Raw genomic sequence first — 72,089 nt, 5'->3', positions numbered from 1 at the left:
AATAATAGAGTAACGCATTAAGCAAGATGACATGATGTAGAGGGATAAACTCAACCAATATGATATAAACCCCATCTTTTTATCCTCGATGGCAACAATACAATACGTGTCTTGCAACCCTTTCTGTCACTGGGTAAGAACACCGCGAGATTGAACCCGAAGCTAAGCACTTCTCCCATGGAAAGAAAGATCAATCTAGTAGGCCAAACCAAACCAATAATTCGAAGAGACTTGCAAAGATAACCCAATCATACATAAAAGAATTCAGAGAAGATTCAAATATTATTCATAGATAAACTTGATCATAAACCCACAATTCATCGGATCTCGACAAACACACTGCAAAAAGAGATTACATCAAATAGATCTCCACAAGAGAGGGGGAGAACATTGTATTGAGATCCAAAAAGAGATAAGAAGTCATCTAGCTAATAACTATGGACCCGTAGGTCTGTGGTAAACTACTCACAACTCATCGGAAGGGCTATGGTGTTGATGTAGAAGCCCTCCGTGGTCGATTCCCCCTCCGGCAGAACGCCGGCGAAGTCTCCAAGATGGGATCTCGCGGATACAGAAGGTTACGGTGGTGGAAATTGTGTTTCGTCTGCTCCCTAGATGTTTTCGGGGTACGTAGGCTTATATAGGAGGAGGAAGTACGTCGATGGACGCCCGAGGGGCCCACGAGACATGGGGTGCGCCCTATAGGGGGGCGCCCTCCTATCTCGTGGAAGCTTCGGCTGCTTCTTGACTTGCACTCCAAGTCCTCTGGATCACGTTCGTTCCAAAAATCACGCTCCCGAAGGTTTCATTCCGTTTGGACTCCGTTTGATATTCCTTTTCTTCGAAATACTGAAATAGGCAAAAAACAGCAATATGGGTTGGGCCTCCGATTAGTAGGTTAGTCCCAAAAATGATATAAATGTGTAAAATAAAGCCCATAGACATCCAAAACAGGTAATATAATAGCATGGAACAATCAAAAAATTATAGATATGTTGGAGACATATCAAGCATCCCCAAGCTTAATTCCTGCTCGTCCTCGAGTAGGTAAATGATAAAAAGGAAATTTTTAATGTGGAATGCTACCTAGCATAATTCTCAATGTAATTTTCTTTATTGTGGCATGAATGTTCAGATCCAAATGATTCAAGATAAAAGCTTACAAAACATAAAAATAATAATACTTCGAAGCATACTAACAAATAATCATGTCATATCAAAATAGCATAGCCAAAGAAAGCTTATCCCTACAAAATCATATAGTTAGGCCATGCTTCATTTCCATTACACAAAATACTTCCATCATGCACAACCCCGATGACGAGCCGAGCAATTGGTTCATACTTTTTAATGCGCTTCAGCTTTTTTCAACTCTTATGCAATACATGAGCGCAAGCCATGGACATAGCACTATGGTGGTCTATTGTGGTGGTTGTAAGGACAAAAAGAGGGAGAAGATAGTCTCACATCAACTAGGCGTATCAACGGGCTATGGAGATGCCCATCAATAGATATCAATGTGAGTGAGTAGGGATTGCCATGCAACGGATGCACTAGAGCTATAAATGTATGAAAGCTCAACAAAAGAAACTAAGTGGGTGTGCATCCAACTTGCTTGCTCATGAAGACCTAGGGCACTTTGAGGAAGCCCATAATTGGAATATACAAGCCAAGTTCTATAATCAAAAATTCCCACTAGTATATGAAAATGACAACATAGGAGACTCTCTATCATGATGATCAGGGTGCTACTTTGAAGCACAAGTGTGGAAAAAGAGATAGTAGCAATTGTCCCTTCTCTCTTTTTCTCTCATTTTTTTTTCTCTTTTTTTCTTTTTTTCTTTTTTTCCTTTCCTTTTTTTCTTTTTTTTTCTTTTTGGTGGGCTTCTTTGGCCTCTTTTATTTTTATAAAGTCCGAAGTCTCATCCCGACTTGTGGGGGAATCATAGTCTTCATCATCCTTTCCTCACTCGGACAATGCTCTAATAATGAAGATCATCACACTTTTATTGATTTACAACTCAAAAATTACAACTCAAAGCTAGAACAAGATATGACTCTATATGAATGCCTCCGGCGGTGTACCGGGATATGCAATGAATCAAGAGCGACATGTATGAAAATTATGAAGGTGGCCTTGCCACAAATACGATGTCAACTACATGATCATGCAAAGAGCAATATGACAATGATGAAACGTGTCATAATAAACGGAACGGTGGAAAGTTGCATGGCAATATATCTCGGGATGGCTATGGAAGTGCCATAATAGGTAGGTATGGTGGCTGTTTGAGGAAGGTAAATAATGGGTACATGATACCGACGAAAGTTGCGCGGTAATAAGAAAAGCTAGCAAAGTGGAAGGATGAGTGTGCGTATATCCATGGACTCACATTAGTCATAAAGAACTCATATACTTATTGCAAAAATCTACTTAGCCCTCGAAGCAAAGTACTACTATGCATGCCCCAAGAGGGATAGATTGGTAGGAAAAATCCATCGCTCATCCCCGACTGCCACTCATAAGGAAGACAATCAAAAGAGCACCTCATGCAACAAATTTGTCACACAACTTTGACTATACGTGCATGCTACGGGACTTGCCAACTTCAACAAAAGTATTTCTCAATTTCATAATTATCCACTAGCATGACCCTAACATTACTACCTTTATATCTCAAAACAATTATTAAGCAACAATTTGATCATAGCACCCAATTCTCTTCTATGATAGTTTTTATTATACCCAACTTGGATGCTCATCATTCTAGGACCAAATTTGTAACCATAACAAATACCATGCTGTTCTAAAAGACTCTAAAAATAATATAAGTGAAGCATGAGAGACTAGAAATTTCTTCAAAATTAAGTTACCACCGTGCTCAAAAAGATATAAGTGAAGTACTAGAGCAAAAACTATCAAGCTCAAAAAGATATAGGGATATTTAAATTAGTGCATGTGGTTCCTTACTTGTGCTCACTTTTCCCCACGCTCCAAACGTTTGCTCACTTTTCCCCTCTTCCTTAGCTGAAACTCTCACAAATGCTCATAGCGGCTGTTTGTCGTCTTGACCGTCCATTGACCGTTAATTGCTGACGAGTGGGGCCGAGTCTTCGTCTGACTGTTGCTTGCTGACGGGTGGGACCGCAAGGAGACACGTATTGGGCAGCTTGTCTGAATCTGAAACAGATCTAGACAGGCCACACTACACCGCGCCATCCCGCCCCCTCTGCCGGTGTCGTGCCACGTCCACTGCAGTTGTTTCCTCCACCCTATGCCCCTATTCCGTTCGTCAGTGGCGCCGCGTCTCTGCCAGATATAGCCCACCTCCCCATCTAGGATTACATAGCGATGTTGAGTGAGGACGCCCGGAATGCAGTTGACCGTGGAGAGGATTGGGTCGAATCCGCGGTAGATAATTCATGGATTAAACCTGGGTAAGCATTGTTTCCTCTCGAATTGACATTCTAAGTCGTATTGTAGGCCGTATTTGACTTCTGTTTGCTTGAATCATTCGAATTTGTGCTTGATTTTACCCGGCTAACTGAAGCCTTTATTTGCTTCAACAAAATAGGATTGATCCCGCGCTGGCTTTCCGGCTGGCGATTAGAATGGAAACTAGTGTGTTGCATGGTACTAAACCGCATTTGATTTCATCATTTTTCTATCCCAAAGTGGTAGAAACCAACATATATTTCAAAGACTTGCGAGCTGAGCTCAGAAACACCTATCCCTGGAGTGATGCCGATGTTGTTGAACTGAATTACTTCAGAAGTGATGAGCAAAGATTTCTCCCACTAACTTGTGATGATCATATGCCGTTGCTTTTTGCTGGGATTGATGGCTACCAATTCAGTAAACTCCAAATCGATGTGCTTCAGCCACGCGCAGAACGGGTGAAGGGGAAGGGAGTTCAGACATCATCTGTCTGTGCTAATAGCCAGCACCCCGGCACTCCTTGTAGGTCGACACCAAGTAAAGCAAGTGGTTCATGGAGCCACAACATGCCTGCTGCCAATTCTGGTTCTGATTCAGCTGCTGCTTCTCGTGTACCTTCTGCAGTTGGTGTAGAAGAAGATGCAGAACCTGACGAGGCAGTGCCTACAAATGATGATGAAGACGAGATGATGTTTCCTGAACTGGTCGATGTAGCCAGTCAGCAAGCAGTGGATGATGAATATATGGAGGAGCCCATCAGCCAAGCTAGGTTTGATGACACTAACGATGAAGAGAAGGTGGAGAACATGGACAGCTTAATCGAGGATGAATACGATGGTGATGACATGCCAACAATTGAGTGGAACAGGGAAAAACCTGAGCTTAGTGTAGGTACCATTTTCCAATCAATGGTGGACTGTCGGAATGCAGTGACAACATGGTGCATTATATCTGAAAACACCTATAAGATTAAAAGGAGTGAGCCAGCAAGGTTCACAGTTTTTTGTCCATATCCTAGGTGTAGGTGGAAGTTGCATGCATCTCGTATGAGAAAGAGCAAATATATTCAGGTAATCCAAGTTCAGTTAGTAATTCAGTTTCAGATTGTTGAGTAAGGTTTCTTAACTGTTTTTTACCCTTTTATTTTGTTTCAGATAAAGAAAAATCCACACAAGCACACATGTCCACCTGGAGAGGGAGGGGGGAAGGCCAAAACCAAGCTAGCAAAAACTAGGTGGGTGGCAGATGCTATATTGGATTGGCTAAGAGAAGAACCTGGACTTGGTCCAATAGCACTCCATGGGAAGCTTTTTGAGAAGTACAAGATAGAAATTCCTTACATGAGAATTTTCAATGCTAGGGAAAAGGCTCTTGACAGAATTAATGGTCAATGGAATGACAGTTTTCAGCTGCTTTACACTCTCAAAGCTGAAGTGGAGATGGCAAGTCCAGGGAGTGTTGTAGAGATTGACAAGCATACAGTTCAATTCAAAATAAAAGGGAAGTCATTTCAGAAGGAGTGCTTCAGAAGGGCTTTTGTTTGTTTCAAGGCTTGCTGGCAGGGGTTTCTAGATGGTTGCAGGCCCTATTTGGCTGTAGATGCTACACATTTGACTGGAAGATGGAGAGGACAGCTAGTAGCAGCTTCTGTAGTTGATGGACACAACTGGCTATTCCCAATTGCATTTGGTGTGGTGGAGGCAGAGTCTGAGGAAAGTTGGGTCTGGTTTCTGCAGCAGTTGCGCAACATTATAGGCACACCCCCAGGTTTAGCTATACACACAGATGCTTGCAAGGGTTTAGAGAGTGTAGTGGAAATTGTATTCCCTGGAGTGGACCATAGGGAATGTATGCGACACCTAGCGCATAATTTCAAAAAGAAGTTCAAAGGTAAAGTTTATGACGAGAACTTATGGCCAGCATCATACACATGCAGCAAAAGGAAGCATGAACACCATTTGAGAGTGTTGTATGCTCAAAATCCTCTTGTGAAGGAGTACATGGATGCACATCATGGTAAGGTGTGGTCAAGAAGCAAATTCAATGAAATTTGTGAAGTAGATTATGTGACCAGTAACCTTGTAGAATGCTTCAATTCAAAGTTCAAGTCAGTGAAAGGGCTCTTGTTCTAGCAAGCATTTGACAAGATGAGGCAAATGATCATGATAAAGATGGCTCTTTGCAAAAGAATTGCAGAAACACAATATATTGGTCATCAAATGCTCCCATCACTGATTAAGGCATTGCACTTGAAGGCAAGAGGACTGAAGATGAAATGTATTCGATCTGGTACATATGAGGGAGAGGTTACCTATACTGGCACTAAAAATAGGGTATGGAGGTATCTTGTGAACCTAAGTACTAGAGAATGTACTTGTAGGCAATGGCAGATCCGTGGGAAGCCATGCATACATGCCCTACATCTGATGACCGTTATCGGGGGTGCAGATGGTGAAGTTGATCAATATTGCTCTGAGTATTTCTCTGTTGCCAAATTTATGGCTGCTTATGCTGACAATGTGCCTGCACTATTGGGGAAAGATCAATGGAACATAGTAGATTCAGGGTTCAAACTCCACGCTCCTGTCATTACTAGACCACCAGGAAGACCAAGGAACCAGAGGATTAGAGCAGGTGAGGAGGGTCATCTACCAAAGAAGCGTGCTTGCAAAAAATGTGGAGTTCTAGGGCATATTGCTAGGCTTTGTACCAATGCAGTGGATGCATCATTTGGAGAGGAGGAAAGATGGATAGCAGCCAATGCTAAGGAGAATGCAGCAGCAATGGAGACTGAAGATCCATTGGAGAATGTAGCAGCAAATGAAGCAGTGGAGAATGCAGCAAATGAAGCAGTGGAGAACGCAGCAGCAAATGAAGCATCTTGGTATGTGTTTGCACCCTTTGTAGAATGCAGCAACCCTTTTGTTTGCATTTGTTCTCTTTTTTGCCTATGGCTTATAATTTTATTTACCAGCTCTAGGGAGAAACGGCCAAGAGATGAAGAAGCAGAAGATTTTGAAACCATGGCCTTTGATGGTTTTGAAGCTATAAGAGAGGAAGAGGAGGGGTAATTTTTCCAATTGTGCCTTTAAAGATTACTAAACCCATAGATGACCGTCAAATGGTCGTCAAGTGCTCGGCGAGTGGAACTACTCCATCAGCACCTCCACGGGGAAAACCCCAAGTAAAGCCCAAGATCAAAAGGAACAAGAGTCTGGAAGAAAAGAGCATCTCAACTAGGGAAACCAGGAGCAAGATGGTGAAGCTAGCTGTGAACACAAGGAGCAAGTCGAAAATTTGAATTAAGTTGTTGGGAAATGTTTGTGTTGTCAATTTGAGGGCGAGTCGATCGCTTAAAACTTGGTAGATTTGTATTAAGATGTTGGCATCTTAAAACTTGGTAGATTTGAGCTACTGTAAAAACTTATCAGTTGTAATGATGTTGCTTCTACTTTGGATTCTTATTTGAGTCGGAATTCAAATTTCCATCAAAATTTGAATTTAAATCAATATTTGAATTGGGCCAAAATTAGGATTCGAGCCAAAGTTGAAGTTGAACATTGGAGGTTCATTGCTCTATGCGGTGTATTTGATCGAGCATTTGAAGTCCAATATTCCTAGGTGAACAGTCCGAATGAGAAATGTGCTAGAAACGAGCTCGAAAGCTAGGGTAAACAGCCCTATTTGAAATCAAGTTTTTTTTGACCTTTCCTAAATGAGATATATATATTTTTATTAACACTTGTTCCATATATATAGGGTAAAAATGAAGTCTCACTATTTATTGATTAATATTCATATTACTATATTTTTTTGAAAAAATGTGCTTTTAATTCAAAACCGTCAAATAACACGTTTTAGATATGAAAATGAAAAAGTAAGTTCAGATCCTTCTTATTCACTCCAAAATGAAGCTATGGAGATTTTTCTGATTTTTTTTAATTATTTTTTTTAAACCCTAAACCCTCTCTCCCTATTCTACGAACTCTGAACATGTTCATAGGTGATAGCTCATTTGTGTGAAGCCTTCTTTCATGAAAATGACCTACACCAAGTTTATATTTTTTTTCTCATAACCTTGTCACATATGACGGCTATGTGCGCAAGAATTACAACATTTTGAATTTTTTGAATTTTTTAAAAACATTTGAACTTGATTTCGACAAATCACTTCAAAAAATGATTTTTCAAAAGAACGCCCGTATACCGAGTTTATATTTTGTATGGTAACTAGGTCTCATAAACGGACGAACTACGTTTGTTTTATATTTTTGCGATTTTTTCTAATTTAGTTATGGCCATTTGAAATCTGGTCAAACCCTAATAACCCCGTTGACTCGCTCATAACCCCGTAGAAATGCTCCAAACCCTAGCGTCGAACGTCCACCGTCCGATCCTACAAAGCGCCAAACACCACCCATCAGATGTGGGGCAGGCATGCGCGATCCACGTGATGCATCCTGATTGGCTACTGCACTGTCCTTCTCGGATTTTTACGATCTGCCCCACTTTACATATGAAATTGTATTTTTCGCACATGACCACCACATGTCAGTGTTAAGAGTTGGTTCAAATATTCAAACTGCAAAATACCATGTGGCAAATCATCAATATAGCTTCCCCTTCTCCTCTTCTCCATCTGACAGACAAAGGCATCGAGTAGATCGAGCAATTCCTCTGTTTCTTTCCCCATCTTCTCGTTCTTCTTCCTCTCGACCAATTCCTCTGTTTCTTCCTCTCGGGCGATATGTCGACCTCCTCGTCAGCCCTCCGTTCCACGTGGATGGTGTATGGTCCAGTGCTGATGACTCGATGCACTGACTGCCCACGGACTGGGCCACTGAAGCGGTTGACTTCGAAGGAGGAGAAGAATGGGAACTTTGGGCGCGAGTTCATCAAATGTGAGAGCAAACCGGAGGGGCGGGTTAGATCTGAGTTTTCCTCGCATCCTTTATCTCTAATTTGTCAAAACATTCTGTCAGATTTGGATTTAGGTTACATGATTTCGTTTTCAGATCATGAAGAAATGCCACCATTTCGAGTGGATGGATGATTACATCCAGAGGCTTCAAGGGTTGGGCTTGCTGGATTCGAGGGGGAATGCAATCCGCGAGTTCAATCTGCCCCGTGACAGTGCCGCTCCGGCAGCAGCAGCGCGTTCAGAATACCCGACGGTGGTAGATGTCGAACTGAAGACGGAATTGAAGAAGATGAACAAGAACTTCAAGCAGCTGATTGATTTGAAGAAGCAATCCAATATGATAGCTTTAGGAATACTTGCTCTAGGAATTTTTTACTTGATGGCCATCTCTCGTTAGAGATGTTTGTCTACTGTTGTTGCCACTGTTTAGCAATCCTCGTCTGTTTATCTCAAATGCAACTCTGTTTAGTGCAACTGTCGATCTCTCAATGTATGCAGTTTAATGTTAAGTTTTGACACTTTCAGTTTCGGCAGAAGAAAACTACCAGTTCAGTGATAGGATTATTTTGTTAGCTAATAACCTCGAGTGTTGGATCATACCCTAGCTCATCAGATGACAGTAAGCAGTACTTGAGCAGCACAAGGGATATACATCAAGTTCATCTCTTCTCTCTCGCACTTGCCAAACTTTTGTCCTCGAGTTCGTCAGTTCTGCTAGAAAAAAACCTAGTTCGCAGGCCCAAAGAGAATCAAGCTGCAATAGGCCCACAAAGGATAAATGAGGCCCAGAAGCAAGCGATGTTTCTTTTTTTGTAGGAACGATTGCTTTGTTCTTTTTTGTTTTTGATTGCTTTTTTCATTAATTTGATTGCCCAATCTCTTCTATCTCATTGAGGAATTATTTTGGCTTTCCTTTATGGGTCCCTTCATTTATCCTTTTGACTAAAGCCAAACATCTCAAAGTGTAGTTTTCTACATAGTGTAATTTATACTTCATGATTGGAAAAAGAGGTCCAACCCTCTTTTTTATATACTTCAAACATAGTGTAGTTTTCTACATATTAAAGTAGGGATTAAAGTATATAAAACTACACTTTTGACTAAAGCCAAACATCTCAAAGTATTTGATACTTCAATATTTCTGAAAACCAAAGTATTCTTGGAATACCTAAAAAATACAGAGCTCTCAGCAAACCAAAGCCGTGTACAAATGTACAATATGTTCTTATTTTTAGAAGGCATCTATAAACACATCATTTTTAGTTAGTTTGGTTAATTTTCCCACGCCAATTAGCCATGTCTAAACTTGGGACAAACAAAATACAAACATAACAAAGCATTATTATAACACACATAACTTAACTTAGATAGGGTTGCTAGGGCAACATAAGTTCTTACACATAACACGACACACCAATTGCTAGGGCAACATAAGTTCTTACATAGATAATAATAATTAACCTTACATGCATAGATAGGGTAGCTAGGTCGGGCAACACACACACCAAACTCACACTACATAGTAGATAGGGTAGCTAGGGCAACACCGCCATGTCTTCACCGTCATCTTCACCTTAACCGCCGGCTTCACCGTCTTCTTCGCCGCTGGTTTCAGAAATGCTCCTCCTCATCCTAAAGGTCGTTGTCGCCGAGGTAGTACAGGAGGTTGTGCATGCGGTTGCAAGCGGGGAATACGCTCTCGAAGTCGGTGAAGATGTTATAAGTGGTGAATGCGATGAACTCGCACCCACACCAATACACATTGCCGAGCAGGTAGTAGGCATCGAACCTGTTGGTGAAGTGGACGACGAGCCCTACCACTGGAGCATTGGCGTGGGGACGCTGCTCCACGAGGTTGAACATGGGCGGCGAGCCCGCCGGGAGGTGGTGGAAGCCCGCACGGAGGAACCCCCGTGCAAGCTCAGTGCTACCCCTCCAGCGTGAGAACGCCCACACACGGAGCGATGCCTCAACGACGACGTTGGCGGGGTACCGCCGTTCTGGCACGGTGGGAGGCTCTTGGAACGTCGGCCCGTTGTACTGCATCTTGAACGCTTCGATGAGTGGAATGGCTTTGGCTTTTTGGGGAAGAAGAGAAGTGGGAGGCGCAGATGGATCTGTAGAAGAAGAGGCAATGAAGGGCAGTTTAAATAGTCGGGGGAGACGAAGTGGGTACACGCGCAAACGGCGTAGATCGTGACTCAGTGCGTGCGTGAACCGATGCGATCATCAATGTGTGAACGTGAATCGAAGCGAGTGTGCTTTGCGTGCTCTGCATTGGCGGCTACCTGCCTCCCCCTTCTGCGTGCTCTGCGTTGGCGGTTGCCTGCCTCCCACAACTGAATCGAGCGGCAGCCGTGCGGCGTGAACCGATGCCTCGACATATGGACGCGAGCGTGCATGTTTTTATGCAGCATGCCCCTTCTGCCACCGGCATGTATGCCTGCGACGCGTGAAACGACGTTGCGGAGCGACTGAATCCGCCGGCAACCGTGCGGCACGGATCGATGCGTGTGTGTCGGCGTGCATGCATGCATTTAGGTCTAGGTCACTAGATGCGTGCATGGTGGTGATCACATGCATAGCAGGCTACATCGATGCCAAAGCCGGGCATGCATAGCAGGCTGCATCCAGAGAAAGCAGGCTTTTTTAGTTTATTACCAACAAACTAACGGGCCCGTCCTATGAACACAAACACGGCCCAACCAGCGAAGCCACAGCCACAGTCAACAGAGTCCAACATGGCCCCACAAGTCAGTTAACGGCCAAGACAGCAAACGTCTGTTATGAACATTTGTGAGAGTTTCAGCTAAGGGAGTGGGGAAAAGTGAGCAAAAGTTTGAAGCGTGGGGAAAACTGAGCACAACTAAGGAATTGGGGGCACAGATGGAATAATCCCACAGATATAAGTGAAGCACATAGAGTATTCTAGCAAATTTCAATAAAATAGGATTCTCCCAAAAGGTGTGTACAGCAAGGATGATTGTGGTAAACTAAAAATCAAAGACTAATATAATACATGACGCTCCAAGAAAAACACATATCATGTGGCGAATAAAAATATAGCTCCAAGTAAAGTTACCAATGAACGAAGACGAAAGAGGGGATGCCTTCCCGAGGCATCCCCAAGCTTAGGCTTTTGGATATTCTTGAATATCTTGGGGTGCCTTGGGCATCCCCAAGCTTAGGCTCTTGCCACTCTTTATTCCATAGTCCATAAAAGCTTTACCCAAAACTTGAAAACTTCACAACACAAAACTCAACAGGAAATCTTATGAACTCCGTTAGTGAAAGAAAACAAAACCACCACATAAGGTACTGTAATGAACTCATTCTTTATCTATTTTGGTGTTAAACCTACTGTATTCCAACTTCTCTATGGTTTATAAATGTTGGAAATATGCCCTAGAGGCAATAATAAATTAGTTATTATTATATTTCCTTGTTCATGATAATCGTTTATTATCCATGCTATAATTGTATTGATAGGAAACTCAGATACATGTGTGGATACATAGACAACACCATGTCCCTAGTAAGCCTCTAGTTGACTAGCTCGTTGATCAATAGATGGTTACGGTTTCCTGACCATGGACATTGGATGTCATTGATAACGGGATCACATCATTAGGAGAATGATGTGATGGACAAGACCCAATCCTAAGCCTAGCACAAAGAACGTGTAGTTCGTATGCTAAAGCTTTTCTAATGTCAAGTATCTTTTCCTTAGACCATGAGATTGTGCAACTCCCGGATACCGTAGGAATGCTTTGGGTGTACCAAACGTCACAACGTAACTGGGTGGCTATAAAGGTGCATTACAGGTATCTCCGAAAGTGTCTGTTGGGTTGGCACGAATCGAGACTGGATTTGTCACTCCGTGTAAACGGAGAGGTATCTCTGGGCCCACTCGGTAGGACATCATTAGAATGTGCACAATGTGACCAAGGGGTTGATCACGGGATGATGTGTTACGGAACGAGTAAAGAGACTTGCCGGTAACGAGATTGAACAAGGTATCGGTATACCGACGATCGAATCTCGGGCAAGTAAAATACCTCTAGACAAAGGGAATTGTATACGGGATCGATTGAGTCCTTGACATCGTGGTTCATCAGATGAGATCATCGTGGAACATGTGGGAGCCAACATGGGTATCCAGATCCCGCTGTTGGTTATTGACCGGAGAACGTCTTGGTCATGTCTGCATGGTTCCCGAACCCGTAGGGTCTACACACTTAAGGTTCGATGACGCTAGGGTTATAAAGGAAGTTTGTATGTGGTTACCGAATGTTGTTCGGAGTCCCGGATGAGATCCCGGACGTCACGAGGAGTTCCGGAATGGTCCGGAGGTAAAGATTTATATATGGAAAGTTGTTGTTCGGGTTCCGGAAAAAGTTCGGGTTTTTTCGGTATTGTACCGGGAAGCTTCCAGAGGATTCCGGAGGGGTCCGGAGGTCCGGAAATTGTTCCACCACGTCCAATACAGTAGCATGGGCTGTAGGGGGAGCCCTAGCCTTAATGGGCCAGGGGCACCAGCCCCCCCAAGGCCCATGCGCATGGGAAGGGGGAAACCCTAAAGGGGGAGGCCTCCACTTGACTTGGGAGGCACTCCTCCCCCCTTGGCCGCCCCCCCTAGATGGGATCTAGGGCTGGCCGCACCCCTTGGGGTGGGAAACCCTAAAGGGGGCGCAGCCCCCTTCCCCCCTATATATACTTGAGGTTTTGGGACTGTCATACACATGAGTTTTCTCCCTCTATTGGTGCAGCCCTGCCTCTCCTCCTCCTCCTCTCCCGGGGTGCTTGGCGAAGCCCTGCTTGATTGCCACGCTCCTCCACCACCACCATGCCGTTGTGCTGCTGCTGGATGGAGTCTTCCTCAACCTCTCCCTCTCTCCTTGCTGGATCAAGGCGTGGGAGACGTCACCGGGCTGTACGTGTGTTGAACGCGGAGGTGCCGTCCGTTCGGCACTAGGATCTCCGGTGATTTGGATCACGACGAGTACGACTCCTTCAACCCCGTTCACATGAACGCTTCCGCTTAACGATCTACAAGGGTATGTAGATGCACTCTCCTTCCCTCGTTGCTAGTTTCTCCATAGATAGATCTTGGTGACACGTAGGAAAATTTTGAATTTCTGCTACGTTCCCCAACAATAAACTATTTTACTAGCCATAGATGCATCAAAATAAGCAAACAACACACGAAAAACAGAATCTGTCGAAAACAGAACAGTCTGTAGCAATCTGTAACTAATGCAAACTTATGGAACACTAAAACTCCTACCAAAATAGTACGTACTGGAAAATTTGTTTATTGATCAGAAGCAAAAAGAATCAATGCAAAATCACGTTTCTGTGATTTATTGATTTTTTTCTCGTGAGCGCAAAGTTTCTGTTTTTCAGCAGAATCAAATCAACTATCATCATAGTTTATCCTATAGGTTCTACTTGGCACAAACACTAATTAAAAGATAAAAACACCTCTAAATAGAAAGTAGAAGCAAAAAAATATTACTAAACAGAAACAAAAACAAAAAAACACAAAGAAAATTGGGTTGCCTCCCAACTAGCGCTATCATTTAACGCCCCTTTGGCACTTGAAAAGTAGAAAGAGGGTCTTCTTTCTATGGCATTCATTCTTCTATTTAGGGTAAGCACATTGCCATTAATGGATGAAGTAAGATTAAGCACGTTACGAAAATTTTCATCTAAGCTAGACTTCATCTCTTTGATAATTTCATTATGATAAAAGCACAAGAGAGTAGTTGATTCAATCTTGTCATTAAAAGGGTGCCCAAATATGGTTTTCATTTTTTCATAGGTATCTATAGCATCCCCTTCAAGAGAACCTTCTTCAAAAATTGAATCTAGAACTTGTTTGAAAGAAGCGGGCAAGCTAACATAAAAACTCTTTAAGTAAACTTCAATTTGATATTGTGGCAAATAGCTAGCCCGAATCCTTAATAACCTATCCCAAGCATCTTTTAAAGACTGATCAAGCAAATAATGAAAAATTCCGGAGTCATCTTCATCACAATTATTTAAATTCTCATTGATAACCCAGATAGGTCTCCCCATAGCATCATTATTTAAGAGCTTAGAGAGGACAGAAGGGCTATCCAAGGCACTAAAACTAGGGAGAGATCCCCTAGTTCTTTTTGACTCAGCCATGGCACCGGAAAGGCAAACAGAAGAGAGAAGAGAAGATTGGGAAAGAGAGGGTGAATAAAACGGCAAGGGTGTAGTGGGGGAGAGGAAAACGAGAGGCAAATGGCAAATAATGTAAATGCGAGGGAGATGAGTTTGTGATGGGTACTTGGTATGTCTTGACTTGAGCGAAGACCTCCCCGGCAACGGCGCCAGAAATCCTTCTTGCTATGTCTTGAGCTTGCATTGGTTTTCCTTGAAGAGGAAAGGGTGATGCAGCACAGTAGCGTAAGTATTTCCCTCAGTTTTTGAGAACCAAGGTATCAATCCAGTAGGAGGCTCCTCAACAAGTCCCACGAACCTACACAAACAAACAAAGAACTTGCAACCAACGCGATAAAGGGGTTGTCAATCCCTTCACGGCCACTTGCGAAAGTGAGATCTGATAGAGATAGAATGATAAGATAAATATATTTTTGGTATTTTATAATATAGATGCAGAAAGTAAAGATGCAAATAAAAGTATATTGGAAGAAAATATGATAAGAGATAGACCCGAGGGCCATAGGTTTCACTAGAGGCTTCTCTCGAGATAGCATAAGTATTACGGTGGGTGAACAAATTACTATTGAGCAATTGATAGAAAAGCGAATAATTATGAGATTATCTAGGCATGATCATGTATATAGGCATCACGTCCGCAACAAGTAGACCGACTCCTGCCTGCATCTACTACTATTACTCCACACATCGACCGCTATCCAGCATGCATCTAGAGTATTAAGTTCATAAGAACAAAGTAACACATTAAGCAAGATGACATGATGTAGAGGGATAAACTCAAGCAATATGATATAAACCCCATCTTTTTATCCTCGATGGCAACAATACAATACGTGTCTTGCAACCCTTTCTATCACTGGGTAAGAACACCGCAAGATTGAACCCAAAGCTAAGCACTTCTCCCATGGCAAGAAAGATCAATCTAGTAGGCCAAACCAAACCAATAATTCGAAGAGACTTGCAAAGATAACCCAATCATACATAAAAGAATTCAGAGAAGATTCAAATATTATTCATAGATAAACTTGATCATAAACCCACAATTCATCGGATCTCGACAAACACACTGCAAAAAGAGATTACATCAAATAGATCTCCACAAGAGAGGGGGAGAACATTGTATTGAGATCCAAAAAGAGATAAGAAGTCATCTAGCTAATAACTATGGACCCGTAGGTCTGTGATAAACTACTCACAACTCATCGGAAGGGCTATGGTGTTGATGTAGAAGCCCTCCATGGTCGATTCCCCCTTCGGCAGAACGCCGGCGAAGGCTCCAAGATGGGATCTCGCGGATACAGAAGGTTACGATGGTGGAAATTGTGTTTTGTCTGCTCCCTGGATGTTTTTGTGGTACGTAGGCTTATATAGGAGGAGGAAGTACATCGGTGGACGCCCGAGGGGCCCATGAGACAGGGGGTGCGCCCTATAGGGGGGGCGCCCTCCTATCTCGTGGAAGCTTCGGCTGCTTCTTGACTTGCACTCCAAGTCCTATGGATCACGTTCGTTCCAACAATCACGCTCCCGAAGGTTTCATTCCGTTTGGACTCTGTTTGATATTCCTTTTCTTCGAAATACTGAAATAGGCGAAAAAAAACAACAATACGGGGTGAGCCTCCGGTTAGTAGGTTAGTCCCAAAAATGATATAAATGTGTAAAATAAAGCCCATAGACATCCAAAACAGGTAATATAATAGCATGGAACAATCAAAAATTATAGATATGTTGGAGACATATCAGCATGTTGCACAATCTTGGGAAAGGATGAAATTGATGCTAAGGAATTGCCCAACTCATGGGTTAAATCTTTGGATGATCATACAAAAAATTATGTGGGATTGAATTTTGTTTCTCGTAATCTTTTAGATTCCGCCGCGGGGGGTACTTTTATGGAAATTACTTTGGGTGAAGCTACTAAATTGCTAGACAATATTATGGAAAATTACTTGCAATGGCATACCGAAAGAGCTCCTACTAGTAAAAAAGTCAATTTGGTAGAAGAAATAAATTCTTTGAGTGAAAAAGTTGATGCTCTTATGAAGTTGGTTGCTAATAAAGGTGCTCCTATTGATTTTAATGATGTGCCTTTGTCTACTTTGATTGAGCAAAATAGTGAGGCCATAGATGTGAATTTTGTCTCGCGATATAATTTCAACAACAATGCTTATAGAGGTAATTTTAATCCTAGGCCTTTTCCTAGTAATTCCTCTAACAATTATGGTAATTCCTATGGTAATCCCACCTACAATAATAATATAAACACCTCTGATCTTGAGAACAATATTAAAGAATTTATCAATACGCAAAAGGCTTTCAACGCTTCGATAGAAGAAAAGTTGAATAAAACTGATGATTTGTCTAGAAGTGTTGATAGAATTTCTGATGATGTAGAAACTCTCAAGATGAAAAATTTTGTGCCTAAAGTTGAAGAATCAATTAAAGCTCTTATGTTTCTATGGGTGAAAATAAGAAAAGAACCGCTATGCTTAGAGCTAAAAGAGACTTTTTAGAAAAAGCGTTTTCTAGTGATTACTATCATAAAAGTGATGAAGATCTTAAAGTGATTGGTGTTTCTTCTATTGGTTCTTTGTTTAGTAAAATTAAGATTGATGAAAAAGGGACTAGAGAAGAGTCAAGTTTAGTTAGAAGGCGTCCCTATGATTCGGAGGGTGAAAATCTTGTTGAAAAAATTGATAAAAGTGGGTTTGAAGAGGTCAAGACTTTAACTAATGCTGTGCCCACTATTTTGGATTATGAAGACTTTAATTATGATAGTTGCTCTTTGATTGATTGTATTTCTTTGTTGCAATCCATGATAAATTCACCGCATGCTTATGAACAAAATAAAGCTCTTACTAAACATATTGTTGATGCTATGATGAAAGCTTTTGAAGAAAAATTGGAATTAGAAGTTTCAATTCCTAGAAAATTGCATGATGAATGGGAACCTACTATCAAAGTCAAGATTAAAAATTATGAGTGTTTTGCTTTGTGTGACTTGGGTGCTAGTGTTTCTACAATTCCGAAATCTTTATGTGATGTGCTTGGTCTTACCGATATTGAAGAATGATCTTTAAATTTGCACTTAGTGGATTCTAATATAAAAAAGCCTATGGGAAGAATTAATGATGTTCTTATTCTTTCAAATAGGAATTATGTGCCGATAGATTTTATTGTTCTTGATATAGATTGCAATCCGTCTTGCCCAATTATTCTTGGTAGATTGTTTTTGCATACTATTGGTGTCATGATTGATATGAAAAAACGCAATATTAAATTTCAGTTTCCACTAAGGAAGGGAATGGAACACTTCCCTAGAAAAAGAATTAGGCCACCATATGAATAATCATGAGGGCATCTTATGGATCTAGAACCAAAGATGACAAAACTTAGATCCTATGCGTTATGCCTAGATAGGGGCGTAAAACAATAGCGCTTGTTGGGAGGCAACCCAATGAATAAAATTTATTTTTGCTTTTTGATTTTTGTTCTTGTGTGTTAGCAAAATTATTCTACTTTTATAATTGTGTTTTTTGTGTTTTAATTAGTGTTTGTGCCAAGCAATGCCTTTGGGAAGACTTGGGTGAAAGTTTATTTGATCTTGCTGAAAAACAGAAACTTTTGTGCTCACGAGATTTGTTGTCATTTTGTACAGAAGAGTGATTTTAAGTCGATTCTTTTTGCAGAGGATTAATAGACAAATTCCTCACGTCCTTCAATTTATTTCATAATTTTTGGAGTTACAGAAGTATTCGAAATTTTCATATTTCTACAGAATGTTCTGCTTTTGACAGATTCTATTTTCTTTGCGTTGTGTGCTTGTTTTGATGATTCTATGGTTTTCTTTGATGAGTTTTTGCCATAGAAAAGTTGGAATACAGTATATATAATGAAAAAACAAAATAAGAACAGATTTTCTACAGTACTTATAGTAGTGGTTTGGTTTCTTATACTAACGGATCTCACGAAGATTTTGTTTGAGTTTTGTGTCATTGAAGTTTTCAAGTTTTGGGTTATCTTATGATGGATGAAGGAATAAGGATAAGCAAAAGGCTAAGCTTGGGGATGCCCGAGGCACCCCAAGATAATATTCAAAGAAGTAGCAAGCAACTAAGATTGGGGATGCCCCCGAGTGGCATCCCCTCTTTCTTCTAACAACCATCGGTATTTTACTTGAAACTATATTTTTATTCGGCACATGATATGAGTTTTGCTTGGAGCGTCCTGTATGATATGAGTCTTTGCTTGTTTTGCTTTATGTTTTAAGTGTTGAATCCTTGCTGGACACACCCTTTTAAGAGAGCCAGAAATTATGTTATGCTTGCTCCTATGCTTCACTTAAATTTTTAGAGCCGTGGACTTCCTCTAGTACTTCACTTATATCTTTTTGAGCACGGTGTGCTTTGTTAGTTTTGAAGAAATGCTCTCATGCTTCACTTAGATTTATTTGGGAGTTAGTAAATTTTTAAGAAATTCTCTCTTGCTTCACTTAGATTATTTTGAGAGAAAGAAAAAACTATGCTCATGATCTTCACTTATATTTGTTTGAGCTTATCAAAAGCAACATATGAAAATAGTCCCAAAGTGATAGATATCCAAGGAGGATATAATAAAAACTTTCATGAAGATCATTGGACAAAGTAAACTTGATTCTTAGTAATGGTTTTGAGATATGACGATATGATATGTGAGTCATGTTGATGAGTAATTATGCTTTAGTAAAAATATTGATGTTAAGGTTTATGATTCCCTATGCAAGCACGAAAGTCAATAGTTATGCAATGAAATTTATATCCTACTTATGGTGCATTATTCAGTGTTACTTATGCTTAATGCTTGGGTACGAGATTTTTCGCTTTTCGGTTGGTCGCTTCTCAATCTTTTTGCTAGCCTTCATTTTGCACTAAGTATGATCACTACTTGTGCATCCAAAACCCTTTCAACCAGTTTTGCCTTATGAGTCCACTATACCTACATATATGCGCTATTTCCATGTCGTTCTAAGCAAATTTGCATGTGCCATCTCTAATGTTCAAAATAAATTTCTCTTTTGTGTGCTCTACTACTCGCGAGGCGGTAAAGGGTGGCCAATATTTTCCATGCTAGATGTGTTATTCTCATGATGAGTGTTTATTCACTTGTCATTGCACGAGAGTACGGCAAAGGTACTAGGGATGCCCAGTCCTGAAATGAAAAATGAATTTGCTTTATGTTATCAAATAATAAATTCCTTGGAAAGTGTTGGTATGGAGGGCACCCGTGGATACGGCTAGCCATGGAAAGTGAAAGTTATGGTGGAAAAAGGAATAAACTTTATTTTCTGTTTGGGAACCGCCTATGATGTATCTAGCATGGAAAGTGTTGGGATGCTCCAAGTCGTTTTTGTTGGTAGGAAAAGTATGCCTCTCAAAAATAATTTTATCTCTCAATTTAAGCTATGAGCTCTGGCACCTCTACAAATCCCTACTTCCCTCCGTGAAGGGCCTTTCTTTTACTTATGCAATTTTTAATTTTGAGTTTGAGTCTCCATCTTCTCTTATGAAGCACCAACTAATGGGCACTATAATCGTATTTGAGCATTGGGTGTAGCTAATATTCGAGTGTGTTTCATGAATGGATTAATGATTGAGCATGATGGGCTAGGGATAACTTGCTTTAGTGTTGATATTTTGAAAGACATGGTTGCTTGTTGGTATGCTTGAGTATTAAAATCTTCATGTCAAAACTAGACTATTGCTTTGAATCATATAAAAGTCCATATGCTCATGCTATAAAAGAAAAGAATGTGATGAACATGTTAGGCAGCATTCCACATCAAATATTCTGTTTTTCTCATTTACCTACTCAAGGACGAGCAGGAATTAAGCTTGGGGATGTTGATATGTCTCCAACGTATCTATAATTTTTTATTGTTACATGCTGTTATATTATCATTATTCGATGTTTTACAATCATTTTATAGTCATTTTATATCATTTTTTGGTACTAACCTATTGACATAGTGCCCAGTGCCAGTTGTTGTTTTCTGCATGTTTTTTACATCGCAGGAAATCAATATCAAACGGAGTCCAAACGCAACGCAACTCCTGGAGGATTTTTTTTGGGCCAGAGGAAAGCCAATGGGCCAAGGAAGCACCTGAGGGGCTGCTCGAGGTGAGCACCACCAACCAGGGCGCGCCAGGAGGACCAGGCGTGACCTGGGGGTTGTGCCCACCTCGGGTGCCCCCCGAACCGCCTCTTTGCTCTATAAATACCCAAATATTCTAGAAACCCTAGGGGAGTCGACGAAATATTGATCCAGCCGCCGCAGAGTCCAGAACCACCAGATCCAATCTAGACACCATCATCGAGGGGTTCACCATTTCCATTGGTGCCTCTCCTATGATGCGTGAGTAGTTCTTTGGAGACCTACGGGTCCGTAGTTAGTAGCTAGATGGCTTCCTCTCTCTCTCTCTCTCTCTCTCTCTCTCTCTCTTGAGTATCAATACAATGGTCTCTTGGAGATCCATATGATGTAAGTCTTTTGGCGGTGTGTTTGTTGGGATCCGATGGACTTTGAGTTTATGATCAGATCTATGTTTTTATCCATGAAAGTTATTTGAGTCTTCTTTGATCTCTTATATGCACGATTTCTTATAGCCTCGTATTTCCTCTCCAATATTTTGGTTTTGTTTGGCCAACTTGATCTATTTATCTTGCAATGGAAAGAGGTGCTTTGTAGTGGGTTCGATCTTACGGTGCTTGATCCTAGTGACAAAAGGGGAACCAACACATATGTATTGTTGCTACTAAGGATAACAAGATGAGACATATATCTGCCGCAATAGATAAACAGATCTCGTCTACATCATGTCATCGTTCTTATTGCATTACTCCGTTTTCTCCTGAACTTAATACACTAGATGCATGCTGGATAGCGGTCGATGTGTGGAGTAATAGTAGTAGATGCAGGCAGGAGTCGGTCTACTAATCTTGGACGTGATGCCTATATAATGATCATTGTCTGGATATCGTCATGATTATTATAGTTCTATCAATTGCCCAACAGTAATTGTTTTCCCACCGTTTGCTATTTTTCTCGAGAGAAGCCACTAGAGAAACCTACAGCCTCCGGGTCTCTTTTTATCATATTTGCCTTTGCGATCTATTTTCCCTTGCATTTGTTTTCAGATCTATTAAACCAAAAATACAAAAATACCTTGCTACAATTTATTTGTTTCGTGATCTATTTACCATATCTACCACTTTTACCTCACGTTATTTGCCTATCTTGAGGCGCCGTACCCGAAGGGATTGACAACCCCTTGAACACGTCGGGTTGCGAGTATTTGTTATTTGTGTGCAGGTGTTATTTACGTGGTGTGAGGAGGTTCTCCTACTGGTTCGATAACCTTGATCTCATCACTGAGGGAAATACCTACCATCGCTATACTGCATCATCCCTTCCTCTTTGGGGAAATATCGACGTAGCTCTAGCAGACATCACTACCCGCTCGGGCAGCGGCACCACCACACCAGTCCATAGCCTCATGCCTCCCTCCCAGCCTCAAACCCCCCACCTGCCACCGTCGAGCAGCCAAGGATGGGACTCGCCGATTTCTTTGGCAGATCCACTTTCTCCTAGCGGTCCATCCATGGTACCGGAGACTCAGGCCCTGCTCTCCGTGTCAACTCCCCAGCAACCGCAGCTGCTTCTCCGGGGTGAGTTCTCCAAGGCACCCCTAGCCCTCGACATAGCGGTCACTCCAGATCCACCCCATTTTGGGCGTGGCAAGCTTAGATCCATCATAGTTGTGCCTTCCCCCACCGCCGACCATTCCTCTTCGGACAACGATGGTGACTGGTCAATCTATCAGTCACGCAAGAACTGACAGGCTGGTAGAGAACAGTTGGCTCTCCCTGCGCCCCCGCCGCATCGTCGGCCTCCCCACCGGCCGCCATTTAATGCAGACCCACGCCGTGAGGCCTTCTTAAGTCGGTTCGAAGGCTTGTGCTTTTGATGCCTCAGCTCTGAGCACCGTAGGAAAGATTGTAGAAATCTGCTCCGCTGCATTGTCTGCAAGCTTCTAGGCCATTTCGGCAAAGAGTGTCCACAAAATCCTAGAAATCACCGGGGTGGCGGCTCGGCCAAGGAGAGGTCGGGGCCAGCGCCGCCCAGGGCGACGATGCACTCTCGGCTGCACTTCCCACCTCCACCAACATCCCCATCTCCAGCCATTGCGGGGATGGACCGCCTCAGCTTCCACACCGACACGACTCGACGCCCGTGGGAAAACCACAAGGTGGTCATCTCGACACTGGCGATGGAGCACCAGGAGTTCATCCTCAAGCACCATGTGTTGCTCCTCTCAGCGGTGGACAAGATGTGCCCGACTAACCCCATGGCAGTGGCTCGTGCGCTGGAGGCGCTGCTCGAGATCCCTCTACACGTCCTGCGCGTGATGTACCATCACTCGGAGGGGTTCTTCGTCCACTTCGATTACCCCGTGCAGCACGACAACGCCATCAAGGAGGAGACGGTGACTATGGAGGGCGCTGCCTTCAAGATCAAGGCTTGCACGAGGACGACCACATCACCCCCGGCAACTTCAAGCTGCACATCCTGCTCGTCACAAAGGGTCTTCCGATGCACCTCTGGTCCCTAGAAGGCGTGGAGGAGGCCATCAGCGACAAGTGCAGGGTGGACCGCCTCGACAGCCGTACGTTTGAGCACGGCCACACTAAGACCTTGGCCTGCTAAGTTTGGGTCTGGGATGTCGCTCACATCTTGACCAAACGCATGCTCTGGATGATCAAGCGTGGGGCAGGAAGAACAGAGGAGATGCTCGGCTTCTCGCCGCCGAGCCACGACGTTGCGCCGCCGCCATGGGTGATGCGTTGTGACCTTCTGATACATCCATTTTGCATCATGTTTACCTACTGTTATTTATGTTGATTTATTGCATAATAATTCTTTTTGGAGTAATTCTAATGCCTTTTATCTCATAATATGCAAGGTACACACAAAAGGGGAGAATTCTGGCAGCTGGAAATCTGGACCTAAAAAAGCTACGGCTGGCTACCTATTCTGCACAACTCCAAATAAGCTGAAACAAATAAATGAGAATTTTTGGAGTCAATAAGTACCAGAGGGGGCCCACCAGGTGGGCACAACCCACCTAGGCATGCCAGGGAGCCCAGGTGCGCCCTGGTGGGTTATGCTCACCTCGGCCCACCTCCGGTGCCCCTCTTATGGGGCATAAGTTATTTTGACCTAGAAAAAATAAGGAGAGGACTTTCAGGACGAAGCGCCGCTGTCTCGAGGCGGAACTTGGGCAGGAGCACTTTTGCCCTCCGGCGGAGCGATTCCGCCGGGGGAACTTCCCTGACGGAGGGGGAAATCATTGGCATCATCACCACCAACAACTCTCCCATCTTGGGGAGGGTTATCTCCATCAACATCTTCAACAGCACCAATTCCTCTCAAACCCTAGTTCATCTCTTGTGTTCAATCTTTGTATCGGAACTATAGACTGGTGTTTGTGGGTGACTAGTAGTGTTGATTACATCTTGTAGTTGATTACTATATGGTTTATTTGGTGGAAGATTATATGTTCGGGTCCATTATGCTATTTAATACCCCTCTGATCTTGAGCATAATTATCATTTGTCAGTAGTTACTTTTGTTCTTGAGGTCACGGGAGAAATCATGTTGCAAGTAATCATGTGAACTTGATATGTGTTTGATATTTTGATGATATGTATGTTGTGATTCTGAAAGTGCAACTATCCCTAGGTGGTTTTGGTAATTCATAACAACATATAGCTCATTGAGCTAATGTTATTCCAAGACATATATTTCAGGAAAGCTCAATGAATGGCATGGCATGGATGATGAAAGTGGATCCCTCAAAATATCAAGGACAAAGGATTGGCTCAAGCTCAAAAGCTCAAGACTCTTCATTTTATATTTCAATGATCCAAGATCACATTGAGTCTATAGGAAAAGCCAATACTATCAAGGAGGGATGAGGTGTTGCTTAATGAGCCTCTTGCTTCATGTGCTTAGTGATATGCTCCAAAACCCTCAACTACTTTCTCACATCCACATATGACCTAAACCTAAAGCCAAAATCGGTCACACCGATTCTTTCTATCCAGCGCCACTGAGTTCAAATGTCATAGCCACTGCCACAAACCCTAGGCAAATCGGTCTCACCGATAGGGATCTCGGTCTCACCGAGATGGGATTGTAATCTCTCTGTTTCCCTTCGTAACGTTTCAGTCTAACCGAAGTGAGCGATCGGTCCCACCGAGATTGCAATGTAAACTCTCTGTTTCCCTTTTGTAACATTTCGGTCTCACCGAAAAGAGCAAATCGGTCCCACGGAGTTTACCTGACCAACTCTCTGGTTAGCTAATTACCAAAATCGGTCCTACCGAGTTTGTGTAACCGGTCTCACCGAGATTACGTTATGCCCTAACCCTAATCATATCGGTCCTACCGAGTTGCATGTCGGTCCCACCGAAAATCCTAACGGTCACTAGGTTTACTAAATCGGTCTGACCGAGTTTGTTGATTCGGTCTCACCGAGATTGGTAAATTGTGTGTAACGGTTAGATTTTGTGTGGAGGCTATATATACCCCTCCACCTCCTCTTCATTCGTGGAGAGAGCCATCAGAACAAACCTACACTTCCAACTTATCAGTTCTGAGAGAGAACCACCTACTCATGTGTTGAGGCCAAGATATTCCATTCCTACCATATGAATCTTGATCTCTGGCCTTCCCAAGTTGCTTTCCACTCAAATCTTCTTTCCACCAGATCCAAATCCTATGAGAGAGAGTTGAGTGTTGGGGAGACTATCATTTGAAGCACAAGAGCAAGGAGTTCATCATCAACGCATCATTTGTTACTTCTTGGAGAGTGGTGTCTCCTAGATTGGCTAGGTGTCACTTGGGAGCCTCCGACAAAGATCGTGGAGTTGAACCAAGGAGTTTGTAAGGGCAAGGAGATCGCCTACTTCGTGAAGATCTACCGCTAGTGAGGCAAGTCCTTCGTGGGCGACGGCCATGGTGGGATAGACAAGGTTGCTTCTTCGTGGACCCTTCTTGGGTGGAGCCCTCTGTGGACTTGCGCAACCATTACCCTTCGTGGGTTGAAGTCTTCATCAACGTGGATGTACGATAGCACCACCTATCGGAACCACGCCAAAAACATCCGTGTCTCCAACTGCGTTTGAATCCTCCAAACCCTTCCCTTTACTTTCTTGCAAGTTGCATGCTTTAATTTCCGCTGCCTATATACTCTTTGCATGCTTGCTTGATTTGTGTGATGATTGCTTGACTTGTCCAAAGTTGCTAAAATCTGTCAAACTCTAAAATTGGGAAAAGGTTAAGTTTTTAATTGGTCAAGTAGTCTAATCACCCCCCCCTCTAGACATACTTCAAGGTCCTACAAGTGGTATCAGAGCCTTGATCTCCATTTGCTTTGATTTCCATAGCTTTTGGTGGTCATAGCCTTGGTTTCACAACCTAGGAGAGTATGGCGTCTAGCGAGGGAAATTATCACCGTAGAGGTCCTTACTTTGATGGAACTAATTTTGCTAGTTGGAAGCATAAGATGAAAATGCATATTTTCGGACATAACCCCGCCGTTTGGGCTATTATTTGTATTGGCTTGCAAGGTGACTTCTTTGATGGGAGAGAGCCGAACCGTGAAGCTAATGCGGAAGAATTGAAGATGCTGCAATACAACGCTCAAGCTTGTGATATCATCTTCAACGGATTGTGCCCTGAAGAATTCAACAAAATCAGCCGTCTTGAGAATGCAAAGGAAATTTGGGACACTTTGATTGATATGCATTAAGGTAACGACTCCGTCAAGGAATCCAAGTTGGATGTGCTCCAAAGTCAGCTTGACAAGTACAAAATGAAGGATGGTGAAGGTGTCGCTGAAATGTACTCTAGGCTTGCTCTTATCACAAATGAGATTGCCGGCTTAGGGAGTGAAGAGATGACCGACAGATTCATCATCAAGAAGATCCTAAGAGCATTGGATGGAAAATATGATACCGTGTGCACATTGATTCAAATGATGCCCAATTACAAGAATCTCAAGCCAACGGAGGTCATTGGTAGAATTGTTGCTCATGAGATGTCACTCAAGGATAAGGAGAAACTTCACAACAAGTTTCAACAAATTCTACAAGAGTAGAAGCAAAGAAAGAAGCTCTAAGTCAAGGTCCTACAATGACAAAAGATCTTCCAGTCGAGAGCGCAACTGCTACAATTGTGGGAGACCCGGACACTATTCCAATGAGTGTACGGCACCCTACAAAAGAAGAGAAGATTCTCCAAAAAGAAGAAGTAGAAGAGAAGAATCACCACCAAGAGAGAGAAGGAGTAGATATAATCTTTATGAACGAAGACCCTCACGGAGAAGCAAAGATTCGGAAAGGAAGGACAAGTCATCAAAGACCTACACAAAACGAAGACATCAAACTCATGTTGGTGAATGGGTATCCGATTTCGAATCTGAACATCACTCCGAGAGAAGCTATCACTCCGACTCTGAACATACTCAAGATGAAGGTGTTGCCGGTCTAGCACTTGTGTCAACCAACTCCTACGACATATTTGACTCACAAAATGAAGGAATTGGAAGATGCTTCATGGCCAAAGGTCCAAAGGTAACACATCCTGAGTATGTTGATTTCAATAGTGATGAAGATGACTTGCTAGGTGATGATGATTTACTTATTGACAACTCTAGTGATGAATACTATGATGAAACGTCAATTAATCATGCTAAACAAGATAAAACGAATGACAATGATAAGGAGAAGATTGAGCTTCTAACTAAAGAACTAAACACTCTTAAGTTAGCTCATGAAACTATCTTCGAAATTATCGAGAACTTTTAAGGGCTCATGAGAAGTTACGCTTTGAAAAGCTCAATCTTGAGCAAGAGCATGAGTTCTTAAAGGCAATCAATGATGATCTTCGCAAGAAAAGTTCTTCTTATATTGCCAAGCGTTTACTCTTATCTACTTACATGCCTCAAGTCAAGTCTAGTAACAAGAACAAGAAAGATTCTTCCTCTAGTAGTAACAATAACTATGCTAAATCCAATATTGTTGCTTCTAGTAGTTCTCTTGATTCCACTAATGATTCTCTTAGCCAAGTTACACTTGAGCAAGAAAATAGCTTATTGAAGGGAATTATAGAGAAAGGTGTATACAAGAGCCTTGTCGGGAGTAAGCAATTCGAGGAAATTGTACGCAAGCAAGGAAGGCACCGGAAGAATCAAGGTGTTGGTTTTGAACGAAAGTTCAATGCCAATGGAGTTGAGTGGGAAGAAGATCAATACCCCAAGACGAAGTTTGTTCCTCAACAAGAGAAGTATGATTCTACTTCTTTCAAGGGAACACAAGCTCAAGATGATCTTCCACCACAAGACCATAAAGGCAAGGACAAGCTTCAAGAGGAGCTTGATGCATTTGAAGAAGCACCTAAGGCCTTGGTCAAGTGGGTTCCCAAGACTACGTCAAGTTCTACTTCATCAAGTACAACTACAACTCCAAGGATTCCCATCAAGATGATGTGGATCCCGAAGAAGAAGAACTAGAGAGTTCTTGAGGGTGACTCCGCCAACATTCTTCACTCATATCTTTATGGCAAGAACAAGTGCAATCAACCTCCACATCTTGCACTAGTTCAAGGAGTCACAAACCCTCATGTTGGTAAGGCAAGGGACAAGGTAACCAAATGATTTCATGGACATCATCTTGTGTGTGCATCACTCTATGTCTATGGATACTCTTGTTTTGTTCCTTGTGGGACTAACCCGTGTAGGTATTGAAAGTACAACTCATTCCAAAGGATTGCTCCAAAAGATCTACATCAACATTGAGCATCCACATCTTCAACACCTACATGAAGTCATCATCAACAAAACCCAAGGTTAGTTCATCCCTCTAAGGGGGGATCTCACATCTAGGGGAGCTTAACTCTAAGAATTGAGTCAAAGCAACTCTAATGGTGTGAACACATCAATGCATTATGTAAAAGTGGTAACCCCACTTGAGCTTAAACGTTGAGTATGACCTATGATCAAATGTTCTCATTTGACTCCTAAGTCAATATACTCATATATAGATGACCTAGTCATCGCCAATTGTTTGATAGATGCTAGAATTGGTTGTGCATGCTTTGCCACATATTTCATTTGTCACTTTATTGTGTGAGCATGCTGATTGCATATTTTACTCATTCAAGGACATCCACTTGTTGTTTTGATTGATTGGTTTCCTTTTTCTTTGGCCAAGTGGATGGACAAGAATGCCTAAGAACCTTCTCTAGCTATCTATGCTTTTCTCGTCTCAAACTCTATTCATGCTACATCACAAAATTTGATCAAGTCAGATTCGAACCACTCTGTGTGAGGAGCACTTGGAGTCCCCGATTCGTCATAGACTTAAACTTCCAAAACTTCTTTGTGATTCTCGGTCTGACCGATTCCTCCATTTTGGTCCAACCGAGATCATTAAGTCGATCTAGGTTTTCAATCTCGGTGCAACCGATATGAACTTTTCAGTCACACAGAGTTGTTGTAACTGTTAACAGTTATGCATCTCGGTGCCACCGAGTTGTTCAACTCGGTCACACCGGCAGTGTCGGGCTATATATAGACACGGGCAAAAATTTGGAAATTCCTCCAAACCCCTTCGCCCGCGCATAGCTTGCTCTGCCTACTAGGTCTACGGATCGTCGACTTCATCGCCAGCCACCTCCTGTCGCTGGTCTCCGCCGCCGTCAACGGATTTCTTCTCCGCCGTTGCCGCCGTAGCGAGTTCACCGCCGAACTAGGGTATGAACTCAACCACAGTGCTTTCCTCATCTGATTCTCAGCACATTGTGTTCGTAATGCATCTTGCCACGATTGAAACACTCCTATCCTGCCAATGTGATCCTTAGAATAGATGTGATTCGAAAATTTAGGGTTAGGTTTCCGCCGAAACCATCTCGGACCCACCGAGTTGAAAAACTCGGTCCCACCGATTTGGCTAACGCCATTACACTAGTAAGTCTCGGTCTGACCGAGAATTACAAATCGGTGTGACCGATTTTAGAACTTTGTGAAACCCTAGCAGTCTCGGTGCCACCGAACTGTGACTCGGTCTGACCAAGATCACTAGTTTAGGCTCCAAAACTGCTTCGGTATCACCGAGTTTGAAAATCGGTAGATCCGAAATGCTTTCTGTGGAAACTAAAACTAAGTTTTTAAATCTTTTTTTTTTGAAAAAATCTCTGCATTTTTTGATGCTCATCCACTCTGTCTCAACTATAACTATTCACAGGGTCAGCAGTCAGTGATTTGCAGCATGTCAGACCATAGTGACAGTCAGAATAGGGAAGAAGAGCAGATTCACATGAGTGAGGGCACTAGTCCCTCAAGCACTTCAGATGAAGGGAGCAGAAGCACTCCAAGCAATTTGCCCAAAGCAGCCACAAGAGCTAGAAGGAAGAGAACCTCAGACTCAGAGGATGAGGACTATGTGGCAGCAGAAGATGAGGCTACTTCCAAGAAGGTAGTTCTCAAGAAGGTGCTCAGTTCAACTACAGTAAAGCCAGGCATGAAAATCAAAAGGCCAGCAGGAAGACAGCCAATGTCTAAAGCCAGAGCATCAACTCAAGTACCTGAGATGCCTGAAGAGCCAGCTGTAGAAGGAAAGAAAAGGAAGAAAAGGGTCAAGAAGACCATGGCCAGAGTTGTTGGTCAACCTTCCATGATGGAAGAGGAAGAAGAGGTTGCTGCACCAGCACCAAAGGCACAGAAGCTTATGGGTGATGCAATAAAGTCAGGGGCTGCAACATCAAAGCCCAAAGAAGCACCCAAAGCTGCCCCCAAGCCCAAGATTGCACCAAAGAGAAATACCAGGAGTATACCAGCAGCTGAGAAGAACAAGGCCCCAATGCCTGAGGTTGCTGCTGAGAAAGATGAAGAAGGGCAGGTCCTAAGAAAGCTCAAACCCAAGATTCCAGACCACAATGATGCTCATCCTGTGGCTGAGAACATGAAGATCAGGAAAGACTCAGGGTTGAGGCTATGGAGATTGTCTGATCCATATGCCACCAGGAGAAGGACTGTTGTAGATTACAGGTTCTTCACCAAGGAGCAGTAAGACTTCTATGAGACAATCTTGTTGGACAAGAAGCCTATAGTGTGTGATATGAGATGGGTTGACTGGACCTACATAAAGGAAAATGAAGAACACTATCCTGGAGTGCAAGACAGTTTCATTGCTTGTGGAGTTGCAGATTTTGTTGGGCAGAAGCTCACCAACTGGAATGATGAACTCATTATGCAATTCTACTCCACAGCACACTTCTATCCAGATGGCAGGATAGTTTGGATGTCTGAAGGAACAACATATCAATCAACCATAGAGGAATGGGAAAATCTGATCAATGCACCAAAGGAAAGTGAAGATGATTTGGATATATATGCCAAGAAGATGGGACACAATTCTATGTCACATATGTACAAAGAGATCCCAAACAAAGCCCTTGAGACTTTCTCATTTGGGTCAGTCCGTTTTCTTCTGCCAGGGCTGCCTACGATTAACTAGATCTTAAGGCACACTCTTTTGCCCAAATCAGGTGACCACAACATGATAAGAGGGCATGCAATTTACATGCTTCACATTTTTTATGTGCCCCAAAAATTCAAGGTCATGAGCCTTATGGTAGAAACCATTAAGAGGACTGCAGCAGATCAGAAGAGAAGTTGTGGATATGCCCCACAGATTTAGGAGTTGATTAACTCAAAGATGGGCACAGGAAAGTATCAGTTGGATAAGGAACATTTTCCTCTCTATCCAGACTTTGAGGACAATCAAGTTGTCATGAATGAGAATGATCCATCATCAGTGCAAGCTCAAGAGAAGAAAGAGAAAGCAAGGAAAGAGAAGGCTGCCAAGATGCCAACTCAAGAGGAGGCATCTGAGTATTTCTTGAAGACCAAACAGGAGCAGCTTGGTTACTTGATAGCATCAACACTGAGGATTGAGAAGGGGTTGGCCACCCTAACTCAAAATCAGGAGAGCCTGGAAAGGATCATGGAACAAAATTCTATGATCTTGATGTCAAAGTAACTAAGATTCAGTCAGTCGTGGAGCAGCTGCAGGATGACATGCAGGAGAGGAAGGGCAAGACAACCACAGATGCATTTGCCAGAGTGCCTAGAGCTCAGAGGTCAGCTACAGTGCCTGTGTCAGACACAAGAGCTACATCATCTGCACCAGCTACAGCTCCTACAGCTCCAGGGCAACCAGCTCCAGCACCAACTCCTCCAGCTCCCTCTACATCAACTGAAGCCTTCATTCTTGGAGTTATCCGGACTCCACCACCAACTGAAGACCAAGCCTGAGAGACGATCTAGCACTATGCATTTTCAATGAACTTTTTGGTAACTTGTTGCCAAAGGGGGAGAAAAATGTATAGATCATAGGCTTCGAGAGAGAGATTTGCTGTTTTTTGTTCTCTCTTGTCTTTTTTGGTAACTTGTTTGCTTTTGATTGCTTGAGATACTATGCATTACCTGTGAGACATTGATGATCATGTGTTTGATCATAAGCTACACTTATGCTTGATTATATGTTATTATCTTATCTATCCTTATACGATCATTCACTTTGCTTAGTGATGAGTGCATGTATTCAATCTTTGTTATTTCGAGCGCTCCACCAAGATGTATGTGACATGGAAGAGTAACCCATGAGCCTAATTCCTTGTGCATTTGCAATCCAAAGCAAATCTTAAACTATGCACAAATTTAGGGGGAGCTCTTGCTTATCACATACTTCTCAAAGCGACGATGTTTTTCAATCTTATTATCATATGTCGAAGCTTTGATCTATATGTTGTCATCAATTACCAAAAAGGGGGAGATTGAAAGTGCAACTATCCCTAGGTGGTTTTGGTAATTCATAACAACATATAGCTCATTGAGCTAATGCTATTCCAAGACATATATTTCAGGAAAGCTCAATGAATGGCATGGCATGGATGATGAAAGTGGATCCCTCAAAATATCAAGGACAAATGATTGGCTCAAGCTCAAAAGTTCAAGACTCTTCATTTTATATTTCAGTGATCCAAGATCACATTGAGTCTATAGGAAAAGCCAATACTATCAAAGAGGGATGAGGTGTTGCTTAATGAGCCTCTTGCTTCATGTGCTTAGTGATATGCTCCAAAACCCTCAACTACTTTCTCACATCCACATATGACCTAAACCTAAAGCCAAAATCGGTCACACCGATTCTTTCTATCTGGCGCCAACGAGTTCAAATGTCATAGCCACTGCCACAAACCCTAGGCAAATCGGTCTCACCGATAGGGATCTCGGTCTCACCGAGATGGGATTGTAATCTCTCTGTTTCCCTTCGTAACGTTTCAGTCTAACCGAAGTGAGCGATAGGTCCCACCGAGATTGCAATGTAAACTCTCTGTTTCCCTTTTGTAACATTTCGGTCTCACCGAAAAGAGCAAATCGGTCCCACCGAGTTTACCTGACCAACTCTCTGGTTAGCTAATTACCAAAATCGGTCCTACCGAGTTTGTGTAACCGGTCTCACCGAGATTACGTTATGCCCTAACCCTAATCATATCGGTCCTACCGAGTTGCATGTCGGTCCCATCGAAAATCCTAACGGTCACTAGGTTTACTAAATCGGTCTGACCGAGTTTGTTGATTCGGTCTCACCGAGATTGGTAAATTGTGTGTAATGGTTAGATTTTGTGTGGAGGCTATATATACCCCTCCACCTCCTCTTCATTCGTGGAGAGAGCCATCAGAACAAACCTACACTTCCAACTTACCAGTTCTGAGAGAGAACCACCTACTCATGTGTTGAGGCCAAGATATTCCATTCCTACCATATGAATCTTGATCTCTAGCCTTTCCCAAGTTGCTTTCCACTCAAATCTTCTTTCCACCAGATCCAAATCCTATGAGAGAGAGTTGAGTGTTGGGGAGACTATCATTTGAAGCACAAGAGCAAGGAGTTCATCATCAACGCATCATTTGTTACTTCTTGGAGAGTGGTGTCTCCTAGATTGGCTAGGTGTCACTTGGGAGCCTCCGACAAAGATCGTGGAGTTGAACCAAGGAGTTTGTAAGGGTAAGGAGATCGCCTACTTCGTGAAGATCTACCGCTAGTGAGGCAAGTCCTTCGTGGGCGACGGCCATGGTGGGATAGACAAGGTTGCTTCTTCGTGGACCCTTCTTGGGTGGAGCCCTCCGTGGACTCGCGCAACCGTTACCCTTCGTGGGTTGAAGTCTCCATCAACGTGGATGTACGATAGCACCACCTATCGGAACCACGCCAAAAACATCCGTGTCTCCAACTGCGTTTGAATCCTCCAAACCCTTCCCTTTACTTTCTTGCAAGTTGCATGCTTTAATTTCCGCTGCCTATATACTCTTTGCATGCTTGCTTGATTTGTGTGATGATTGCTTGACTTGTCCAAAGTTGCTAAAATCTGTCAAACTCTAAAATTGGGAAAAGGTTAAGTTTTTAATTGGTCAAGTAGTCTAATCACCCCCCTCTAGACATACTTCAAGGTCCTACAGATTCCCTTAGTGGTGTCATGTGAACGTCAACTACATGACACTTCACCATATTTGGGCCTAAGGAAATGCATTGTTGAGTAGTTATTAGATGATGGGTTGCAAGAGTGAGAGAAGCTTAAACCCTAGTTTATGCGCTATTCCGTAAGGGACCGATTGGATCCAAAAGTTTAATGCTATGGTTAGAATTTATTCTTAATACTCTTTTCGTAGTTGTGAATGCTTGCGAGGGGGTTAATCATAAGTAGGAGGTTCGTTCAAGTAAGAACAGCACCTAAGCACCGGTCCACCCACATACCAAATTATCAAAGTAGCGAACACGAATTGAGCTAAAATAGTGAAATTGACTAGATGAAATCCCCGTGTGCCCTCAAGAACACTTTGCTTATCATAAGAGACCGTTTTGGCCTGTTATTTGCCTCAAAAGGATTGGTCTACCTTGCTACACTTTTGTTACTACTACCGTTAATTGCTCGTTACAAATTATCTTGCTATCAAACTACTCTGTTACTTACCATTTCAGCACTTGCATACATTACCTTGCCGAAAACCACTTGTCATTTTCTTCTGCTCCTCGTTGGGTTCGACACTCTTACTTATCGAAAAGGGCTACAATTGATCCCATATACTTGTGGGTCATCAAGGCTATTTTCTGGCGCCGTTGCCGGGGAGTGAAGCGCTCTTGGTAAGTGGAAATTGGTAAGAAAAATTTATTACTACGTGCTCAAATTTATTGCCACTTGTTACTATTGAAAACAATCCTTTGAGGCGTTTGTTCGGGGTATCTTCACCACGAACGAAACCACAATTATTTTCCCCTTAACCTACTGCACCTACTGAAAATATTGAATATGAAATTCCTTTGGGTATGGTAGAACAACTGCTAGCTAATCCTTATGCAGGAGATGGAACCGAACATCCTGATATGCACTTGATACATGTGGACAAAATTTGTGGATTGTTTAAGCTTGCACGTTTACCCGGAGATGAAGCTAAGAAGAAGGTTTTCCCTTTATTTTTTAAGGGAAAGGCATTGACTTGGTATAGGCTATGCGATGATATTGGATCTTGGAATTGGAATCGGTATTATCCTATGCATCTAGTTAATCGTGATTGGAATTATATATATATACAATTTTTGGCCTCGTGAAGGAGAAAGTATTGCTCTAGCTTGGAGAAATTATTATTCAGAATTTTTATGCTCGGCTTTCTTGTAATGATCAATCCATGCTCGATACTTCTTGTACTGGTTTTTTTATGAAGAAGACTATTGAATTCTGGTGGGATCTTTTAGAAAGAATTAGACGCAACTCTGAAGATTGGGAACTCGGCGAAGGTAAAGAGTCAGGTATTTAGCCTAAGTTTGATTGTGTTAAATCTTTTATGAATACCGATGCTTTTCAAAAGTTTAGCACTAAATATGGACTTGACTCTAAGATAATAGCTTCCTTTTGTGAATCTTTTGCTACTCATGTTGATTTCCCTAAGTTTAAGTGGTTCAAATATCACCCACCAATTAAAGAAGAAATTAAAGAACCGGTAAAACTAAAGAAGAAACTATCATTTACAATGTTGATCATGTTGTTCCTACTGCTTATATTGAAAAAACCACATTTCCCTGTTAGGATGAAGGAACATGCTAAAATTTCAACTGTGGTCAAAAAAAATTACATTAGAACACATAAACCAGCTGAACAAATCAAAGTTGAACCTAGTGTTTCTATGGTTAAGGATCACTTGGTCGATAATATTGATGGACATATTATTTACTTCTGTGCCAAAGCTGCTAGAATTGCCAATCTTAGACCATGCATTTGTCTCAACCTTTGAATGCATTTGTCTCCACCTTGGAATTAGATGCATCCGCCCGCCCCTCTAGCCACGCCTTGCATTTGTGCTTAGTACTCCCTCCATCCAAAAATATTTGTCATCAAAATGGATAAAAAGGAATGTATCTAAAACTAATATACATCTAAATACATTTCCTTTTACTTATTTTGATGACAAGTATTATTTTGATGACAAGTATTTCGGACGACGATGACAAGTATTATTTTGATGATAAGTATTTTCGGACGAAGGGAGTATCAACTAAAATCCGATAGGCTGACCGGAGAGCGAATGATCTTAATATCCATGGGTAGAAACGTCTGAGTCAACCTATCAGTATTCCAATCCACATTAGCTGTGATGAGCTCAGAAACCGTATGACAGGAGCCAGTTCTGTTGCCATACTGGTTAATCGGTTGGAGCAGATAAAAACGAGAAATAAAGAGAAGGACAATTCATAAAAAACCTTAGCACAGCAAATTCATAAACTTGCAACCGATGCCATCCAAGTTCATTAAGCCGCAGTGCATGACGACAATGGGCAGCATTTCAATCATTCAAAGTCAACATTAGATGTTTGATAACACTACTTCTGTTCTTGAAACTACAAAAAACAGTTCCTCAGCTGACCCCATTACAAACAGGTTCGTGGAGCCCATGTATGGCGCATTTAGGCAGCCCAGCTCATATGAGTGCACAGCAGGTTCAGGCAAAGGATGAGTGCACAGCAGGTTCCGATCACCTTCCCGTTCTCCTGTCCTTTTCCCGGTCTCTGCTGCTCCTATCGTGGTGATCATCCTTCCCTCGGCCTGAGCCTTTTTCACGTGCCCTGTCTCTCCCGGCATCATTGCCATGCAATCTGCCTCTGCTGCGATTGTGCTCTCGGTCTCTATCCAGTGATGACTTCCTTGAAGGACTACGGCTCCTGCTCCGGCTGCGAGGCCGCTTCCTGGAAGAATCACGTGCATCATCCGCCCTTTCTTTCCGTTCCAATGATAGTCTCTCTGGAAAACAGAACAATGTTTGTCATATGAGATACGCACCAGGATAACAAAAAGTTGAGTTATAGCTTGGGTCGTTATCATTATCAGATGAATTACTAAGTGAGCTACAAAATAAGTACATGGAAGGATGTGCGAGAGAGACGGCATTTCTATTATCAAACAAACAGGGTATTCCGTTCCTGACTTCTTACATACCAGAAGACCGCCTGTTGTTTGCACCATCTATTGAAGACAAACCATAATCTGATTGAAGGCGCCTACGGTGGCTGGCAACCTTCCTCTCAATCTCCTCCATGCTATGCAACCCCTTCTCCTCGAGAGATTCACGATACTGCATTACAGCAATCTCAATCTGCCTTAGCTTCTGCCTGTAGATCAAAAGGGAGTTGTTACTGTAAGTGAAGAATGTGCAACGTAAATCAAATGGTGGCATGGTTAAACATTTGCTTTTGGGGAGGGGCGTGGGTGTACCTATGCTCTTCATCAACAATAGTATCTTGATGGTGAATTGCCTGATCGGTACTAATTTCGGTTGTGTCCACTTTCCCAGAATCACCAGCAATATCACTTCCAGATGAATAGCTTAATCCCAATCCTTGACCGTTTATTCTATCTTCATCATTGTCGTTGTCCTCTCGGTTCCATTTAGAAGCTGGCAAAACAGGATCAGCTTTCTGCTTCTTGCTTGAAACTTGTTCGGGTTCAGCAGATACGCACTCTCTAGAGCGTCTTTGGCCTGTTTGCATACTGTGACGAGAGAGCCCCAGCATATCTGATTCACTGTCACCAGTACCATCTCCAAGCCTACGAGCATTCAAACCAACATCCTCTCTTCCAGCTCTATGCGGTTCGCCTTGTACATATTTCATGGCAACGTCTTTCTGATATACTTGCTCCTTCTCAGCCTCTTCTAAGCTGAGCAATCTGGCAACCATCATCTCTTTACCACCGCAAAGTGAGAGGCCATTATGCCTACAACGACGTTCAAGTTCAGCAAGTGGAAGACTCAACAGCTCCTTCGTTGCTGCTGCCTTTCCTGTGGCCAGGGCACCATCTTCATCAAGCCTAAACCCATTATTATCCTCGGAGCTAGTTTTCTTTTCAATTTCTGGTGCATCACCACATAGAGAGTGGAACGAGGTGACCCCAGAGTTGCCTGGTCTAAGAAAGGTAGCTTTTAGCCCATTCAGATATGCATCAGAAAACAGGAACCAGTCTGCCCATACTTGTAGAACTTTCAAAACCCTCTCCTGCAAAATAATGAACTATTAGTCAGAACATCAAAGGAAAACAGTTAATCTCTGCTACATGAGAAGTCTAGCAGCATTACCTTCAGAGCTTCAGCAGTAATCCTTCCTGTGATACTGCAATACAAGTCATTGAAGCTCTCCATGACATCAGGTATAGCAGCCTCAAACTTGGTTCGAAATGCAGAGGCATTCTTCACAGGAGCACTACTGTTATGAAGGATGTCGGACACTAGCATAAGCCGTGCAACCTTAGTTGGGATAGGTGTCTCCTTGAGTGTCAAAGATTCTGCAAGAACCTCGACAATCTACACAAGACAAGAACAAATGTGTTCTCATGAAATATGAAAAACAAAATATACTTGAAGTGCACAACAATATTCAGTAGACCTCTGAAGTGTAGTTCACGACAAATAAATGACATCAAGCAGAGAATAAAACATGTGTGGATGAAGATGGCGACTTGCATTCGTAAGGTGGCCTCGGAGGAGTTTGGAGTGTCCAGGGGAAGGAGAAGCGAAGATAACGATACCTGGTGGTGGAATGATGATGTCCAGAAGGCGCTTAAAGAGAAGAAAGGTTGCTTCAGACGCCTATACCTGGATAGGAGTGCAGACAACATAGAGAAGTACAAGATGGCGAAGAAGGCCGCAAAGCGAGCTGTTGGTGAAGCAAGGGGTCGGGCATATGAGGACCTCTACCAACGGTTAGGCACGAAGGAAGGTGAAAGGGACATCTATAAGATGGCTAAGATCCGGGAGAGGAAGACGAGGGATATTGGCCAAGTCAAATGCATCAAGGACGGAGCAGGCCAACTCTTGGTGAAGGACGAAGAGATTAAGCATAGATGGCGGGAGTACTTCGACAAGCTGTTCAATGGGGAGAATGAGAGTTCTACCATTGAACTGAATGACTCCTTTGATGAGACCAGCATGCGTTTTGTGCGGCGCATCCAGGAGTCTGAGGTGAAGGAGGCTTTAAAAAGGATGAAAGGAGGCAAGGCGATGGGCCCTGATTGTATCCCCATTGAGGTGTGGAAAGGTCTCGGGGACGTAGCGATAGTATGGCTAACCAAGCTTTTCAACCTCATTTTTCGGGCAAACAAGATGCCAGAAGAATGGAGACGGAGTATATTAGTACCAATCTTCAAGAACAAGGGGGATGTTCAGAGTTGTACTAATTACCGTGGAATTAAGCTGATGAGCCATACAATGAAGCTATGGGAGAGAGTCATTGAGCACCGCTTAAGAAGAATGACAAGCGTGACCAAAAATCAGTTTGGTTTCATGCCTGGGAGGTCGACCATGGAAGCCATTTTCTTGGTACGACAACTTATGGAGAGATATAGGGAGCATAAGAAGGACTTGCATATGGTGTTCATTGACTTGGAGAAGGCCTACGATAAGATACCACGGAATGTCATGTGGTGGGCCTTGGAGAAACACAAAGTCCCAGCAAAGTACATTACCCTCATCAAGGACATGTACAATAATGTTGTGACAAGTGTTCGAACAAGTGATGTCGACACCGATGACTTCCCGATTAAGATAGGACTGCATCAGGGGTCAGCTTTGAGCCCTTATCTTTTTGCATTGGTGATGGATGAGGTCACAAGGGGTATACAAGGAGATATCCCATGGTGTATGCTCTTTGCGGATGATGTGGTGCTAGTTGACGATAGTCGGATGGGGGTAAATAGGAAGTTAGAGTTATGGAGACAAACCTTGGAATCGAAAGGGTTTAGGCTTAGTAGAACTAAAACCGAGTACATGATGTGCGGTTTCAGTACTACTAGCTGTAAGGAGGAGGAGGTTAGCCTTGATGGCCAGGTGGTACCTCGGAAGGACACCTTTCGGTATTTGGGGTCAATGTTGCAGGAGGATGGGGGTATTGATGAAGATGTGAACCATCGAATCAAAGCCGGATGGATGAAGTGGCGCCAAGCTTCTGGCATTCTCTGTGACAAGAGAGTGCCACAAAAGCTAAAAGGCAAGTTCTACAGGACGGCGGTTCGACCCGCAATGTTGTATGGCGCGGAGTGTTGGCCGACTAAAAGGCGACATGTTCAACAGTTAGGTGTGGCGGAGATGCGTATGTTGAGATGGATGTGTGGCCACACGAGGAAGGATCGAGTCCGGAATGATGATATACGAGATAGAGTTGGGGTAGCACCAATTGAGGAGAAGCTTGTCCAACATCGTTTGAGATGGTTTGGGCATATTCAGCGCAGGCCTCCAGAAGCTCCAGTGCATAGCGGACGGCTAAAGCGTGCGGAGAATGTCAAGAGAGGGCGGGGTCGACCGATTTTGACATGGGAGGAGTCTGTTAAGAGAGACCTGAAGGATTGGAGTATCGACAAAGAGCTAGCTATGGACAGGGGTGCGTGGAAGCTTGCTATCCATGTGCCAGAGCCATGAGTTGGTTGCGAGATCTTATGGGTTTCACCTCTAGCCTACCCCAACTTGTTTGGGACTAAAGGCTTTGTTGTTGTTGTTGTTTTAGTTATTATATATAAGACCAGATGGTCCTGATAGTCAAAATGTAACACTACATGTATTATATTGTTTATTTACTCTCCTTGGACATAAATTTAGGCCTCATCAAAAGCATATGTTTAAAACAGATAGTTCATCAAGCTTGCAAAGTACAACCACAATCAGGTTTACTCATAATGATCATGCTGTTACCTAATCTCAGAGTGGTCACAACTCACAAGTAATAACAAGAAAGAGCTATTAACAGGACGCATGAGATCAAATCAATCAAAACAATATAACAAACTCTAATCATAAGCTATAGATAATTCAAGGCAAAAAGAAGAGAGGATTTAGCTGATTAGGTCAATGGTGCAAGGGGTACTACCTCTCCAGCAGCATCAGCATTATCCAATGCAAATCCCATAGCCGCCCTTATCTGACTTCTCTCTAATGTCAATGCACGCAACATGTCCTCAAATTCATCACGTTGTGTCTCAGTCAATGTGCGCTCCACTTCAACACGCTGGAGAATGGAACACAAATTAATCATGTAATGGACACCATCTAAAAGAAGGCAAAGTAGAAAAGAACATCTGACAAGGTCCAACCAAACCTTACCCTGGTTCTACCAGCTGCATAAGTAGATTCTTTTTCACGATCAGGACTTCGGCTGGATGGCAAAGCAGGTGGAACCCATCTAAAGTGACATATTTAATACAAAATTGTCAGATCATCGATAAACACGGTTACAAACACATAATGGCACTGTTCACCACTATTACCTTCCACTTCCTGTAATCATGATAAATGGTTCTGTTCGCCATCGTTGTAAAGTATCGCCCTGCGTTCCAATATCACAAGAATTTATATTAGTGTCATATTGGTAGAGTGATCCCCATATAGCTAGCTCATACATGTGGTTTGCATATGTAAGAAACACGTGTCTGGTTCCTATAACGGCCTTATATTCAAGCCAAACATTAGTAGACTGCCGAATTTTACAGAACAAGCTGATCAGGACATACTAAGAAGGAAAGAACATAAATTTCGTTGAACTAAATAATTGTTCATTTGGACCAATTACTAGGTACTCTCTTTGCAAAACATATACACTGGTAAAATGTCGTAACGCTAAACAAAAAATATGCATCTATATTGCCCAAAGATAGCACATACAGACAGCTTTACTATCACCACGTGAACAAAATAACGGAGATTAAATGGACAGAACATACAGTCTTCTATTGTTAGATCATAAAGATAACATTGAAAATGTATAAGTACAAAAAACAATTGATACCTGAGCGAATGAGTATAACCGCCAAACATAGTATGTGTGTTCTTTAGATTTAAGATCAAACAAGAAGTTAAATAATGTTTTTCCTCGTCCTCGTTCCATTATAGCTTGTTCAAAAGCACATCCGCCATCAAGTACATGCAGGGCCATTGTATCAATCACATGCCGAAGATGTGAATCATCTGGCGGAGCAACCATTATATCAGGAACATTTGGAGTAAGCACCTGTTAAACCAAATGAGTCAGCAAAGTGAAATTACATCAGGATATTTGACTAGAAAACTAACATGCCAACATCCTTAGTTCCTTACCGATCCAAAACTTATTGGATTCTATCTAGGCTAATGAAATACTACAGAACATAGCTGGCAAACTCATATACAATTCAGTGCTGGTAAAAGAAGGTTTAAAAAATCATATTAAAAATTAAAAATTTGACTGAAAACAGTACATGACCCGATCAGTTATTGGGAAGAACTGGTTTTCTCACGAATGGTTCCAATTATCCAATATGTATAAATTTGTAACACAAACTGTGAATTTGACCAGGGCATTACTATTCGACCATTCAAATTCACATTTTTCTCAGACTGGGATTATTTTCCAGGTAGTCATTAGGATATATTTAATCATTAGCCAAGTGATGAACATATGTGGAAGGACAAAATTAATGCGACACTGAGAACAGACAAAAAGATATTCCATAAGTTAATTCGTGCGCAACAAGGGAACATAGAATTTTCTCTCATTCCATAGAATTCAAGCACTCATGTTTTCTGAAAAAAAATCTGAAATGATATTATGATTTATTATGAAAATGAACCATTCTTCATCCTTCAAAAGGTCTCAATGAAAAACATGGGAAAATTTTCAATGATAATGCTTTATTGTAAGGATGGCATGGATATTAAGGCCACAACACAGCACAAGGACATTTGTAATAATAAAAACTAAAAAGTCACCAACCAGCTCTGAGGTTTGTTGTGTAACAGATGCAACAGGTGGACCTCCAGGACCAGATATGATGACAGTACCACCCTGCATAACATAGAAATATGAAAATGTCATCAACAACAACAGGAAAACACCAAAAACATGCAAATCTACTTGCAACTTCCAGAAAAATTACAAGTATTACATATGGACTTTGGGATGAAAGAATCAACCTCCTTGTTTCTGATCGCCATGTGTCCTGGAGGAGGAGCAGGTAGTGCTTGTGATGGAAGAGCAACAGATTTCCCCCACCCAATCTTCAGCTCATAGTCATACACAACAACACCTGAGATAAATAACTCAGTAAACTGGAAGCAAGAATACTAGTAATACTTCAAAAGTATGAATACATTTCAGGTTCCTATAACATGATATCCACTATAAGGAAGTGCACAGTAACCTTGCATTTCATCCTTGGCTGCCTGTCCTTCTGCTCTATTCATGAATGCAACAAAGCCACAATGCCTTTGCCTTTTGCGTTCTTCTTCTGTTCGAGGCCACATGATCTTGACGCTTGCAATAGGTCCAAAACGACCAAATGTCCGCAGAAGAAAATTCTCATCCACCTAACAGCATACGGTTTACATTGCACGGTTAAGATAACCATGATGCATGTACACTTAAAATTATGTCTAGACAGAACAAGTGGTGGGGAAATCAACCTTAGGAGAGAGATTGCCAACATATAAATTTGTGGTTTGCGGATCTCCGTCATCAAATGATCCTGGCAGTCTCCCAGTGGGATCAAATTCATCTGGTAGTTCATCAAAACGGCTAGAGGGCTGCAGGAAATGGCTTCAAGCATCAGTATACCATATAGAAGGACAAACTACAAAGATTCTGAGAGGAATGGGAATCAATCACAAATTTATCCAATCAGCTGGAAACGCGTTAGAAAAATGTTTCTCCAAGTTAGCAAACAGGATTTAGTTTCACATTCTAGTCGCCTAACAGGGAATATTTCAGCATATAATCAAAACTACCCAATCATTTATTTCATATTATGTCCAGTAGGACGAACCAAAAGCTCCACTCTTAACATATACTACTAAAACAGAACCTACCATGGAGGTGTCACCATGTCGACTGGCACGTTCTTGATTACGCCTTTCTCGAAGCTCTTTCTCCAGCTTCAATTCCTCCATGACAGTGTCTATTGCCCGTGGCTTTCCTTTTTCCTTTTCCTTTGGCCGCTCATCTTCCTTCTGCAGGTCAAGGTAATGCTCAACCAAAGAACCATACTGACTACAGACGCAATCATGAGAATAACGTCAGTGGCAAACCTTTTTCTCTGGTTCTCTCCCAAATGAGGGTGGCACAAAAGATGGAACATACCTGGATAAAAATATGCTATGTATAAGGTATGTATTACGCTCGTAAGTTACTATGCCGCATATCATTTGTACACTAGATGACATGGGGTTATGGATAACAGCAACAGCAAAAGGATATTTGAGTAATTGAATTAAAAAAACTAATTTACTCTCTACAGGGCTATTTCGGACATTCTTATTGAACTACTGAAACTTTCACCTTCCACTAATCTGTGTGCTTTCTCTATTCAAAATCATGTCAATCAAATATACACGCATACTTTATTAATTTCCTCACAAGTTTGAATTCATTCTAGCTTATATGTAGGGAGTCTAATTTATCCTACTATCAGGCCGTGCCTCAATGATTTAGTGGAAACCACGGAACATTCTTAACTTATGCTAGCATGTGATGCGAGACAAGTAAAAGTCAAATTAATGCTCCAATCTGCATTGCAGTTTAAGAGTACCTACATTTTTCCACGTTTGAATAAAATAATAATATAATTAGTTGAAAGCATCGGGTTTTGAAGCAAACTCATATCAGAATGAGTAAACGTTCGCTGCAACTAACAAAATTCTATGGCTTGAATTTTGGAAGTTGGTTCAAGATTCTAAGAGAGTACAATCAGCATCTTTGACACTCAAAACTTCACAAAAGCTCGAGGCATTTGTTAGTTAACTAGTTATTACATAAATACCATCAAATATGGCATTTGCTGCCAATGAATTATTATTCATATTATCTCGCAATTAATTGCACTTTGATAGAAATAACATGGATACTTTCTCCATGGTATGTGACTCAAAAAGTTATGACCACATTACTCGTGTACTATAAACAAAGGAGAACACAAATTCTGTACCCCTAATACATTATCACGATCTTGAGCATCAGGTCAGCGCAACGATGAATAGCTATTTTGAGGAAGCGCGACTATAGTCTGCACTACAGCATAAATGCAGGTGCATTATGTGTCATGAAATGAGATGGCATGGATGTTCATAAGGCCAGACAAGACTATTGTCTTCCTCAAACCATGCATATTATAAATGCATTCAGCACTTGGCAACAAAAGGTAAATAAACTAATAATTCAGGAGTCATAATTGTAACATATAGTAAATTATGAGCTAGAATATATCATCAGGCGTTTTAAAACTGCTCATGCTTGGTCTCTGAAGTCCCATGTCTGGGTATATCAGCACATGATGTCTAAAGATGTAGCCGTGGTGCCACAGGATACCATCTTCTAGAAATCAAGTATTTATTTCAGTTACCTACTGCCCTTCTTTGGAACAGACCCCCTATCTTTGGAATTTCCACCTGTCATCGGCGAATGAATAAAAAGGCAGCCTCTTGATTAATTGGAGCAATAAAAATAAACAGTGCATATATCCATCATGATTGATACTGAAACTATAAACTGGAAGGTAACCATGGCAAAGTACAGGAGAATGAAACCCCTATCACTAACCTTCAGAATCAGCTCTCAGCTTGGCATTGGGGTCGATAACACCCCCTCGGACAAACTTTGACCCAGATGCGCTTTCACCCTCGAATGACTTGACAAACTCCGCGTACACACGCGCCGCTTCATCTTCCTCCCTCTTCACAATACCAAAGAGTTAAAATCAGATATGAACCAAAAGTGTGTGCAGAAAGCAAACTAAGGCATCTCAGGAAAGGTTTAAAAGGGACTCAAACCCCTGACCTTCTTCCTCGCCTCCTCGTTCTCCTTATGCCGATTGAACGGAACCTTCTTCGAACTCATCTGGACAATATTTGCCTGCAATCATCACAAGAGGGTGTCAGAATTCGACCATTTCAAATATTTCTACTGCCATATACGCCATCAAAATAAAATCTACACCACCACATAAGAAAACACGCAGGGAAACACATGAACGTGAGGACTGAAGTCATAGTGGTCACTCTTGTGCTAAGAGCGACAGTTCCCAGACTCCCGCTGAGGCGCTAAGCCCAGGCACAGGCAGACCCACCCCACCTACACATACTTACGCACGCGCGCTAAAGCGCAATGCGACCCTAACAACGCCAGGCACAAACCCTAGCTCAGTCGAACCCCAACTTTTTGAGGGGGGGAAACAAGCTGATGTTAGATCAAATCGGGTCAAATCCACGGCTAACTGGACAGATTCAAGCGTCTCAGAAAGTAGTAAGGGTACGCATTTGATTGCTCGCAGCAACGAACAAGGAACTCCTAGAAGTATCCAGGCGCAAATAATTTAGGGCTTCCGTACCACCGAGAGATGGACTCGCCTGGACGGGTCTCCTGTCCGCTCCACTCCACGCTAGGGCAGTGGTGGGCGGCGCGCCGCGGCGCGGCTGGAAAGGAATCTCGGGCGCTTCTTCGACGGCGCCGGCGAAGAGGATTCGGCGACCGCCTGAGTCGGGAGTCGGCCACGGTAGGGGGAGACTGGGGCCGCTGGGAGGCATATATTGGTCAGGGACTCGGGAGCAAGGTGTGGACCTACACCGTCCGTCCGATCAAGAGCCGGTTTCCAGATCAACCACCTACAGGCTATACAGTCAGGGACGGACACGGGTAGATAGGCCGAGGCCAACCTCATGTCCAAATCCGAAGGAAACCCTTGTTTGAGAATCAAAAAACGATTTGTCTAATTTATATTTACTAGATGTTTTTTAAGGATGTCACATCTAAACTCCTATAAATAACACAGCAACAGGGGGGAAATATGTAGGACAAAAAAATAGACCACAAACATAATGAACACAAGGTTAGATGTGACATATATCACATCTAGATGTGTCATAGACAGACCCATCCAAGAAATATATTACTACCTGTGCGCCTCAAAATGTAAGATGTTTTTTATGCTAGTTGATAATATGTTTGTCTTTTGTCAAAAAATGTTAGCGTAGTTTTTAATATAATATGTGTGTATCGTGTTATCAGAAATTTTCAGCATAGTTTAGATATAATACAAAGTCTATAAAGCTTAGAGCAACTCCGCAAAGTTTATTACTGTTTGTATGATGATTTTGATAAAAGGAATGGTCTAGTAGAGTTGTTATTCCCGACGTCGATTTTTTGGCTCCTGGGTGCTCCACCCCCTATATGAACATTAAATACAAAAAAAAGGGTAAACTTCAAAAAATTCTAGGATTTTGGGATATCAAATTTGGGTGCCCAATCTACTCCCATTTGAAGTTCCGCAAAAAAATGATATGTGTGGTACTCTCAGTAATAAAGACAAAAAATTGAAAGAGCATGGTGCCCCATGTTTAGTTTTGGTAATTGATGACAATTTTTATGAACTAATGGTTGACTTGAGTTACATTTGAAGAGTTTGTCCATAGACTTTGCTTGAAGACCATTTGTTGGTTTCAAGGTTATAAGGAGAAGATAATGTATAAGGTTGATCAAGACTAAGTCAAAGAGTGAATTAATTTGATCAACACACAAAGCGTAGAAGATGTACCGAGAGGAATCAAGTGATCCCACGATATGGTAAGCATTGTCCATTATGCTTTGTGTATTAACCCATGGTCTACGTGAGAGTTCTTTGTGGGGTTAGGTATGTTTTCATGAGCGTGCATCAAAAGGAAGATATCATATAACCCATGAAGATGACATATCAAGTGGCGATTGTCATCAAGGTTGTGGTGTGCAACTTCAATGAAGCATCACGAATAGATCATGCTCGAAGCTTGTCGTCCATTATGATGACTATGGACTTGTGAAGATGTGTCGAATGGTGGCTCTCATAGTGGAGTACGGAGAAGCAATCTACTAATCTTCATCGAGTCTATGCAATCAAAAAAGATGGTCCAACTTGAGGAGGACAAGATCGTCATCATCTAGCTCAAGTGGACTATACGCAAGGCAAAGGTTTGTCCTTGATAGGTTTTCTATTTTACCGGTCCCATGGTGTTAGTTGGGAGACCGGGTTACAGGATCGATTGTCGTACTATCAAGGGAGGCTCTCAAGTGAGTAACTTGATCGTATCGTTCGTAGAGAGCTCAAACCATTGCATCCTTGGCATCATTTTTCTTGTTTTTGTTTGGCTTTTCTCTGTGTGAGTTTTGAGCTTGTGGCCTTCTTCATGACAAGTTGAAGTTCATTGAAAATGGATTTCGTATGCATCTTCTATTGTGTGTTGGAGTTTATGTCGGGTTCTTCACCGATAGAGGTTTCACTCCTCCATATCTGTGACGCCCGCGACTCAATCGTGCACTAATCATACACGCAAATGCACACGATCAAGATTAGGGACTCACGGACAGATATCACAACACAACTCTGGACATAAATTAAAATAATACAAGCTTTATATTACAAGCCAGAGGGCTCGAATACATAAGCTCGAATACACAAGAGTCAGCGGAAGCAATAATAAAAAATCTGAGTACAGACATAAATAAACAAGTTTGCCTTAAGAAGGCTAGCAAAACATTGATAATTGGATCGAAAAGGCGCAAGCCTCCTGCTGGGAGCCTCCTATCTACTCCTGGTCGTCGGCAGTCTCCACGTAGTAGTAGGCTCCGTCGGGGTAGTAGTAGTCGTTAGCAAAATCAGCTGGCTCTTGGGCTCTGTCATCTGACCGCAGCAATCGGGTAGAGGGGAAAAGAGGTAGCAAAGCAACCGTGAGTACTCATCAAAGTACTCGCAAGACTTACATCAGATCTATACCAAGTATGCATCAGTATCAAAAGAAACTGAAGTGCAGAAATGTCAGAATAGAAGGGAAGACCTAGCCTATCAAATACTAGCATCTTGTAGCGTCTTGCAGCATTAGAAGAGTGTAGATCAACATAACATAAGTAATAAGTATATTGTAGTAACGCCTAGAGATCCTTCCTCGACTCCCTGCGAGAAAGCGATCCCGGAGCCATCATATCCATTTAGTGTCTCCAGTATCCAGTACTAGTTGTAATAGATCGGGATACAACTCCGAGCGTCCGTTACCGTGGACGCGGCTATTCGAATAGATTAACTTCCCTGCAGGGGTGCACAAACTTTACCCAACACGCTCGATTAACTCTGGCCAAACACACTTTCCTGGGTCATGTCCGGCCTCGACTGATCGACACGTTGTAGTCCTACCTAGGCTCAACAAGGAGGCCAACACGCTGGTCTGCCTCCCAAGCGCTCAGGGCTCTTGGTCCCATCACCCTTTACACTCTTGCGCATTCCGTGGATGGTCGGGATCAGTCCTGGCTACCTCTTTATACAAAGCAGGTGCTTATGCAGACCACCCGGGCGCGTGTCACTCAATTGCTGACGTCTGAAGAGCTTTCGAAGAATCGTACAACGACGAGTGCCCATACTTATTCCCGCATGGTGGTTGATACGTCTCTATCGTATCTACTTTTTCAAACTCTTTTGCCCTTGTTTTGGACTCTAATTTGCATGATTTGAATGAAACTAACCCGGACTGACATTGTTTTCAGCAGAATTGCCATGGTATTATTTTTGTGCAGAAACAAAAGTTCTTGAAATGACCTAAAACTTTAAGGAGATCAGTTTTGGAATAAAAAAATATTGGCGAAAGAATCAACCGAAGGGGCCCACACCCTGACCATAAGGGTGGAGGGCGCGGCCACCCCCATGGGGCGTGTCCTCTGTCCTTGTGCCCCCCCCCCCGACCTCCACCGACCTCAACTCCAACTCCATATATTCACGTTCGGGGAGAACAAAATTAGAGAGAAGGATTCATCGCATTTTACGATGCGGAGCCGCCGCCAAGTCCTATTCTTCCTCAGGAGGGCAGATCTGGAATCCGTTCGGGGCTCTAGAGAGGGAAAATCGTCGCCGTCGTCATCATCAACCTGAAGGAAATATGCCCTAGAGGCAATAATAAAGTTATTATTTATTTCCTCATATCATGATAAATGTTTATTATTCATGCTAGAATTGTATTAACCGGAAACATGATACATGTGTGAATACATAGACAAACATATAGTCACTAGTATGCCTCTACTTGACTAGCTCATTAATCAAAGATGGTTATGTTTCCTAACCATAGACATGTGTTGTCATTTGATTAATGGGATCACATCATTAGAAGAATGATGTGATTGACATGACCCATTCCGTTAGCCTAGCACTTGATCGTTTAGTATACTGCTATTGCTTTCTTCATGACTTATACATGTTCCTGTAACTATGAGAAATATGCAACTCCCGTTTACCGGAGGAACACTTTGGGTACTACCAAACGTCACAACGTAACTGGGTGATTATAAAGGAGTACTACAGGTGTCTCCGAAGGTACATGTTGAGTTGGCGTATTTCGAGATTAGGTTTTGTCACTCTGATTGTCGGAGAGGTATCTCTGGGCCCTCTCGGTAATGCACATCATTATAAGCCTTGCAAGAAATGTGACCAAATGAGTTGGTTACAGGATGATGCATTACGGAACAAGTAAAGAGACTTGCCGGTAACGAGATTGAACTAGGTATTGGATACCGACGATCAAATCTCGGGCAAGTAACATACCGATGACAAAGGGAACAACGTATGTTGTTATGCGGTTTGACCGATAAAGATCTTCATAGAATATGTAGGAACCAATATGGGCATCCAGGTCCCGCTATTGGTTATTGACCGAGAACGGTTCTAGGTCATGTCTACATAGTTCTCGAACCCGTAGGGTCCGCACGCTTAACGTTACGATGACAGTTTTATTATGAGTTTATAAGTTTTGATGTACCGAAGTTTGTTCGGAGTCCCGGATGTGATCACGGACATGACGAGGAGTCTCGAAATGGTCGAGACATAAAGATTGATATATTGGAAGCCTATGTTTGGACATCAGAAAGGTTCCGGGTGAAATCGGGATTTTACCGGAACACCGGGGGGTTACCGGAACCATCCCGGGGGTTAATGGGCCTTAGTGGGCCATGAGGGAGAAGAGGAGGGCCGGCCAGGACAGGCCGCGCGCCCCCTCCCCCCTAGTCCGAATAGGACAAGGAAGGGGGGGGGCGGCGCCCCCCTTTCCTCTTTCCCCTTCCCCCTTTCCTTCTCCACCAAGGCAAGAGGGGGGGAGTCCTACTCCCGGTGGGAGTAGGACTCCTCCAGGCGCACCCCAAGGGGGCCGGCCGCACCTCCCCCTCCCACCTTTATATACGGGGGCAGGGGGGCACCCCATAACACACAAGTTGATCTACGGATCGTTCCTTAGCCGTGTGCGGTGCCCCCCTCCACCATATTCCACCTCGGTCATATCGTCGCGGAGTTTAGGCGAAGCCCTGCGCCGGTAGAGCATCATCATCATCACCACGCCGTCGTGCTGACAGAACTCATCCCCGAAGCTTTGCTGGATCGGAGCCCGGGGATCGTCATCGAGCTGAACGTGTGCTGAACTCGGAGGTGCCGTACGTTCGGTGCTTGGATCGGTCGGATCGTGAAGACGTACGACTACATCAACCGCGTTGTCATAACGCTTCCGCTTACGGTCTATGAGGGTACGTGGACGGACACTCTCCCCTCTCGTTGCTATGCCATCACCATGATCTTGCGTGTACGTAGGAAATTTTTTGAATTACTACGTTCCCCAACAGTGGCATCCGAGCCTAGGTTTTATGCATTGATGTTATATGCACGAGTAGAACACAAGTGAGTTGTGGGCGATATAAGTCATACTGCTTGCCAGCATGTCATACTTTGGTTCAGCGGCATTGTGAGATGAAGCGGTCCGGACCGACATTACGCGTACGCTTACGCGAGACTGGTTTCACCGCTACGAGCACTCGTTGCTTAAAGGTGACCGGCGGGTGTCTGTCTCTCTCACTTTAGTTGAACCGAGTGTGGCTACGCCCGGTCCTTGCGAAGGTTAAAACAACACCAACTTGACAAACTATCGTTGTGGTTTTGATGCGTAGGTAAGAACGGTTCTTGCTAAGCCCGTAGCAGCCACGTAAAATTGCAACAACAAAGTAGAGGACGTCTAACTTGTTTTTGCAGGGCATGTTGTGATGTGATATGGTCAAGATGTGATGCTATATTTTATTGTATGAGATGATCATGTTTTGTAACCGAAGTTATCGGCAACTGGCAGGAGCCATATGGTTGTCGCTTTATTGTATGAAATGCAAACGCCCTGTAATTGCTTTACTTTATCACTAAGCGGTAGCAATAGTCGTAGAAGCAATAGATGGCGTAACGACAACGATGCTATGATGGAGATCAAGGTGTCGCGCCGGTGACGATGGTGATCACGACGGTGCTTCGAAGATGGAGATCACAAGCACAAGATGATGATGGCCATATCATATCACTTATATTGATTGCATGTGATGTTCATCCTTTATGCATCTTATCTTGCTTTGATTGACGGTAGCATTTTAAGATGATCTCTCACTTAATAATCAAGAAGTGTTCTCCCTGAGTATGCACCATTGCGAAAGTTCTTCGTGCTGAGACACCACGTGATTATCGGGTGTGATAGGCTCTACATTCAAATACAACGGGTGCAAAACAGTTGCACACGCGGAATACTCAGGTCATACTTGACGAGCCTAGCATATACAGATATGGCCTCGGAACACGGAGACCGAAAGGTCGAACGTGAATCATATAGTAGATATGATCAACATAGTGATGTTCACCATTGAAACTACTCCATCTCACGTGATGATCGGACATGGTTTAGTTGATTTGGATCACGTGATCACTTAGATGACTAGAGAGATGTCTGTCTAAGTGGGAGTTCTTAAGTAATATGATTAATTGAACTTAAATTTATCATGAACTTAGTACCTGATAGTATTTTGCTTGTCTATGTTTGTTTGTAGATAGATGGCTCGTGCTGTTGTTCCGTTAAATTTTAATGCGTTCCTTGAGAAAGCAAAGTTGAAAGATGATGGTAGCAATTACACGGACTGGGTCCGTAACCTGAGGATTATCCTCATTGCTGCACAGAAAAGTTACGTCCTAGAAGCACCGCTGGGTGCCAGGCCTGCTGCTGATGCAACTGACGATGTTTAAGAACGTCTGGCAGAGCAAAGCTGATGACTACTCGATAGTTCAGTGTGCCATGCTTTACGGCTTAGAACCGGGTCTTCAACGATGTTTTGAACGTCATGGAGCATATGAGATGTTTCAGGAGTTGAAGTTAATATTTCAAGCAAATGCCCGGATTGAGAGATATGAAGTCTCCAATAAGTTCTATAGCTGCAAGATGGAGGAGAATAGTTCTGTCAGTGAACACATACTCAAAATGTCTGGGTATAATAATCACTTGATTCAACTGGGAGTTAATCTTCCTGATGATAGTGTCATTGACAGAATTCTCCAATCACTGCCACCAAGCTACAAGAGCTTCGTGATGAACTATAATATGCAAGGGATGAACAAAACTATTCCCGAGCTCTTCGCAATGCTAAAAGCTGCGGAGGTAGAAATCAAAAAGGAGCATCAAGTGTTGATGGTTAACAAGACCACCAGTTTCAAGAAAAAAGGCAAAGGGAAGAAGAAGGGGAACTTTAAAAAGAACAGCAAGCAAGTTGCTGCTCAAGAGAAGAAACCCAAGTCTGGACCTAAGCCTGAAACTGAGTGCTTCTACTGCAAGCAGACTGGACACTGGAAGCGGAACTGCCCCAAGTATTTGGCGGATAAGAAGGATGGCAAAGTGAACAAAGGTATATGTGATATACATGTTATTGATGTGTACCTTACTAATGCTCGCAGTAGCACCTGGGTATTTGATACTGGTTCTGTTGCTAATATTTGCAACTCGAAATAGGGACTACGAATTAAGCGAAGATTGGCTAAGGACGAGGTGACGATGCGCGTGGGAAATGGTTCCAAAGTCGATGTGATCGCGGTCGGCACGCTACCTCTACATCTACCATCAGGATTAGTTTTAGACCTAAATAATTGTTATTTGGTTCCAGCATTGAGCATGAACATTATATCTGGATCTTGTTTGATGCGAGACGGTTATTCATTTAAATCAGAGAATAATGGTTGTTCTATTTATATGAGCAATATCTTTTATGGTCATGCACCCTTGAAGAGTGGTCTATTTTTATTGAATCTTGATAGTAGTGATACACATATTCATAGTGTTGAAACCAAAAGATGCAGAGTTGATAACGATAGTGCAACTTATTTGTGGCACTGCCGTTTAGGTCATATCGGTGTAAAGCGCATGAAGAAACTCCATACTGATGGGCTTTTGGAATCACTTGATTATGAATCACTTGGTACTTGCGAACCGTGCCTCATGGGCAAGATGACTAAAACGCCGTTCTCTGGAACTATGGAGCGAGCAACTGATTTGTTGGAGATCATACATACTGATGTTTGTGGTCCAATGAATGTTGAGGCTCGCGGCGGGTATCGTTATTTTCTCACCTTCACAGATGATTTGAGCAGATATGGGTATATCTACTTAATGAAACACAAGTCTGAAACATTTGAAAAGTTCAAAGAATTTCAGAGTGAAGTAGAAAATCATCGTAACAAGAAAATAAAGTTTCTACGATCTGATCGTGGAGGAGAATATTTGAGTTACGAGTTTGGTCTACACTTGAAACAATGCGGAATAGTTTCGCAACTCATGCCACCCGGAACACCACAAAGAAATGGTGTGTCCGAACGTCGTAATCGTACTTTACTAGATATGGTGCGATCTATGATGTCTCTTACTGATTTACCGCTATCGTTTTGGGGTTATGCTTTAGAGACGGCCGCATTCACGTTAAATAGGGCACCATCAAAATCCGTTGAGACAACACCTTATGAACTGTGGTTTGGCAAGAAACCAAAGTTGTCGTTTCTTAAAGTTTGGGGCTGCGATGCTTATGTGAAGAAACTTCAACCATATAAGCTCGAACCCAAATCGGAGAAATGTTTCTTCATAGGATGCCCAAAAGAGACTATTGGGTACACCTTCTATCACAGATCTGAGGGCAAGATTTTCGTTGCTAAAATCGGATCCTTTCTAGAGAAGGAGTTTCTCTCGAAAGAAGTGAGTGGGAGGAAAGTAGAACTTGATGAGATAACTGTATCTACTCCCTTGTTGGAAAGTAGTTCATCACAAGAACCGGTTCCTGTGACAACTACACCAACTAGTGAGGAAGCTGATGATATTGATCATGAAACTTCAGATCAAGTTTCTACTGAACCTCGTAGGTCTACCAGAGTAAGATCCGCACCAGAGTGGTATGGTAATCCTATTCTGGAAGTCATGTTACTTGACCATGATGAACCTACGAACTATGAGGAAGCGATGATGAGCCCAGATTCCGCAAAATGGCTAGAGGCCATGAAATCTGAGATGGGATCCATGTACGAAAACAAAGTATGGACTTTGGTTGACTTGCCCGATGATCGGCAAGCCATCGAGAATAAATGGATCTTTAAGAAGAAGACTGACGCTGATGGTAATATAACTGTCTATAAAGCTCGACTTGTTGCGAAAGGTTTTCGACAAGTTCAAGGGGTTGACTACGATGAGACTTTCTCACCCGTAGCGATGCTTAAGTCTGTCCGAATCATGTTAGCTATTGCTGCATTTCATGATTATGAAATTTGGCAAATGGATGTCAAAACTGCATTCTTGAATGGATTTCTGGAAGAAGAGTTGTATATGATGCAACCAGAAGGTTTTGTTGATCCAAAAGGTGCTAACGAAGTGTGCAAGCTCCAGCGATCCATTTATGGACTGGTGCAAGCATCTCGGAGTTGGAATAAACGTTTTGATAGTGTGATCAAAGCATATGGTTTTATACAGACTTTTGGAGAAGCCTGTATTTACAAGAAAGTGAGTGGGAGCTCTGTAGCATTTCTGATTTTATATGTAGATGACATATTATTAATTGGAAATGATATAGAATTTCTGGATGGCATAAAGGGATACTTGAATAAAAGTTTTTCAATGAAAGACCTCGGTGAAGCTGCTTACATATTGGGCATCAAGATCTATAGAGATAGATCAAGACGCTTAATAGGACTTTCACAAAGCACATACCTTGACAAAATTTTGAAAAAGTTCAAAATGGATCAGGCAAAGAAAGGTTTCTTGCCTGTGCTACAAGGTGTGAAGTTGAGTCAAACTCAATGCCCGACCACAGCAGAAGATAGAGAGAAAATGAAAGATGTTCCCTATGCTTCAGCCATAGGCTCTATCATGTATGCAATGTTGTGTACTAGACCTGACGTATGCTTAGAAATAAGCTTGGCAGGAAGGTACCAAAGTAATCCAGGAGTGGATCACTGGACAGCGGTCAAGAACATCCTGAAATACCTGAAAAGGACTAAGGATATGTTTCTCGTATATGGAGGTGACAAAGAGCTAGCCATAAATGGTTACGTTGATGCAAGCTTTGACACTGATCCGGACGATTCTAAATCGCAAACCGGATACGTGTTTTTATTAAACGGTGGAGCTGTAAGTTGGTGCAGTTCTAAACAAAGTGTCGTGGCGGGATCTACATGTGAAGCGGAGTACATAGCTGCTTCTGAAGCAGCAAATGAAGGAGTCTGGATGAAGGAGTTCATTACCGATCTAGGTGTCATACCTAGTGCATCGGGACCAATGAAGATCTTCTGTGACAATACTGGTGCAATTGCTTTGGCAAAGGAATCCAGATTTCACAAGAGGACCAAGCACATCAAGAGACGCTTCAATTCCATTCGGGACCAAGTCCAAGTGGGAGACATAGAGATTTGCAAAATACATATGGATCTGAATGTTGCAGACCCGTTGACTAAGCCTCTCTCACGAGCAAAACATGATCAACACCAAGACTCCATGGGTGTTAGAATCATTACTATGTAATCTAGATTATTGACTCTAGTGCAAGTGGGAGACTGAAGGAAATATGCCCTAGAGGCAATAATAAAGTTATTATTTATTTCCTCATATCATGATAAATGTTTATTATTCACGCTAGAATTGTATTAACCGGAAACATGATACATGTGTGAATACATAGACAAACATATAGTCACTAGTATGCCTCTACTTGACTAGCTCATTAATCAAAGATGGTTATGTTTCCTAACCATAGACATGTGTTGTCATTTGATTAATGGGATCACATCATTAGAAGAATGATGTGATTGACATGACCCATTCCGTTAGCCTAGCACTTGATCGTTTAGTATACTGCTATTGCTTTCTTCATGACTTATACATGTTCCTGTAACTATGAGAAATATGCAACTCCCGTTTACCGGAGGAACACTTTGGGTACTACCAAACGTCACAACGTAACTGGGTGATTATAAAGGAGTACTACAGGTGTCTCCGAAGGTACATGTTGAGTTGGCGTATTTCGAGATTAGGTTTTGTCACTCCGATTGTCGGAGAGGTATCTCTGGGCCCTCTCGGTAATGCACATCATTATAAGCCTTGCAAGCAATGTGACCAAATGAGTTGGTCACGGGATGATGCATTACGGAACGAGTAAAGAGACTTGCCGGCAACGAGATTGAACTAGGTATTGGATACCGACGATCAAATCTCGGGCAAGTAACATACCGATGACAAAGGGAACAACGTATGTTGTTATGCGGTTTGACCGATAAAGATCTTCGTAGAATATGTAGGAACCAATATGGGCATCCAGGTCCCGCTATTGGTTATTGACCGAGAATGATTCTAGGTCATGTCTACATAGTTCTCGAACCCGTAGGGTCTGCACGCTTAACGTTACGATGACAGTTTTATTATGAGTTTATAAGTTTTGATGTACCGAAGTTTGTTCGGAGTCCCGGATGTGATCACGGACATGACGAGGAGTCTCGAAATGGTCGAGACATAAAGATTGATATATTGGAAGCCTATGTTTGGACATCAGAAAGGTTCCGGGTGAAATCGGGATTTTATCGGAACACCGGGGGGTTACCGGAACCCTCCCGGGGGTTAATGGGCCTTAGTGGGCCATGAGGGAGAAGAGGAGGGCCGGCCAGGACAGGCCGCGCACCCCCTCCCCCCCTAGTCCGAATAGGACAAGAGGGGGGGCGGCGCCCCCCTTTCCTCTTTCCCCTCCCCCCTTTCCTTCTCCACCAAGGCAAGAGGGGGGAGTCCTACTCCCAGTGGGAGTAGGACTCCTCCAGGCGCACCCCAAGGGGGCCGGCCGCACCTCCCCCTCCCTCCTTTATATACGGGGGCAGGGGGCACCCCATAACACACAAGTTGATCTACGGATCATTCCTTAGCCGTGTGCGGTGCCCCCCTCCACCATATTCCACCTCGGTCATATCATCGCGGAGTTTAGGCGAAGCCCTGCGCCGGTAGAGCATCATCATCATCACCATGCCGTCGTGCTGACGGAACTCATCCCCGAAGCTTTGCTGGATCGGAGCCCGGGGATCGTCATCGAGCTGAACGTGTGCTGAACTCGGAGGTGCCGTACGTTCGGTGCTTGGATCGGTCGGATCGTGAAGACGTACGACTACATCAACCGCGTTGTCATAACGCTTCCGCTTACGGTCTACGAGGGTACGTGGACGGACACTCTCCCCTCTCGTTGCTATGCCATCACCATGATCTTGCGTGTACGTAGAATTTTTTTTGAAATTACTACGTTCCCCAACACAACCATCCTCCATCACCAATTTCATGATGCTCACCACCGTGCGTTAGTAATCTCATCATAAGCTTGCTGGATGGTGATGATTTGGATGAGATTTACCATGTAATCGAGTTAGTTTTGTTAGGGTTTGATCCCTAGTATCCACTATGTTCTAAGATTGATGTTGATATGACTTTGCTATGCTCAATGCTTGTCACTAGGGCCCGAGTGCCATGATTTCAGATCTAAACCCTTTATGTTTTCATGAATATATTTGTTGAAAGAACATGCGTTGCCCCCATGTTTGGTCTTGGTAATTGATGACAATCTCTATGGACTAATGGTTGCCTTGAGTTATATTTGAAGATTTGTCCATAGGCTTTTCTTGGAGTCCATTTGTTGGGTTCAAGGAGAGTTTGTGATGACCAAGGTGCTATTCAAGGAATTACCTAAAGATTGGTCATGTGAGAGGTTGATCAAGACTAAGTCAAAGAGTAAATCAAAGTGATCAACACACAAAGCGTATAAGATGTACCGAGGGATCAAGTGATCCCATGGTATGGTAAGCATTGTCCATTATGCTTTGTATGCTAACCCATGGTATTCATGAGAGTTCTTTGTGGGGTTAGGTTGCGGTGTGCAAGTTCAAGTGGAGCATTACAAAGAGATCAAATGCTTGAAGCTTGCCGTCCATTGTGGTAACAATGGATTTTTGAAGATGTGCGGAAGAGTGGCTCACCCATAGTGGAGTATGGGGGAGCAATCAACTAGTCTTCATCGAGCCAACGCAATCAAGAATGGTGGTCCAACTTGAGGGAGTCAAGATCGTCATCATCTAACTCGAGTGGACCATGTGCAAGGCAAAGGTTTGCCCTTGATAGGTTTTCTATTTTACCGGTCTCATGGTGGTAGTTGGGAGACCGGGTTATAGGATCGATTGTCGTACTATCAGGGGGGGCTCTCGATGAGTAGCTTGATCGTATTGTTTGTAGAGAGCTCAAACCATTGCATCCTTGCATCATCTTTCTTGGTTCTTGTTTGGTTCTCTTTGTGAGATTTGGAGCTTATGGTCATCTTGATGATAAGCTCGAGTTCATCAAAAACGGAGTTCACATGCATCTTCTATGATGTTTTCGATGTTGAAGGTTTTGCCGGTTCTTCTCTGTTGGAGGTTTCTCTCCTCTTTTTTGTTAGGCTTACCTCCCCTGCCTCTTCTTACTATAACCAACAAGCTTGAGTTTGCTCAATTCAGAGCTCATTCGCAGAAGTTATGGCAGTTCTGCTTTATTGGATCCGTCTGTTGTCTTTAGCTGCGTTTGAAGGCATCCAAGTGCTAAAGCCTCTGTGGCATGCGGTAGTACTGCTCAAGGGAGCGGCAGTACCGCAGGGGCCAGCGGTAGTACCACTCCTGGTGAGCGGTAGTACCGCTGCCTCTAGCCTAGAATGTTGGCGTGCACAGAAGTAGGCGCGGAAGTAATTTTTTACTTCCGCGCCCTACGCGGTAGTACCGCTCCTGGTGAGCGGTAGTACCGCTGCCTCGTGTCCTGGTGCTGTTGCGTGCGGTAGTATGCGCAGATGTAATTTTTACATCTGCACTCATGCGGTAGTACCGCTCCCTGTGAGCGGTAGTACCGTGCTGATTTTTTCTCGTAGCTAGCTCCAACGGTCGTAGGTGCGGCAGTTATTTTTTGCATCCGTGGTCGCGCGGTAGTACCGCAAGGGCAGGCGGTAGTACCGCTCCTGCAGTAGTACCGCCCTATTGCCCCTTTGCAGTGTTGTTTCATTGGGCTTCTGCCGCCCTAGCGGTAGTACCGCTCATAGGAGCGGTAGTACCGCTCGTAGGAGCGGTAGTACCGCTCTGTGCAGGCTATGAGCATAACGGTTGGATGTTCCCCTCCTATAAAAGGGGGTCTTCTTCCCCAATGAACCTTATCCTTTGAGCTCATGTTCTTCCCCCATTGTTGATCTTCTTCGAGCTTGCTATCTCTCAATCCCTCTATGGGTTCTTGCTTGTTTTTAGGGAAAAGAGAGAGGAGATCTAGATCCACATTTCCACCAATCACTTTCTCCCCTTGGATCTAGATCTTGGAGTTCTTGGTGTTCTCCTTCTTGTTCTTCCTCTCATTTTCCTCCCTAGCATTAGTTGCTTCGGTGGAATCCGAGAGAGAAGGACTTGGGCACTCCATGTGCCCTTGCCATTGCATTTGGTGCATCGGTTTGAGTTCTCCACGGTGATACGTGGAAGTTACAAGTTGAGAAGTTTATTACTCTTGGGTGCTTGGTACCCTTGAGCTTGTTCCTCTTGGGTTCTTGGGCGCCCTAGACGGTTGGTGGTGTTTGGAGCTCAATCATTATGGTGTAAAGCTTCGGGCAAGCGTCGGAGTCTCCAATTAGGTTGTAGAGATCGCTCCGAGCAATTTGATGGGTACCGGTGACCGCCCCCAAGGGTTGCCAAAGTGTACGGGCTTGGTGACCGCCCCCAAGGGTTGCCATTTGTACGGGTTTGGTGACCGCCCTCAAGGGTCCTTTAGTGGAATCACGGCATCTTGCATTGTGCGAGGGCGTGAGGAGATTACGGGGGCCCTAGCGGCTTCTTGGGGAGCATTGTGCCTCCACACCGCTCCAAACGGAGATTAGCATCCGCAAGGGTGTGAACTTCGGGATACATCGTCGTCTCTGCGTGCCTTGGTTATCTCTTACTCGAGCCCTTTACTTATGCACTTTACTTTGTGATAGCCATATTGTTTCTTGTCATATATCTTGATATCACTTAGTTGTTTATCTTGCTTAGCATAAGTTGTTGGTGCACATAGGTGAGCCTAGTTGTTGTAGGTTTTGTGCTTGACAATTTAACCGCTAGGTTGATTTCGCATCTGTTCAAGCCTAAACCGTAATTATTTTAAAGCGCCTATTCACCCCCCCCTCTAGGCGACATCCTCGATCTTTCATTTGTGTTCTTGATCATATATTGCAAGTTATAGTCACCTACTACGTGTTATGATCTGGCAACCCCGAAGTGACAATAGTCGGGACACTTCCCGGTGATAACCGTAATTTGAGGAGTTCATGTATTCACTAAGTCCTAATGCTTTGGTCTGGTACTCTATTAAAAGGAGGACTTAATATCCCTTAGTTTCCAATAGGACCCCACTGCGACGGGAGGGTAGGGCAAAAAGATGTCATGCAAGTTCTTTTCCATAAGCACGTATGACTATATTCGAAATACATGCCTACATTATATTCATGAATTAGAGCTAGTTCTATGTCACCCTAGGTTATAACTGTTGCATTAGGAATGCCATCCGACATAATTATCCATCAATGATCCATTGCCTACAAGCTCATTTCATATTGATCTTTCCTCACTTACTTTTCCGTTGCCACTGTTACGATTGCTACAAAACTTCTACTGTTACTTTTGCCATCGTTACCGTTACTTCCATACTATGTTGCTACTAAATACTTTGCTGCAGATATTAAGTCTTTCAGGTGTGGTTGAATTGACAACTCGGCTGCTAATACTTGAGAATATTCTTTGGCTCCCCTTGTGTCGAAACAATATAAATTTGGGTTGAATACTCTACCCACGAAAACTGTTGCGATCCCCTATACTTGTGGGTTATCAAGACCTTTTTATCGCGCCGTTGCTCGGGAGTATAGCTCTATTCTCTGAGTCATTTGGGATTTATATTTGCTGATCACTATGAGGAATTTGAAAGATCAAAGAACCAAGATTTTTCGCTCAACTACGAGGGAAGGTAAGGAACTGCCATCTAGCTCTGCACTTGATTCTTCTTCTGTTTTGAGTAAACTTGCAACACCTACACCTACTATTGATTCCATATGTCGCATGTTATCGATGATGCCACTTTTGCTATGCATGATGCTTATGATGAAACTACTTCTCTGCTTGATAGTACTGTACCACTAGGTGAATTTCTTGATGAACAACTTGATAGGGTTAGAGAGAACGGAATTACTGAAACTGAAGATTATGATTCTTCCCCTAGATATGAATTGCCTGTTGTACCTGAGGGTTATATTATGGATGAGGAAACAGCTAGAGACTTTCTTACTTGTAATGATAGAGATGATCTTAATAAACTGTTAGCTAAGCTGAAAGAAAAATCTTTGAATGCTATAATGAAATATGACCCTATGTTTGCTACTTCACCTATCTTTGTTACTGATAAGGATTATGAATTCTCTGTCGATCCCGAGTTAATTACTTTATTTGAATCTGATCCTTTCTATGGTTATGAATATGAAACTGTTGTGGCACATCTTACTAAATTGAATGATATAGCCACCCTATTTGCTCATGAGGAAAAAAATCGCTATTACTATATTCTCAAGTTGTTACCTTTCTAATTAAAGGGTGATGCTAGGTTATGGTTTAATTCTCTTGCTCCTGGTTGTGTGCGTAGTCCCCAGGATATGATTTACTACTTCTCTCAGAATTTTTTTCCTGCTCATAAGAAACAAGCTGCCTTAAGGGAAATATTTAACTTTGTGCAAATTGAAGAAGAGAGTCTCCCACAAGCTTGGGGGAGGCTTCTCCAGTTACTTAATGCTTTGCCTGATCATCCTCTCAAGAAAAAATGAATACTTGATATCTTTTATAATGTACTAACCGATGCTTCCAGAGACCACCTGGATAGTTGTGTTGGTTGTGTTTTCAGGGAAAGAACAGTTGAGCAAGCCAAATTGCTATTGAATAATATATTGAGTAATGATAATGATTGGACACTTCCTGAACCAACTCCTAAGCCAACTCCGAAGAAAAAGGGTATTCTATTTCCCAGTCCTGAAGATATGCAAGAGGCAAAGAAATCTATGAAGGAAAAAAGGTATTAAAGCTGAAGATGTTAAGAATTTACCACCTATTGAATAAATACATGGTCTTGATAACCCGACACAGGTAGTAAAGGTAAATTCTATCTATAGATTTGATGAAGATGATATTCCTTATAACAAGTCTGCTAGTCAATGCTTGGATGAGTTCAATAATTGTATTGTTAAACAAGAGAACTTCAATGCTTATGTTGGCAGACAATTAAAACGTAATGCATGCTTATATGGTTGAACACTTGAGTGATTATATGTCTAGAGTTAAAGCTGACCTTAATCTTATTAGTAAACATGCATCCATGGTTACCACTCAAGTAGAACAAGTACTTAAGGCACAAGATGATTTGCTCAATGAATAAATAATAAGAACAAATACATGGTCTTGATAACCCGACACATGTATTAGAGGTAAACTCTCTCCATAGATTTGATGAAGGTGGTATTCCTCATAATAAGTCTGCTAGTCAATGCTTGGATGAGTTTGATAATTTTATTGTTAAAGAAGAAATTTTCAATGCTTATGTTAGTAGACAATTGAAACGTAATGCTTACATGCTTGACCACTTGGGTGATTATATCAGTAGAACTATTAATAATCTTAAGCTTATTAGTAAACATGCTTCCATGGTTACAGCTCAAGTAGAACAAGTACTTAAGGCACAAGATGATTTGCTTAACGAGTTGAATAGTAAGAACAATGATAATGCTGTTAGGGTTATGACTAGAGGTGGTAAGATGACCCAGGAACCTTTGTATCCTAAGGGCCATCCTAAGAGAGTTGAGCAAGATTCTTAGAGAATTAATACTAATGCACCTAGTCCTTCTAATAAAAAGAAAAAGAAAACTTATAGGACTTTGCATGTTAGTGAACCTGCTATAGATACACCTGAGAATCCCAATGGTATTTCTATTTCTGATGCTGAGACACAATATGGTGATGAACATGAACCTAATGATAATGTTAATAATGATGTTCATGATGATGCTCAGCCTAGTAATGATAATGATATAGAGTTTGAACCTGTTGTTGATCTTGATAACCCACAATCAAAGAATCAACGTTATGATAAGAAAGATTTTGTTGCTAGGAAACATGATAAAGAAAGAGAACCATGGGTTTAGAAACCCGTGCCTTTCCTCCTAAGCCATCCAAGAAAAAGGATGATGAGGATTTTGAGTGTTTTGCTGAAATGATTAGACCTATCTTCTTTCGTATGTGTTTGACTGATATGCTTAAAATGGCTCCTTATGCTAAGTATATGAAAGATATTGTTACTAATAAAAGAAAGATACCTGAAGCTGAAATTTCCACCATGCTTGATAATTATACTTTTAAGGGTGTAATAGCAAAGAAACTAGGAGATCCAGGGGTACCAACTATGCCATGCTCCATTAAAGGAAACTATGTAAAAATTGCTTTATGTGATCTTGGAGCCGGTGTTAGTGTTATGCCTTTCTATTTATATCGTAGACTTGAATTGAATAAGTTGATGCCTACTAAAATCTCTTTGCAAATGGCTGATAAATCAACTGCTATACCCATCAGTATGTGTGAGGATGTGCCTGTTGTGGTTGCAAACTTTACTATCTTAACGGACTTTGTTATTCTTGATATTCCTGAGGACGACAATATGTCTATTATAGACCCTTTTTGAATACTGCAAGGGCTGTTATTGATTGCAACAAAGGCAACGTCACTTTTCATGTTAATGGTAATGAGCATATGGTGCACTTTCCGAAGAAACAACCTCAAGTTCATAGTATCAATTCTATTGGAAAATTTTCAACTATTACTATTGGAGATTTTGAATCCCCTCTTACTACTGTCAAAAAGAAATATAATATTCTTATTGTTGGGGGCATGCATATCCCCGTTGAGGTAACCTAGTGTTATTAAAAAATTCTCCAGTTTCATGTCATTCGGAAGAAGTTTGTTAATAAGACTTGATCAACCTTGTTAATGGATTCCTTTTGATGAGCATGAGATGGATGAATTCAGGAAGCACAACTCTTTGTACATATCTTTGAATTTCTGTTATTTAGATTAAATAAAGAAAATCTGTCTATTTTCTGAATTATCCATGCAATAAAAAATACCTTGAAAATAAAAGTTCTCCAAATGCCCTGAAAATTTAGTATGATTTTTATAGAATATTTGAGAATTTCTGGCACTGAGAACACACCATGGGGCCTCACCAGCGGGCTACAAGGGTGGAGGGCGCGCCCTACCCCCTGGGCGCCCCCAACCTTTATGGGTCCCACGTGACCCCCTCCACTTATTCTAGCAACATCCACTTTATCTTCCTCCAGAAAAAATCACCCCATAGCTCAAACCCATGTTCTTGCTCATTTTACTGTCATTTTCGATCTCCTTGCTCAAAGCTCCATTCGCAAAACTGCTTTGGGGGATCGTTCTTTGGTATGTGACTCCTCCAATGGTCCAATTAGTTTTTGTTTTGTTGCTTTATTTATTGCAAATTTTTGCTGCTTAGGTGACCCTATTCTTGAGCTTGCATGTCAAATTTATATGGTCCAAAGTAGTTTTGATGCATGATATAGCCTCTAGATACTTGCAGGAGTAGTTGCTATCAATCTTGTTGAGTTTGGTTCACTTATATTTTTGAGTCACTAAAAATTTCAGAAATTTTCAAAGGAAGAAAAATGTCTAGGAGAATGTACCAAGGGGGTTCTTCGAGGAAGCAAGCACCGAGGCTCGCGATACGTGAGCCGGGCCTTGAACTACCAAGAGAAGCTCAAGCACGGCCTTGTGAATGGTCGTCAGATGAATTTATGGTTCATGCAGGTTTCAAGGATGACTTTGATGCGTATGTATGTAATGCTGATCTTAAGGCTTTCGAATCAGATAAGTGCCAACAATACTATCACTTCACCAATTCTTTTGTGTGGAGGTTTGAATTTTTATCTAAGCGCAATACCCATACTGTTTTATTTGATCTTTATGATGAATCATATACCATGGACCTTGAAGATTTTAATACTGCTTGCAAAATCCCACAGTGTGGCCTTCTTAGTGAACGTCACAAATCTGAATACAATGATTTCCTTGCTAGCATCATTGTGGGAGAAACTAGAAATATCACACAAGCTACCATAGGAGCATTCACTTTCCCGCCATACATTATTTTGCTCTCTTTATAGGTAGATGCATTAACGGTAAGCATGAGCATTGCCACCTTTGCGTTCCCGATCTTAGTGTCCTCAAGTGTGTGGTGTTAGGTGATAAGCGATATAACTTGGGGGCCATTGTTGCTAGGAGGTTACATCTTAATGCTAAAGATGGAGATTTATTTGGTAAGATTTATGCGACTCGCCTAGCTAATTATCTTGGAGTACCCATAAGGGAGAATGACATAGAGTTGCCTTCTGCTTTTCGTGATTATAATGCTTTGGTGCGCTATCAGTTTCTTGGGAGGAACGAACAATCTCTCTAGTACTGACTAATCTTTGACAGACGGTGCGCCATCCATGTTACTCTTCCTGCTCCTGCCTTCTTTAACTTTTAGGTCATAGGGAGATATTTTATAACCAGAGAGGAGGAAAACGAGTATGAGAGGGAGATAGAGGCTGCTCGCCTCCATGCTGCAGCCCTTCAGACAATAGCTATTGCATCTCAGTACAACCCCGACTACAACTTTGGATATCCGCCAGGCCAGTCGTGGGCATAGACTAACTTAGGCCAAAAGCCTAAGCTTGGGGGAGTACGTATTTCTCACCGACATTACATTCATGTTCACACACTCATTCTAGTTGTCGGTGTTCATACTTTTTCATTGTATTATCCATGTTAGTTTATTTCTTTTTCTCGCTTTCTTCTTGTGTGTTTGAAAAACCTTAAGGAAAAACAAAAAAAGTTGTAGTTTATTTCCTTTCTATGCATGCTTAGTAGTAGTATTAAAATAAAACCCAAAAGGATTTCTCGTTCTTCTTTTGCTTGTTGGGAGCTTTCCCATGTAAATAGTTTTTCTCGTTCTTGTTTTACTTTCTTCAGAAAAACAAAAACTCCAAAAATATTTTAGTGTGTTTCTTTCAAATTCTTTTCTTTTCTCTGGGGGTCGAGAGGAGAGACCACGATGAGAATGTTGACTGGCTCTCATATGCATTACTGTTGATCTAACAAAGAGCCATATTACCTTGTCTTCTCCTTTGAATACATGTTTGCAGACTCCAGCTTAGTCCAATGCACGTGCACTATTATTATTATCCACACCGTTCAGTTGTGCAAGTGAAAAGCAATAATGACAATATATGATGAAATGATTGAGATGAGGAAAAGCTAGTATGAACTTGACCTATCTTGTTTTTGTAAATATGATTAGTTCATCGTTCCTCATTCAACACATTATGAATGAGACATGTTTGCAATGACAATTAGAGATTATAGTTACTCATGCCATGCTTAAATTAGTTAGGAGTTTATAATGGTTTACCTTGCATGCCAACATGCTTTTAAAATGGTTGTGATGTAGTATGATAGGATGGTATCCTCCTTTGAATGATTCGAGTGGCTTGACTTGGCGCATGTTCGCACATGTAGTTGAAACAAAATCAACATACACTACAAAAAATACACTTCTGTGATGATACGTGTTTGTCACAGTAGGTCGCGTTTTTTGTCATGCATGTACATCCATGACAAATTTATGACAGAATCAAGATAGTCATACATGTGTTGTTGTAGAAGTGTTCCATGACATTACCAAAATTATCATCACGGAAGTGTCCACTTCCATGATGATAAATCGCGCGTCACAGAAGTGCTTTCGTCAAGGGTGACCGACACGTGGCATCCACCGTAACGGAACGCCGTTAAACTATTGAGTCGGGTTTTGGATCCGATAACCCGTTAACAACCCTGACCAATGGGATTTCCATGTGTAAAATTCTTATTGGCCGGACGAAACACGTGTCAGCTCGTCAGTGGGTCAGATAGGCGTCTATGATATGTCGACACGTGCCACGGCCCACCACTGGCCCATTTAGCTTACAAAGCCGGCCTGTTTGACTTGGTCAAAAGTTAATGGGCTAGCCCATGAAAAGCCCGTTAACGGTCTCTTCTCAAATAGCCCATTTTACGGCCCGTTAACTCACGACCCATTAGGCCCTGAAGGAAATCGGCCCAACAACGTCATGTGGGACGTCGAATATAACACCAGCCCATTTCACTTTCGGCCCATGTATGGCCCATGACGTCTTTCGGCCCATATGAGGCCTTCGTATCTTTCGGCCCTTTACAGGCCCACGGTGACTCTAGCCCATAATGAACAGAAATTTTCTTTGTACCCGTTAATGGCCCGTGATTTACATGGGCCGTTTCCAGCCCGTATAATCTTTCAGCCTATTAACGGCCCATACGTTCTTGGGATCCTTTTCGGCCCTTGATTACTTCCGACCCGTTACTGGCCTATTCCCCTAATGGGCCAAATTCGGCCCATGGCAAGAGTCGGCCCGTTACTAGCCTGTTACCCTAATGGGCCAAATTCAGCCCATGGCAAGAGTCGGCCCGTTTCTGGCATGTTCCCCTAATGGGCCAAATTTGGCCCATGGCAAGAGTCGGCCCGTTACTGGCCTGTTACCCTAATGGGCCAAATTCGGCCCATGGCAAGAGTCGGCCCGTTTCTGGCCTGTTAACCCGTTGCGCCATTTACAGCCCATCCTATATTCTGGCCCATTAATGACCCGTTATGCCTGTGACAGAATTAAGCCTTTGCTGTCCTACGACCTGTTAACGGCCCGTTATCGTGCTGGGCCGATACCAATTACGCCCATGTAGACTCATTTATCCGACGGCCCGAGGCCGACCAATTCTTCTACGGCCCGGTTGGAGGCCCATTTATCGACGGCCCGTAGGAGACCCATGGAAGCTACGGCCCGTAGGAGACCCATGGATCCTACGGCCCGTAGAAGACCCATGGTAGTTGTGGCCACTAGAAACCAGGGAAAAAGAAGACTAGGAAATAAATAAGGCCGAAACTAATGCTAGGCTATTAAGGCGATTACATAGATTACATCCACTCGACATCAAAGATCGCCACCAGTGCAAATATAGGGAACACCCTACACTATACAAAAATGGCTTGTTGTTTTCTTCAGCCGGTGGCTGCACGTTAAGAATAAATTTTGTATCGCACCAAAACAAATTACAACTATATAACAAAAGGAAGGTTGGCATAAAACTTAACAGTCTAGCAGATAAATGCACCACCAGAAGTTCAAAAGCTCAGTTCATTTGACCTGACTGTTACGTTTTCATGTTATATTGTCTGATGGAGCACCATAACCCTCGCCTTCATTTCCCCTAGGCTCCTGAACAACATAGCAAATGTCTGATAGTCTGGTTTCAAAACCATGCATATCTTGAAGACATCGAACAATGTCTCTCCTTGTTTCACAAAGGGTCTCTATTAGGGAATGGACTTGTGTCTGGAGCGCAGATACAACATTGCTTTGAGCTTGCATATCTTGATCATGAGGCAGCTTGGATGATATTGCCTTAACAACCAACCCAGTATTACGTAGGAACGTGCTTTTAGCACTGTTAGTGGACAGGTACTGACCCACTACAGCAAGAGCTGACATTGCGGTTATAGTTGCCTCGCCACCTTCATAAGGTGGCGGTTCCACCATTTTTTCCATAGCTCGCTGAAAAGTTGAGGTTTTACATTAGTAGTACTAGAACAGAAGATATTAAGGAGGCAGCAAAACCAAACAAAATAGCTTTGCTCTATTTTCAGAACTTATTCTGGTGAACCCATGTAAAATATTAGTTGTATTTTATTGCAAAGTACATAATAAAACCAGGTTCCAAACATATGACCATGTACCATCGCTAATGTATTGTCTATTTCTTCACATTGTATTGAGGGCTAAGGATAAAGAGACGAAGTTTATAATAGGGTAAGCATAGTATGACATCATTCATATCACAAAACAATTGAGAACAGACAAACAGGCAATTGTAACGTTGTGTGGGCAAGTCCAGCACGGAACGCGATTACGGGTCAAAATCAAAGGAACATCACTCCTCTCTTTTAAACCTTGTAAGGTACAATGATACGCTAAGACAATTGTGTATAAAATTGAAAGAGTAATAGACATTGGTTGCAAATCATGCAGTTCAAGGCACAAGTCAGAGTAAGTAGTAGTTAAAAGGCATGAGGATTAAGGACTTACAACAGCGGCTTTGACTGGTGTAGTCATGCCCTTCTTCTTGCTGGTGTGATAGTCCTTGAAGATTTCCACAACATTTGGTTCAGGTACTTTTTGGTCCTTGCGGGCTTTCCTCTGCATTTCGAACAAGTCAATATAGATTTGATAATATGGTACAGCGAAAAGAGTGAAACAGCAGCTAATTACAAGAGCCTCGCAGTGTGCAATATAGCTACGAGATCCTGTCGTTTGTTGGAATTTCACTTTCGTACGGTTGGCCTTGTTCTTTGAACAGTTTAGCTACAAGAAGATAGATTTGTGTGGCACATGCGTAAATAGGACTTCAACATGTGATCTGATCACATATATATAATGTACCTGATACTTCGGATCAGACCAGTGTTTAACAAGGCCCCTCCAGTATTCATCCGATATATTTTCCATTGGAGATGTTTGGGAAAGTTTATTGTTAGCCTTGCCTTCAAAGTGAGTTTTCCTCAAGTTATACCGATATTGTCACAGAGCAGACTTGAAAACATGGGTGCAAGCTTGTCTGGTTGCATCATCTTGGCTATCCAACTTGAACCTCATCTGTTGAAAATTATGGGAGTCTCATTATCAACAACCTAGAAAGTATGGGACAGAGCAAGACGATATTACTAGTTTCCATACATAACCATACTTACAGATAAATGGTCGAGGAAGGTGTTGAACTGGGTTTCGTCTTTGTCATTCCTGTACTGAATCCATGTTGGGAGGATACGTACATGACACCTAACGGCAACCGCTTCCTCTGATACTAACTTGGCTGACTCTGTAGCATCACGTGGCCTTTTTAAACCTGCCTCAAAACGGATCTCCATTCCTCCTCCTCTAGATTTAGTTAACCTATCGAGCATTATCCTTGATGTTTGTTTCCTCTTGCGCCTAGGTGCTAGTCCAACAACGAACATAGGAAGTGTTAGTGTACATCAAACTGTGAGACTACATATAAAGAAGCATGCAACTGTAACTTGACTCCAGCAACTACCTTCTTGCTGTTGAAGCTCACAAGGTTCTTCTGATATTGCCAACTTGTCTTGTGTCGAGAGTGCTTGGGAAGTAGTGTTAGGTGGCAAGGGAGCTTGGGAACGTGCTGCTAGCTCAGTTGACGCACGAGTAAGTCGTGCAACTAGTAGTACTGTGGTAGGTGTTGCA

General features: G+C 42.5%; 1 protein-coding gene across 3 annotated transcripts; it reads right to left on the bottom strand.

Annotated features, from left to right (window-relative positions):
* Nucleotides 1-36,480: 36,480 nt before the first annotated feature.
* LOC119324560 (protein RRC1-like) lies at nt 36,481-46,851 on the bottom strand. Of its 3 annotated transcripts, none has more exons than XM_037598341.1 (18): nt 46,637-46,851; nt 46,068-46,142; nt 45,831-45,963; nt 45,634-45,679; nt 44,324-44,375; nt 44,105-44,245; nt 43,703-43,822; nt 43,441-43,606; nt 43,214-43,326; nt 43,014-43,085; nt 42,051-42,272; nt 41,533-41,591; nt 41,369-41,447; nt 41,136-41,273; nt 38,357-38,581; nt 37,498-38,276; nt 37,222-37,394; nt 36,481-37,026 (listed from the first exon to the last, which is right to left on the bottom strand). In XM_037598341.1, the coding sequence occupies exons 1-18, from the start codon at nt 46,811-46,813 to the stop codon at nt 36,761-36,763; spliced, it is 3,036 nt and encodes a 1,011-aa protein (XP_037454238.1). In that variant the 5' UTR covers nt 46,814-46,851; the 3' UTR covers nt 36,481-36,760. The 3 variants fall into 3 exon arrangements, with proteins under 3 accessions (XP_037454238.1, XP_037454239.1, XP_037454240.1); XM_037598342.1 differs by having other exon boundaries at nt 46,618-46,772; XM_037598343.1 differs by lacking the exons at nt 45,634-45,679; nt 46,068-46,142; nt 46,637-46,851.
* Nucleotides 46,852-72,089: the final 25,238 nt, after the last annotated feature.

This window comes from Triticum dicoccoides, chromosome 6B, assembly GCF_002162155.2.
Source record: "Triticum dicoccoides isolate Atlit2015 ecotype Zavitan chromosome 6B, WEW_v2.0, whole genome shotgun sequence".
Classification (NCBI taxonomy): domain Eukaryota; kingdom Viridiplantae; phylum Streptophyta; class Magnoliopsida; order Poales; family Poaceae; genus Triticum; species Triticum dicoccoides.
The sequence above is the reverse complement of the archived record's forward strand: the minus strand, read 5'-3'. Positions and strand labels throughout refer to the sequence as shown.

What these genes read in the sequence shown, in the direction of transcription:
- LOC119324560 (XM_037598341.1), bottom strand. Translation starts at nt 46,813, where the DNA reads ATGCCTCCCAGCGGCCCCAGTCTCCCCCTACCGTGGCCGACTCCCGAC. An exon ending in ATGATTACAGGAAGTGGAAG is followed by an intron (nt 41,448 to 41,532) that starts GTAATAGTGGTG and finishes ATGTCACTTTAG; the next exon opens with ATGGGTTCCACCTGCTTTGC. An exon ending in TTACTGCTGAAGCTCTGAAG is followed by an intron (nt 38,277 to 38,356) that starts GTAATGCTGCTA and finishes ATTATTTTGCAG; the next exon opens with GAGAGGGTTTTGAAAGTTCT.